Genomic DNA, 72089 nt, shown 5'->3' with positions numbered 1-72089 from the left:
TGGACACTGAGGGCGCTCCAAAACGTACAAATTATCTCCTGTCGGCTTTTTGGCAGTAAAATGTGGCCGTTTTAACCTTGCAGTCTTTAACCTCACAATAATCATTCAGCAAGAGGTGGTCTTCAAGCTGGGACTGAATCCCTGCTTTGCACTGAAATGTATTAATGGGCATCACGTTTGACCCTCTCCAACCTCGACGGCCCTCACCTCTCCCTCCCTGCTCATTTTAAAGAGCAAAACAGAGGAAGAGATGAGAGATGGAAAAAAAAACATTTAAAAAAAAGCACAGACTCACGAGAGCGATGTGACATATGGAAGCCATCACAGGCCTGGACTCCCATCTGTGTCGGCAGTCGTGCCCTGCTGGCACCCACTAGTCACTGCGCAGGATGGGAATAATCCAGGGCAGAGGAATTGTGATAAGAAGAGTCTGAATCCCTTGAGGACCAGATTTCAGTGTTGGGGGAGGGGAGGGATGAGCTGTGAGTGGAGGGTGTTGTTGTGAGGTGCAGAAGCTCGCTGCCGTTTGCAGAAAACAGGTGCCGGACAGCTCAGTGGGGTTCATCTGGGTTTAGTAGGGCTTGGTTTCTCACGTTTTTTATGTCTGCAACAAATACCCTATACACGACTCAAACTGCAACACTCAGTAACAAGCTGTAAATGTTGGCGACACATTCCTTCGCCTTGGAATTTAAACAGTTTGTAGTCCGTAGCAAATGTGTGTTTCCTGCCCTGCAGTGGCCGAGATACATTTGATTTATTTCTGTTTGATTTCTGTTTGGATTGCAGCGGCAGTTTTTTGGCAAACTAGAATAAAACTAAATGAAAGGCATAATTGGAAAAGGAAATTGGCTTCTCATCTTAATTTAAATGTTTGCATTGTTGAAACCGCCTGAAGGAATGAATTTAAACTGTGTTATTGTAAGCCTCAGAGTTGAATGGAGAGGTAATTTAGGAGTCTCCTGACCACCTTCATTCAGGCTTCATATCCTGGTTCACTGCAGATGCAATCAGCAGGTTGAATGATATTTGCTCCCTCCAGTCATGTTCTATTTTGTTCTCGCTCTAAAAATGGCAACATATGCAAACAATAAGAGCTCTTGTGTCAAACAAGGTAAGATGAAAGTTTGCACACAACTGGAGCAATTTAGGTAGCAGACAGTATTCAATTAGGCATTAAAAAAATATTTTGTTTTTTGGCTTAATACCTTTATTAAAGGGCAGATTGAGAATGACACGAAAAGGCACAAAGAGGAGAATGACACATAGTAAAAGGCCACAGGTTGGAATTGAACACAAGGACTAACAACACAAGTCTACATATGTGACAGCTCTACCAGGTGACCTAGAGGTCACCCCTGATGAATTGTTTTTTAGTAGAGGTGCAACTATTGATCAGCTGGTGACTGGAACTAGCCAAATTAATAGCTTGATCGGCCACAGCCATTTACTGGCTGGTCCATCTCAGATATAGCTGGTGTACACCACCGAAATCTTTGATGTTATTAGAGCTGTACCTAATGGCACAACTAATGGCACGACTGATTGCAAATGTGTAACAATATTTCTTCCTGATACTAGATTTCAAACAAAAACCAGAGACTGCAGTGTATTTATTTGCTGTGAGCTGCAATCTCCCCACTTCTAAGCAGAAGAGCAGTCTCACTTTTCACTGCCTGCATGTCCTCAGCTGCTTGAAACAAAGAGTAGCGTGAAAGTCAAGAGCACTCACTCTGCATCGAAATCTGGGGACCAGTTTGTCCCCAGAAGAATGCTGCACAGCACACTGACTAGCAACCCGCCCCCACCCGCCCACCCCCAAAAAAAAAAGAAACACTGTTTGACCTGAAGCAATCTCAGTTGACTGAGGGGTCTCCGACTGATGATTAGAATCTCCAGCTTTAAAGGGGCAGCTCTCGATGTTATGCATTTTTACCATTTCAAGCCAAGTTTCCAGTGGCTTTAAAGAAGAGACAAAAATGTTTGTTCATACTGTCAATTATTGTTCTTAAAAAGACAGAAAATCAGAATCGGCAGATCAGACTTTTAAAAAATCGGAAAACAGAATCGGCCGAAAGAAATTGCAATCCATGCATTTCTATTTCTTTTTTAAAATCCTCTTGACCCACACATCTTCTCCTTTGCAAGACCTCACTAACTGGCACAGTCCAAGTTTTTTTTTTGTCGGTGAAAAATTTATTGTGAAGCAGTAAATTTTTTATCACCCCTTTCCAGAGGACCCCTGATGGTAGGAGCTGTGGAGATGTATCAATCTGAGAATAAATGGCCCTCAGCAACACACACAAACACACTTACACACTGAAAGTACACACTTTACATGATTGAAGGAACTACAAAGACCACTGAAACTTATCTTTTAGTAAAACAAATGAGCCCCATGCTGAGAACTTAAAGCAACAGAATAAATGCAACATCTGATCTTGTGTGACAGTGCGGTCAGTTCTCCTGGGTCCTCCACCCTGTACGGCTCAGCGCTGCCCCGAGGCCACAGAGGGCAGGACCCTTCAGATTTAACACCTCCCAGACGTGAACACCTGGGATTTATTAGTGATCCAGCCCATGTGGCTGTGCGCAGACAAAGAGTCTCGGCTTTGTCTCGAACAGAGCACAAAAGTTGTAACTTTCAGTCTGTTTCCTTTCTTCTTTACCTGCATTTCATCTGCCTCCCTGCTGCTCGTCTATCTTCAGTGGTCTTGTGGGGAGCAGAGGGAGTCTTTTCAAGCCTGACTAATGTGGTTCAGATAGCGTGCAGGATGACGATGGGGGAGCACCTTGATCTGGGCCATGCCTTGTTTGTTGTGGCGGCTTTACCTCAGCCGATTCTCCTCTCCTTTTTCCACTCCTTGATGCTGCTCTGCTTCAGCAATTCAGTCAAAAGAAAGAGCAGCTGCCTGACCTGTTTTCAGCCTGGTTTCTGTGGTCTGGATCCTCAGCGTCATGTCCAGGCCATCTCCTACAGGATGTAGGCATCGTCGTCACTGCGGTCAACAACACTCGCCTCATCTCCCAGCCGCTCGCTGTAACCAAGGGCTTCACTTATCATGAGGAAGTATTTCTGCAGGAGATATTTTTTGTTTGTTTGTTGTTTTTAAACATATTAATTTCCTCCATTGTAAACAATAAGACACATCCTCGGATGGGGAGGGGAGCATGCCGGTGGTGCGTGCAGCTGGAGGTGACACAGCATGCTGTGGTACAGTAATGGAGTCATCCATCAACAGGCGCCATTAAAACACCTTGACAAGCCAGCTGAGGCCACTCCAGTGGCCATGGTGACCAGTGTAATGGTTGATGTTTGCTCTCAAACAGTGGCTGCAGAAATACCGAGTGTTAAGTCAACACTGCTGAAATAGATCTTTTCATTTGTTTGCAGTCTTTATTAATGTGTGTTGTACAATCAAGCAGATAGGAGATTATCTTGTGAGTGAAAAGCTTGCAGATAATTTCATTTTGTATGTTTTCATACAGAGAAATTACGTTATTACAGAGATTAAGCTAATAAATCAGCTACTCAACAGTTTATTATCAAAAGCAGTGTTGTTAGCCTTTCTCATGATAATTATTTCTGTCTGCATTATTTGACATGCAGGTGTTTCAACAAGTCGACAAGTCATGAAGACTGATCTGACACCGGACACCTCAGTGGTAAAGTCTGGTTAAGTTTTGGCAATAAATCTACTTAGTGAGGGAAAGGTTAAACATAATGGTGTGAAGAGACCATGTTGACTGTTGATTAAGATACAAAAGACGGCAGACTGCAGTCACTGACATTGATATCACACACTTTGTGGACCAAACTATTGATTCTAAACTCATCTTTTCGTATGTTCTGCGGTAAAACTAAATCACACTACTTCTACTTTTGGTACTAGTCATTATTCACACTAATATACTGCTACTTTCACTAAATCTGATACCTTTCATAACCAAAGAAACCTTAAATTTTGATATTGTATGACGGTTAAGGTCCCCACATGTGCTGTGAGCAAAAGTCATAAGATCTGGTGAAAATCAATAAAGTTTCTCCTTAACAAAGCTGTGCAGAATATTTAGAACATTAATACAGCAGCAAACCACCATTTGCTATGTAAATGTAGTGTAATTGAGTTATGGCGACCTGATCAGAAAGTGAAGTCATGATCGCTCTATGTATGTTGTAATCCAAGCTTCTTTATATGTTGTTATGCTCGCCAATCCTGCCGTGTGTGCATGTGAGTCCCTGTGAGTGTTAGCGCTGCCACCGTGCACTGTGCTAATACAGTGGTTACCACTGACAGTGTGAAGGTGTTGTCGTAGAGCCGTGGCGCCAGCCCTACAGTTTCAGTATCAATGTTAGCTCCGTCAACACAGTTGCTGTTTTTAGTGCTGTTTATGGAGTTAGCACAGTTAACCAGCAGCCATCAGCTCAACAACCTCCATGAAGAGAACTGTTTGCAGACTTTCCTGCACCAGACTCTGAATCACAGAGATACTCTGAGTGATGCAGATCTAGCTCCTTTAAATTGAGCTAATAATTCACTAATGGTGATCATTAGCCAGTATATCTGAGTTTGTGCTGCTCATCCAGCAGACACAGAAGAGCATGCAGTTTGCTAAATGTTCAACTTTCTACACCAGCAACTTGCATACTTTGTGTCTCCTTCACTTTGCATTGTGCATGCAGTGTACAGCACAATATTGAGCCTGCATTAAACAGTGGACAAACAGTTTTATAGTTTGATGGTCCAACATTAAACAGTGCAGTCTCCTCAAAACAAATACTGAGATTAGTCTGTATGTCTGTCCAGTTAAGACAAAGTCATTTTGTTAAATAACTCTCCGTACTGTTTGACCTTATAGATATTTGTTCTGTCTTTATTAAAATCCCCCAGGTCAACAATCATGTGTCATATTACGAAAAATAAAATCATAATATTTTATATTAGAGAACTTTCAAATGCTGCTTTTCTGCCCGTGTTGCTGTTTAAGAGCGTCCTTGTTTGTTCCCTGCACTTTAAGCCCTCTGAGAATTCACTCAAGCCGAGATAGAGCAATTATGTGCAATTTCAGCTCTCAAGCCCATCTCCAGCAATCACCATGGTGATATTTAAAATGTGGTTAGAGTTAGACAGCAGACGCAGAAAGTGGTAATATGTTCCCTTTTCTGTTGACCGCTCTTTGTTCTGAAGTTTACCCAATTTATAAACAAATACATCCTTCCTCAAATCCTTTTCACTGATTTAAATTTTTCATCACAAAGACCAATTGAGAAACAGTTACGACCGGATGACTTTAAATTATTGTATTGTCTGTTAGGGACAAACATTGAATCCCTGAAGCCCTGTAGAGCGCAGTTATTCCTGCAGTTTTAAGTTTTTATTTGTATTAGAGCCCTGCTGAAAAGGCCCAGCGAGCCCCCAGAGTGTAAACTATCTTTGACCAGTGATCAGGATCCTATTCAGGCGACCGTATCTCCTCCATCTGCAGCGTGTCGACAAGCATCCTCCTGCATTCCAGTCCTTTTGTTTGCAGAGGTAGGGGAAGGACATTAATGAGTCTTCCATTGACTTAACATCCTTGGAAAGTCCGCCTTGGCCTCACACCTGCTGCCTATAAGCCGCTGGAATCTCGGCTCCATCACTGCCGAGGATGTGCCGCCTGGAAAATATGCGGGCTCCTCCAGGCCCTCAAGGTAGCGCAGCATGTGTCGAGGAAACAGTGAAGAATGTCAACCTGGACATCGCCTCCACGTCCACAAGGACAGCCAAGAATGTGGCCATTGTTTAATGAAAACGAGCTCTTCATCACTGATATTGAGCACCTGTAGACTTAATATACTTTTAAGCTCCATTGTTTTGTTGCCGTCCTTGTTTTGACTGGGCTGCAGAGGCAAAGGTTAAGAGGTTGTTTTGCGATTGATTCATTGTTGAATAACACTATAAAGAATTATGTGTTGGTAAAGTTTGCCAACACAAACATTCAGTCTTTAAGCGGTATTGTCAGAGTGTGGTGCACGGTGGCTGAAAAACAAACGCACACAAGAGCACATAACTTTTTTTTTTTTATTTTTCAGTTTCTGTATGGATTAACCCTTTGAAACCTAACCACAATGGTTTGATTTCTTTCAAATGTGGAGAAAGCAATGAGCAACTTAACAACACGTGGCCCAAAAAATAGTAAGAAATAAGAAGAAATAAAGTTACAAGAAAATTACCTTAAAAAACAAACAAAACAAAAGAACATGAAATTAAAAAGTTCAGAAAATGTATATATTCTTTCTTTGTATCATAATTTAAAATATATAATTATAGTGATTATAAATATAGTTTTCTGGACATTTTTCCCAAGTTTTTGATAATTTTTTTTTAAATTCTTGCAATTTGTGGTACATTTCTTGCCAAGTTGGTCAATGGACTTTTGCCCCTCATGTTTTCAAAAGAAATCAAACCAATGATTCAGGTGTCAAAGGCTAAATAGCTTGTTAGAGGCAACTGAATGCTGCATCAGAAATCTGATGTCAGTCCAGGTTTTAAAGGGTTAATTCTGTTGTCACACTCGCTGTACCCTGTTTAAACTTTACAACTTTATTTGGAAACAAAATTATTCATCAAACATATGTGTGGAACAGTCAAATCGCATTCCCCTGACATAATGCTGACTCGGGTGCAGCCCTGGTCCAAACCCAGGGGAGGGAAGGGATGGCAGGTTAACATCGGTCACATTTAGGAAGAGAATAGACGAGAATGGTCCAACTAAAAATGGAAAGTCTTTCCTTTGCGTTTCAAAAATACCCACGTTCATATGATAACATTGTGAGAACGTTGCTGGTGTACACAGATCTGCAAAAACAACTGAAAATGCTGTAGTTTGCATGCCAGGCCAGTAGTTGGCAGTTTAACTTTGTAATGACAGACCATGGAAGAACACCAGGCACACGTGTGATGTGCGGCCGTGACGTCGCAGTTCTCTCAGGATCTGTGCGGTACCAGTTTACACGGCGACAGAAGGGGTTGTGTTTTCAAAAGATTACACTCTGGATCCCACTTTCAAAAATTTGCTCAATCCAAAATCGCTGTTGTCGTGTGAACAAAAGGCCAAACTGCAACAAAAGTTTAACGTTGATGCAAGAATCTGGCATGTAAACGGCCCCTTAGATAACAAGAGGGGTTCATATCACAAATCAATTAATGTCCAAAAGTGCAGTTTTATTAGCTACATTTCACGGATGGTGTAAAAATAGACATGAGGACAGAAAGACAGACAGAGGAAAGAGGCCTGTTTGAACGACTGCTGATAAACGATCAAACACATGAATCAACCGGTTGTATCTGAGCTCTCGCCTGTGCCTCAAACAGAGCTGCACAGCTCTCTGTTTCAACTCTGTCGATATTAGTTTCAGCATCTGAGGCGATGAAAGTCCGATGATACCCAACTAAATTTGACTTTGATATTTGATGGCACCTTTCCTCAGCCTCGCATCACAGCTAGTATTTTACCCTTTAGCCATAAAAGCTTTCACTATACATCTGATTGTCATTGTCACCGATCTACTTTGTCCCGGTGGAACTAGCTCAGAAAAACAAAGTCAAACATTAAAGAGACTCTACTGAAGTAATGTGAGGCATCAAATCAGGAGCTTAAGCACTTAAATCTGTCAAGATTTAATGTGACAAAATGTATAGCACTTACTACCTGTTTAACGGCCAGCCTGTTCATCACTGTATAAAACATTTTAATCATGTTTAAATGGCTGCAACAGCTCCACAGACACCTGTGTGTTCTGTGTGTCTGGAACCGCTTCATGTTACGAGTCCTAATAGACACATAAGCCTCTCTTTAACAGCTCTGTAAAGCTCAGGACAAGGCTATTACCTGAAAACAGCGCTAGACAGAAATATGTCTTTTTAACACATATATAAAACATAGTCTTTAAGATCATGGGTTATTCAGAATAAAATGTTTATCATTTTTTTATGAGAACATGCCTGTCCTTCACTTTGAATTGCACTGTAACACGGCAAACATGCACTTCACGGGCAAAAAAACGTTACGCTCTGCAGGCCGTCGCCAAAATTGCTGAAAGGTTGGACATACAATCAGGAAATTCTCCATGATGGTTTGAAACAGCTCAGCAGGAGTTCAGATTCCTGCTGTTACAGTGTGTCATGCCTTTCCCTTTCCTCTGTGACCCCCAGACCCTGCAGGTACCATACTGCTGCGCTGCAGCGACGGTCTGTAGGATCTCAGAGGGGCCTCTGTTAGATTTATGAGCACCATGCTTTTGTTTAGTCAAGGCGTCCTGCTTATTTTTGCTTCCCTGTTAGAGACTTCAGGTTGAGATAATGAATCAACAGACAGGACTGAGGTTATGGATCCACAGAGAGCTGCTCCTCGCTCGTCACCTGGTTTGACCATTTTGTTCAGTCGTTCGGTCTTTTCATTTTAATCTATAAAAGAGTGACCATGTCGATAAAGATTAAATATAAACATACTCAAAGACTGACTGTAACCATAAACAATTAACGTGTTTTAGTACTTTGGGAGTATTTTAGTAGATGGAAATCTGGATCCAACAGGAATGTCTGGATTTATTAATTTTCATAAACTCACTTTAAACTTGTTCATTCGGGGTCAACATTTGTAACCAATCCACAAACTCATTATTTGTTTGATTTCCATAAATTTGTTGTCACGTCTATTGATTTAATTAAAGCAACACTATGCAGGATTTTCTAAATAAAAACAAAAAATATTGTATAGACTCAATTAATCTCTCTCAATCTTCATTTATGTCACACTAGAAGTGTATTTATCTGCAGAGACCTCGCCCTCTGCCTGGTTTCTCTTATTTCCTTCATATTCTGTTGTGTTCGGGACATTCGTGCGTACAGCATGCAGTCAAGGTTAGGACTTTATGATAAGTCAGCGAGCACATATCCAAAATTGACAAAAATCGAGGACACAATAGAAATACAAATAAAGTGAGGCGAAATGTCAAGTGGACAAAACTTGTTCCGAAATGAGATTGAATCTGGGGTTGTCTTTCAATTTCACTTTTGCTGGCGATACATTTTACAAACAGTTACCAATAATTCATGCATAGTATTTCTCAGCGTTTATTATCATGACTTCAGGGATTGAAATATCTGTCTGTCAGACCGCCTGCCAGTGTCTTGTACAGACATTCATGGTACAAGCAGGTTGACATTCGGTAAAATGTCTTAACATTTTTCATTGAATATTGAATTGAAAGTATTGTGTTTTAGTATCCATCGTATTACGATATGGTAAATAATAGTATTATGTTATATATTATGGATTATACACCTGTCTCCATGGCAAAGGGGTATCAAATATCCCCTCTTAGTTAGATTGAAATGTATCTGGCTTATCGTTCAAATCATATGCTCTCAAGAAAAATTTGTACATACAATAATTTATCTTTTTTCATTTAAACCTCAGATTAGTCAAATAGATTTACACACCAACATTTTTCTTTTAGCATTTTTCACTTTTTCCCTCCAAACCAGGAGAATCCCTGAAATTTTTTGAACTTAACCCTGATGAAGCCTGATGCTTTATGCAAAAGTTAACAGGGCCGTACCAAAACACTTAGTCTTTTGAGTACTTGTAAACAAAATTACATATTACACCAAACCAAGTGTTAATACACTCACATGCTTTATATACTTTTTTTTGTCAATTCCCATGCAATGAGTTTAATCAAAAACACACTCACTCTGTTACAGCCTTACAACAATGTCTCAATGCACCACTATATCCGCCTGTTTTTCACCTCAACCTCTGAAGTCCTGCGGCATCAGTGAAATGTATCATGACCACAATGCATTGCCTGTTCTTTTTTTCAATGACATGCTTGGTTTGTCAGACTGTCAGGGGTTGGCAGTTTTAAAAGGCTAAAATAACATTCGCTCACGGTGATAAAGCCTAGAAATGGGGGCTGGTTTAATCACTGTAAATTGTAGATAAGGGTACAGTGAAAGGTATAGCTCAGTAATAACACAGCTGAAAAGGTGCTATAAATAGCATTTGTCATCAGAGCTGGGAGAAGAAGGTGTTTGAGCTAACAGGCAGGCTGGATGATATGTCGACTTAGGTCAGCGTGTGCGTGCCGACTGCAGCAGCTCCATTTTTCCATTGGTCACTGCTGACACCCATAAAAGTCCTGCACATGACAGAGTTGCAGCCGGGTCTCATCGTTTGTTTTTATTCCCCTTCCAAGAGTGATTTTAAACTCAGAGCCTCGAGCTGAATTTCACATAAACTGTATTGTTCCCTCAGACTGAAGTGACAAGTTGAGCCGAACTAAACGTGTTATTTTTGATTGCAGTTTTTAATAGCGTGCTGTATATGTCATTCAATATCAGATTTTCGGATTGTGGAATGATTTGTAGCTTTCACATTCATATTAAACATTCAACACATGGATATTTTGTTCTGTTCTGTCTCCGTTTTATTCAGATATAAATAACAGAAGTGTTTTCTTCCCTATGAAACAATGACTCATCGCTGATATTAAGATTTCATCTTTACTCTGAGGTGTTCTGCCTTTTCTGCAAGTTCGCCTCCAAGTTTCCTCATTATCTTTTTCTTGTTGCACAGCAGTTTCCATGAAGCATAATAATGAGATTCTGCATCCCTCTTAACAAGCAGAAAAATAAGGATTTACTATGTTTTTCCTCCCCAAGTCTTCCCCTGCTTTCTAAATATGCCGTATCTGCATCAAAATAGCAGCTCATGGGCTTAAAGCTCCCTGTGACAGCAGCCTCGGCTCTGTTTCACTGTCTGCCGGAGCTCAGCTTAACCCCCAACCAGTGCATATAAAGGGCCGACTTGACTGGCCAAGTTTGACATGCAGTCCTCCCTTTGTAATGGGGGTCACAGCCTGCTATGGTGGAGCAGTTTACAAGTGTCAGAGGGGAAGAGGAATTTGTGGGGACAAGGCAAAAAGCCGCTGAAACTGAGAGGTGGCTGCCTTTTTTTTTCTTCGGCTGCTGTCTGTTCGCAGTAGTGCAGAGCCCTTATTCTGAAGGGTCCTGAGGTCAAGTTAGGCACCACGCTAATCCCTTCACAAGCCTATTATGAGCTCCTGAATGAGCGGACACGAGCAGAGAAATACTTTAAGTCGTAAGTCGAACCAAAGCTCTTGATATACTCTCATTGTTTCGGCGGCCATATGTGAAACTTGAAGATTGATGGTTTTCTGTTTAGTTAAGGCAAGTTCTTTGTATTTAATGCCCTACATTAACCCTTTATACATATTTAAACCTGCAGTTATCTGGTGGCACAGTTCAGGGGATGGTTATGTCAGCACAGACCATCATTGTCCCCAAAAGCTGAACTCGTGGTGATCCTCATAGTTTTTTTCTCTAGCGCCAACATGAAGTTTAAAATTTCATGGTAATACCTCAACATCTATTTGATTGATCAGCACTGTACAGACACTTATGGTTCCCTGACAATATATTTTGCTGACTTTGGTGACCTGCTGAGTTTTCCTTTAGTGCCACAATGAGGCTGACATTTTTTGCTTTTTATCAAAATATTTTAAAAAATGGTACAGATTCACAGAGCTTAACTTAGGCTACATCAATACTGATATGATTTTATTTTAAAATGTATAACTATATATTGTTTATACCTAGCTTTCATGCTACTCTGGAACTGCTTAAACGGAGACCTTAACAAATGCTGCTGACCTTGTTTTAGTTTGAAAAAATTCTGCGGTTGTGTTTTAGTCTGGATGGACCAAAAAAGAGACTTTTGAAAACATTGACGCAGACACACATTCACTTCTAAATTCGGTCTTACTAGTCACATTATTATATAGTTAAATCATTATAGCTACATCTGCATAACTTTTGTGACTTTCTCCTACTTGTTTAGGTTTTCCCATCCCCGGCTTCCTCTGGCGGTAGATAATGCTGATGGTATAGCTTTAATATGTTGCTGTATTTGCTTTCAACAACTCCACATCTGTTTTCTGGCGCTTTGATTGCCTTACATTTATGTTACTTTCATTGCCAGTTTCACCTCATCATCGGGCCAAGCAAAGTAATCTTTAGTTTTTGTTTTCACTGTCTTTGTAATTTCTGTAATTAAACAACCAACTGCAGAGTAGATAATCTGCCTCCTTTTTACACCGATATGCACATGCTAAGTCTATGGTCATGAGAAACACATTTTTAAGCATGTTTAAAGATGGACAACATGACAGTTCCCCAAAGTGTAACTTTTCAATCTTGATCGCCCCCTGGTGTCTGGCTGCAGTATAGGTCATAAAGCCCGCCCCTCTGTGGGTTGGGGAATGGGAAATAGGCCAAAGTGCATCCAAATAAACTTTTCCTAAAGATGGTTTCTGTCACTGAAGGTAGTTTTCTGATGTTTATTAAAGTGTTTGTTTTTATGATAAGTTCTGTTTTAATGAGCAATTTAATTCTACAAAAAGGGGATTTTCCACCATGATTGACAGCTGTGACAGTCAATCCATGGTCTCATATTCAATGGAGCCGCTTGTGACTTGTCAGGGGGGTCTTTGGTGGAAACTCCTCCATCACTGATAGGGCTACTGTGCAGACTCCAGTTCGCTTGACTTCACCAGCGCAAGATTGCAGCACACGTGTCCGGGATATTTTAGCCTCACTGCGTCATCCATCTTTATTACAGTCTATAGGTAATAAAGACGGAGATTAGTTCTGAAACAGTGCTCTAAGGCTTGTGAGTTCAAAGATCATTTGAACTTAGCCTTTGTCTTGTTTGCTTTTTTCTAATTCCAGAGGGAAATATCTTTTATCTCTTTATCTGCTAGATGCTCCACTGTGTTCACCAGGTAGTCACTAACTTTGTCTGTCTACTGTTAGGTGCTGGGCAGGTAGTACACAGTGGGATTATAGAGTTTTTTTACTGCCCTCTAGGACCAAAATGACATTGTCGAGAGCGGTGAGTGACTCAAAACAGTAAAACTACAAGCTGCAATATCAAAACAATTATCTATAAAACTGCTCAAAAACTCCAAAGAGCTGAGAGGAGCTTCAGAGTCGGCTGCTAATGTCGCCCCCTTTAACATTGCACGCAGTCATTTAATCAATTGTTATATAAACAAATATTGATTATAGCTGCTTTAAGCAGAATTGTGGCTCATTAATCTAACCTAAATGCTTCCAGTGATTTCACATTAGATTTTTCCTCATTTGCTTCCAACCTGTTGTCCGTAATTTACTTAAACCTTATCCATGATTAGGGATTTGTGTAAAAGAAGAATATCCACCTCTAATCAAGCTGCAGGAATTGAGTCACGTAATGTCTGCGAGGGCTCCGGGAGCTTGTGTTTGTGTCTGATCACTTGGTCATCCACGGAGATTAGCGAGCACAATGGCATTCCTCCACCTACAGTAACATCCTACAACATTAAAACAGAGCAAATTCCAGAGTGCAATTAATGATACCAATTATAGATATTGTCGAACAAACAATGTGACACAATGATAGATTCACTGACTCACACACACACACGCACACACACACTCAGGATATCCGAAAGTAAGGAAACACTGTGTGTCAATAGGAAGCAACACAGCGTGAGCCGGAGTGTGTCCCGCGTCCCTGAAGGCACTGCGCACTTGAACCAGGTGCCTTCCTCTGTGTATTTTCCTGTTTACTGACTCGCTTGTTTGGGTGTTTTCTTTTGGTCCCTGAAGGCAATTTCTTCCTTTGGGCCGTGTTGCTCTCGCCTGACTTCACTGCTTTTTTCTGGCCACCGGACGTCATTTAAAAGGCTCAGAATATCAGCCGGGGGAAGTCTGAAGGAGTCCAGTGTGCGGTGCATTGTTTTGAAAACATGCTGGTTTGAGCTTTAGTTATTTCTGGAGCCGCAGAGCTGCCTCCTGCACATCAACCGTATTGAACTGTAAGACGCAGTTATTTTCCCCCTGCACCTTCATCGCCAAATAAAACAATGCCATTTCCAAGGACTTCCCTTAAGTATGAATTTATTTCCTCTCACTGGAGTGACAACTTTATCAGTGACACACACACACTGGAATGTTTCTCAAGCTCCTGTGTGCAATAGTTTTATTTAAACATTTCCAAAAACATATCCTGTTTTCATTTGTTGGATTAATGTTATGTTATGTTTAAACAAGTAGATCATTTTAATTTTTCCTTTAGTTTTTAGCCAAACTAGTGGCGTGTGTTTAGGGATGGACTTGATGATCTGTCGGTTGGTCGACCCCTTGAGTTCACACTGAAATATTTTACTGGATTAACTGCCATAAAATTTGGTCCATACATTTATATCCCCCACAGGATAAACTTTAAAAAGTTTGGGGTCCCCTTACTTTTTATCTTGCGCCATCATCAGGTCAAAATTATTGTTGTTCAATACTACAAAACTAAACAAGGGCTTAAGTTCAGACAGACTTAAGCCCTGTGTGAAAAAAAACAGGCCCCTTATTCAAAGAAACACAAGGTTAGGAACATTTTTAGGTATATTACTTTTTCACAAAAATGCAATAGTTCTACGGTTAACCTGAAAAAAGATAAAGAAATTGTAGCCGTGGTAAATTTCCAGGGTGGTACAATCCTGTTTCAGGGTATTATAAACCATTGTGACATATTTTTTTTCCTGAGAAGCCTTCAAATGCAATGATCTGTATACATATATATATATATATATATACATGTATATATATATATATTAATATGGTCAGTTGGTTCTGGGTCGGGTCTCAGTCTATTACCGCAGGTCCAGAGAATGTTTATTATTGTGAGTAACAAGCGATTGTTGGCAGACTAGGTAAAAAAAAAAAACAAATGGTGAAAAAATGGGATTTGGAGGCAGTGGAGGAAAGATTAATACCTTCTGTACTGAGGTGTAAAAAAATGACAAATCTATCAAAGGAAGATATAGAGTTAGGTACTTAATTAACCTCGAGCCGCAGAGTTTAAGGCATAACAGCAGCTTACATCATAATAACAAAGTAAAAGACAAAGAAGGCATCTGAGAAAAGAAAACATCTGAGAAGTTATGAAACATGAATTAAACATTATCTACAATGAAATGGGCATCTGCACCAGTACCAGTATGTTGTATCCAACATAATGAGCTTTTTTTAAATTTTTAATTTTCATCACTGGTCTGTCTGATCCATAAAATAGACTTGAGGTTCTCTCTTTGTCTGACATGCACCAGGTCAGTAATATCTTAGGTCAGGTATTTATTTTTTTAAATGTTCTGGTCCAGTTGGATCTCAGAAATAATTTTGCAGTTACATTAGGGTTTGGATCTGTCATTTTGGACCCATGAATCCCTCTAACCTGAGGAAAGATGCCTCTACCAAAGTTTAAGGCCTTGGCTTGTTTTAACACAGTGCTTTTTTTTGTCTGAATGCCCTCTTTGTCTTGTTCTGAAACTTTATATCCATCTTTTGTCTCCTTTTTATTACTCAAACTATTGGTAGTAGTCCAGTGAATCTGATGCCTTTCTTGACTTCAGGGTTGTGATATCACTCAGATTCTGGTTCCTCTCACTATCAGTATCTGGGTCACTGATCGGGCTTCACAGTGCGACCTTTGTTTTAACGTGTTATCAGACACATGTCGACCCCAGACTGCACAAATCCCATGCACACAAATACACATAACTCTGTCTGAGTTTGCTTACACACCCCAAAGCTTTGCTACTTTCATCCCGGTCTAAGACAAACACTCTGATAACGGAGGATTAGTCGGCTGACTCTTAACATATCATACACTCACTCCAGCGTTTATCAGGCCTTTATCAATTGAAACCTGCCACTCTAACACTCATCTACTGTACTCTCCGCTGATATGTTTCCCCCCTCGCCTGCAACAAGTCGGGTTATTCCCTCAGTGGTTTGGAATTTGGCTCTCAGAAAGACAAATGGAGGCGAAACAAGTCTCCTGGTGAAGGTCCAGAGCCCCTGAGTACTGGAACAAGACTCTGTCACCTCACACCAAGCACACACTGTCATCGTCCTGCACTCTGCCAAACATGCCACCACCTCACCAGCTGCACTTGGATCAGCCTGCGTTTTTTAGCCTCCCAGAATGACAGCAGCCTGTACCACTGAATGAAACACTGGCATGTGAAAAAAAAGAAAGTGGAGTCATGAACAGAAAAACTACTTGAAGGTCCAGTGTGTGAGATTTAGGGGTATGTTGGGAGAAAAATATAATGTAATATTCTAAGTATGTTTTCTTTGGAGTGTAATTACCTGAAAAAAAGCAATCATTTTTGGTTACCTAACAATGACGCGTTTATATCTACTGAGTGAGCTGGTTCTCATCTATGGAGTCAACCCATAGACTGTATATAAAGATGAACGACATGCCCTCACTTACCCCTGCTATGCTTGATTGAGACTAAAATATTTTAGATATGGGCACTGCCATCTTGCGTTGTTGAAGTCATTTGGTGCCGGAGTCTGCGCAGTATTGATATCTGTGGTGGGGGAGTTCTCAACAAAACACCTGTCCAACCAATCGCAAGCAGCCCCATTGAATGTGAGCGTATGGATTGGCACTCAGAGCTGTCAATCATGGCAGAAAATCCCCTTTTTGTAGAACTGAATAACTCATTAAAACCAAACTTATCATAAAAACAAACACTTAAACAAACATCAGGTTGATGAGAACTGCCCTCAGTGACAGAAACCATCTTTTGAGAAAGTTTATTTGGTGTGTACTTCTAAGTTTTTAGTTTGGCCTACATCCCATTCACTAGCATGAAGGGGCGGGCTTTATGACCTATACTGTAGCCAGCCACCAGGGGGCGATCAAAATCCAAAAGTTACACTTTAGGGGAGCTGACATGTTGTCCATCTTTATGTCCAGTCTATGAATCCACCATATCTCTACAGTAGCCCAGAACAGACAAACCAAACTCTGGCTCTCTTGAACCATTCATGTTTTTGCATCAGTCAGCACAGTAAGCAACTCCAAGACAAGCAGAGTCGGAAAAGCACTTTTTTTTGTGAAACTGCCTTATTTGGTGGTTTCACAGGTAAAATCACCGGCTCAGTTTTATGAGAGAGGAAGAGACCTCTGCAGATAACTTGGCTTCTGTTAAAATCATGAATGTCTGAATCTTAAGTTATCAGAGAAAAGGGTGAGCTCACTTTAACACGTGCTGGGCTAGCAGCCCAACTGTTTCCTTTTCGGTGTCTTACCTATTGATTAATTTAGCACACCTGCCTTTAATTAGAGGATTCTGAGATGACAGGTCAGGTGATGCATTTAAGTGACCTTCCAATAATGGGAAATTATAAGGGTGTGCTAAAAATGACTCTAACAGTTCCTTTAAATCAAACTTAAGGAGATGAACAGCTCATACGTTTGCCATTTTTCTTGGTATTTGTACACTCACCTCAGATCTCATTTCCCAAAATCATCTTTTTAATTTGGGCATGGCTGTTGTCAGACAAACCTAAATTATTGTGTTTTCAACCGTATATAATCATGAGATATACCACAGAATAAGCCTTGAGCTGAAATGGTGAAATGTAATTGCTGAAGCTGTTAGTGGGCAGCAATTTAGGGTTTACTTCAGACTTGTTTTATTTTCTCAAAGTTATCTCTGTTTCCCCAAATATAACACTTTAAAGTTATTAGTTCTTTTCACAGAACCTTAGAGGGTCATGGATCTCTTCACCGAATACCTTCTGACATATAACACCACCATGCTTCTTCTCAACAGCACATTATTTACACAGTAGGTACTCATGAGTGTCTACAGTCTATGGAAAGTAGCAGATTGCATGTGATGGGCTTGTTAAGGAACATAACTCACCCGTGCCACAGAGTTCTGCAAATTGCCTTAACCATGCTATCTCATAACCGAAAAGTCGATTACATTATTGAAGACAGACTTGAGGAATTGCAGACTCCAGCCATTTGTTCCCTGGAGCCCCACACGCTGCTTTACTGTAAAATGCGATACCTCTTCATTAATCCTGCTGATTGGAGCGCAGCCCAGTAGGATGTATGCAGTTTGAGCCCTGACTGCATGGCTGAAGTTCATGTGTGTGGGCGTGCATGCTTGTATGCACGCATCTGTTTTATTGTGAGAAAGTGTGCATGTGCATTCACATCTAAAAGTGTGTCTGTGCATCGTGAGTGATGCATTGGCGCCTCGGGACTCAAACCCCTCCACCTCCGAGTGTGTATATGTGTGTGTGATTTGAGCGCCAGCGGAGAAGTCTTGCATCCATCTCATCTGACAGCTCCCGACCTTCCAGTAATCCCAGTATTTCTCACTATCTCACTCCCCATTACCTCACACATACATACACATGAACAGGGACAGCAGGCATGTGACCTGCCGCAGCATCAAAGCCAGCCAGCTCATTCATCTGCGGCTGAATCGACAGGCAATCGCACTTAGGGCTCCATCATCAGCTACCGGCCAAAATCTCTATCTGCATTCTTGCTTTAAAGTTTTGGAGTCTTATATCATCTCTGCAGCCTGATTTGGTGGGGAATTTCATTTGTCTTGAGTCACTAGAGACACGAGAGACTTGGCTGTGATTGCATTCTGTTGGATAAAATTTCTACACTCCTTTTTGTTATCTTTGCAAACAGCGAAGCTCTTTGTCTGTTTGTTTCAGACTGAATGTCTCAATAAATAATGGAAGGAGTGCTGGGATATTCTGTGCACACATTCATGGTGCCCAGAGAATAAATCCTGAACATTTTCGTGATCCCCTGACTTTTCACAAAAGGCCACCAGCAGGTCATAGTTTAAATTAATTAGATTACAGATTGGTGATAACTTGACTTTTGTTTTAGCGCCACCATGTGGGTCACCTTGTGCTTTATTGTGAATTGTCTTGACAGTTATTGGAGGGATTGATATGACATTTGGTATAGATATCCATGTTCGCTTCAGGATGTATTTGAAATCAATTTTGGTATTCCTTAGCCTCTTCTCTAGCACCAACATCAGGTAAAAAATTAAAATATCCAATAATTAATCAAATACCAAAAACAGGTTACCAAAAAAAACAACAGATGTTGTTGTTTGTAGCTCTGGAATAGTCGGCTACAGCTCTACAGGTATCTAGTTCAGGTAACATGCCATCCACCAGTCCTCCAGATGACAAAGTCACCTTACATATTACATCAGTTAAGAAACAGTGATATGTATTAAACATGCATTTGTAATGTATTTGCAGCTTGCAGAAATGTACAATGCAATTATTGCAATGCAATTTTTCTGCTGACCGGGCTGGTTAGGTCTTTATTAGCAAATGTTAGTATGCTAACATGTCAAACTAAGATGCTGAACATGGTTAAACATCGCATCTTAGGGATGCATGATAATATTGGCTCGGCATTGGAAGATTTTGGCATAACGTGAAATGTCAGAATCCGCCAACATGCTGATTTCTATTGATATCACAAACCAGCATTTTTTTTTTAACAAAGTGAAACAACATTAACTGTAAGTTGAGGTGTTTTTCTGTTTTTGCGCAATGAATGAATATTACAGGTACTGAAAAACATTGTTTTTCATGTCCCTGCTGGTGGGCCATCACAGTGAGAGTATGCACAATATGATGTTAATTCCACTACAGAAGAGACTTGTTGATCCCTACAATTAGAGGGGGAAAAGTGGATATATCCATACCTGGAATCAGCCAAGTTAGTTGTTATTTAAGGGCAAAAAATCCAATATTGTGCATCCCTGTTGTATCCACTAAACATCATGATGTTAGCATTGTAATTGTGTGCATGTTAGCATACAGAGAACGTACAGACTTACAGAGCCACTCTGTAGACTCTTCGTATTGTTCCTCTCTGAACGTCATCATCACTGCTGCTTACATTCAGAAACTTTCCTGAAAGTGGTATATGGGGGTGCAATGAAAACGTCAGCACAACATTATATGTTTTTACAGAAGCTATAACTCTCCTGGTTGTTGCTACCGCAGGAAGGTGTTACTCCTGTTCTATATGTGAATCTGCAGCTGCAGACCTTTTGTCTCCCAACAGCATCTGATTTACCGCCTGTTATCTTCTGCTTCCTCTATCTCTCTGACAATCTGGTTTCACTTGGGCTCCCAGCTCTATTTAAGAGCAGTTTGTCAACGCAATGAGAGGAGGAGATATTCCTCCCAGCCAAAGCACCCCAAATTATGTATTGTGTCGTAAAGGGGGGGGAAAAGGGAAGACCTATTTTATATGGTTGGTGCTGAAATCTCCTAATTTCTTCAAGATGTGGGGATTCTTTATGACACAGATGAAAAGAAGTTAAATTCTTCCAAATGCCACGTATATTTCTGACAGCTTAAAAAAGATACTGTGCTAGATGTTAACTTGATACTGAAACTGCACAATGACTATATTTAGAAATAGATTCATAAGATTAAAAGTATACTTGAGAAATATGAGTTTTGACATTTATTATATGATCAAACTGGAATGCATTAAATTTTAGATTAACGTTCGCTACCTGCCCAACATCAAACAGCAGATGGACGCCGTTAGTGACTACCTGGTGAACATATTGAAGCATTTAGCTGCTAAAGAGGTGATTCTTTCCTTCAGTAGTTGGTGGAGATAAAACTAGAGCTAAAAAAGCGGCATAGTTCCCAGAAGAAAATGTTTGCATCGTGCATTTCTGCAAACCCAGAAAATGTTGCATTTACTGCATATCATTTCAACATTTCTGAAGTGACGTAGTTCTGATTACATGTTTATGAGCTGACTTTGTGACGTGGAGGCGGAGGGGACTGAAGTGGTTGGCATGATACCTAGGTGAGACACCTGCCAAGCTGCAGACTATTTTTCAAGACCGACAAACAACAAATCCGATTGTGATTACCGAGTCATTGCTGTGTTTCTAGTTGCTTTTTAGGCACAAAGTGGCTGTTTTTTAGCAAGACATAAATGCTTTTCCTTCCTTGATAGTAGCACAAAAAGTTGTTTTTTACATCACTGGTATTGTTCTTATACTGCTGGGCTTTTGCCCTCAAACCGAGTATTTTTAAACCTAAAAGCTTTTGCAAAGCCACAACTAAGTGACTTTTGTGCCTAAATATAAACACATGTTAATCGCAAATTGTTAAAATGTAAAGTTTTAACGTGTCTGTAGCATACTACAGTGCAAATCTGATGTATCCATAGCTTGCAGAAGCATTTAATGGCTACATTTTTTCTGGGAATTGGGTTGAAAAGAGAGGAAACTGTTTGCTTTGAAGTTGGCTACATCAATTTTAAATGGTGATAATTTGTCAATGTTGTGTTAAGAGCGTGTTAAGCGTGTTTCCTCTGCCTCAACATAATCAAAAAATCAGTTAAAGCATGTTTGAACAATATTATAAGATTGATCTACTTATTTATTTATTTAATTGATCATTGCTTTTGCCCTGTCACCGCTATGTTGCTTCTGTTTCTTTTATGTCTTCTTTTTTGTTTCCATGTGTAACTACATGCATACTCCTCCTTGGTAAGACCTTGTGGAATAAACAAAAAGCCTATAAGTTTAAAAAAAAAAAAAAAAAAGTATTACTTTGTGCTTGTTTGCCATAAAAAACGGACTCTCAGGATTTTTGAGCAAATAATGTCGTCAGAAAATCTGCATTGAGCAGTGTAAAAATGTTCAAGTGTTAGCTGTAATCTGGGGAAGTGGCAAGATTTGTAATCAGCTTCCCCCGGCCTCTGCAGTGGCACAGCAAACAAAGGCAGCTCGAGGATTGGAAGTGAGTGACCCCAACACAGCCAGTTGTTGTTTACTTTATACAGAGACTGACGGCTGCACTGTGTATACGTGACTGAGGTCACAAAACCCTCGATACTGCTGCATAACAGGACAGGACTGCTACTAATTAACTCCTCTTTTCTTCTGCATATTTATGGCCTTTCTCTTTTTCAATCTGTCTTAAAGTTTCCTCATTATATCCGCTCTATACAACCTTTTGTCCCTCCGCAGACCACATTAGAAGCCCTGGTAGGGCTCTGGAGGCTGGCGTCCACAGTTTGGAGCAGTTTAACTGATTTATACTCAGTTAATAACCCTAAAAAAATCCACAACAACCATTATGGCCGCTTTAAAAATATCATCAACTCCTCAGAGATACAGGAGAATGTGCATCACAACCACAATACATCCCAACAATCCCAGAGCAGCGGGGGGAACACCCATGATGTATTCCCTCCACTGTTTACTGTACTCTAATCCTTCATGTTGTTCAAACCATTCAAACACTGCTGCACAGGTCATTAAATGTAATTGCTTTGGTTTTGCAGCACTGTGTGTTTGATGTGTTGACACAAAGCAAACAACTCTAAACAAATCTCTGAATCCCTCGTTTCCAAAACCCCCCAAAAATGATTCCTCTGCCGTACGAGCGCACTGATGCAATTATTTCATGTTGATTTGATTATAATTCAGCCCGTCCTCTGAACTCTTGTTCAGCACAGATGTGACACTGGAGGTGGTTTTCAGAGAGCATCCATGTTCGGCCACGGTGCCCTGCCTTCCCCTCTGCCTGAGCTCTTCTGACTCACACTCTGAACACTGTTGCCAGGGCTACCATTTATTAATATTGGTCCATAACTTTGAGCCTCATCACCAGGATACAGCGTGGCCGATGGCTGACACTGAATCACACACACACACACAGATGGGGCAAACACTTACACACACACACACATGGCTTTGTGTCCAGCTGATGTAGATTGTGAATGGGAGCACCTATAATGGAGAAAGGTTTTTGAAGAACAGGGTGTGAGACTGAGAGGACTGGAGGTGGAATACTTTGGGCACTAGCGACCCCTTGTGGTCGTGTTTAGTCAAGTGTTATTTGCACGCCGCTGCCAGCTTCACCACTTTGTTCATTCTGTGTTTTTAATCCACGTAACATGCTTATTCTGAACAGGATGAAGGTGCACACTAGAAGAGGGGAGGGCTGATCTGGCATTTTTATGATCACACGTTTGTAAATTGTTTGTCGATTCAACCCTGGGTTTGTTATGACGTAACACATGATGACAGTGTTTTTGTTGTTGTTGTTGTTTTGTTTTGTTTTTAAAAGAAAAGTAACAATACTTTACATAACACTTCACAATAAGTTACACAAAATTGCAAGTAGTCACCCCCAGTGTTAAGTAGCTTAGTGCATTATAAAGCTGCAACTAACTTATTTTTTTTTCCAGTAGTAGTATGATATAATTTTGAGAGGCTAAAAACAGCATTTTCTGCCATTTTGTATGGAGAATTACTGTAACAATTAATCTTTTATAAGAATGGTCTTCAATTATTTTTCTGTCAATCAACTAATCAGTTGTCAGTCATTGCAGCTATAGTAAATTTGCTCAAGTGCTGTTCTTAAGTACAGTTATTGTTTACATTATTTTTCTAAATTTCCAGGGAAATACTGTACTTTACATTGTCTAATAACTGTAATTGGACAAGAATCAATCAATAAATAATGTTATGTAGTTACGTAAATGTGGGGAAGATAAGACCTTATTGACCCCAGGGTGGAAATTCACAAGTTACCTACAAGTACATAAAGTCATTAAAATGATCCACCTTTGCCAGCAGCAACATTACAGTGTTTTAGGCCTACACATTTCAGACTGCAGACATCTGTATGTTGTACTTTTGACTGTAGTTTTATTGCCTTTCTATATATATATTTATTCTTGCCTTATTGTCTCTATTATGATCTGATTTTCATTATCTAAAAAATAGCAAATCATTGAATTCAGACCACATATACAGTAATATTCACAGCCATATGTCATTCTGTAGTATCAGAATTTAAAACAAAATAAAATCAGAAACTCACTGAGGTGATTTCACTTGTTTTGGTTGATTAGACCTTTTCAGGACTGTGTGGGTGTTTGCAGACTGTGCCAATTTTGTTGCAATGACAAATTACAACTTTGTCATTCTTATTAGCTGCTTTCTCAATATTTCACAGCTCTGCCCACCTGCAGCCAAATCAGCCAAATATTAAAGGCCTGTGGGGGCTTTTAAATCTCTGAAAAAACAATTTTCTTTCTCCCTGTGAAGTTAATCGACAGTGGCCCTCCAAAGATGCAGCGCAGTTGACATCAGTCAGTCTAAATCCTTTATTATTTCCTGCAAGTACAAAATATAAATACAGTTATAATGTTTTCTCGTATATTAACCTCAGAAAGAGACTACCAAACTTTGTGTACACTGTTGGTATGTATTGTAGAATTACAGCTCATCACAGGCATGGAAAGATTATAAAACAATTGGCCCCTGGAAACGGATAAATAAAAGGCCGCCAGTTCTCCTATATCTGAGCAACAGCACCAGACTGAAAGAGGCGCGACATCATTTTGTGTTTATTTGTTGACATTCTGTGAGGGCGTTTTGCATCTCTTGGTGGTCATTTTAATATTCTTTGTATTCACTTTACAGTTGTTTAGGTAATTAAGCATGTCTTTGCAGACATATTGCAGTCGTTTTGTCGTTTTGTGGCCATTTTAATTAGAATTTTTTTACTGTAATTTTGCACATTTTTCTACTTATTTTTCAGTTGTTTTTTCACTTCTTTGTAGTTGCATTGCCTGTTATTGTGGACACTTTGCATCTCTTTGTGGTTGTAGCCCTGTCTTTATAGTTGTTTTATGAGTCTTTGTGGCCGTTTCGTATCTCTGTAAAGCCATTTTGCAACCCTTTGTCCTCTTTTTGCAGAAGTTGTGGGTTTTGGGTTTTTTTTGCCTCTCGTTGTGGTTGCATTGCAAGTTGTTGTGGACTTTCTCCACTTTTTTTGTGGTCATTTTGGAATTTTTATTGCAGTTTTGTAGTTGTTTTGCATGGTAGTTTTGTATCACTTTGGAGTTGTTTCACTGACTTTACAACAAAAATATTAACTGTCAAACTGCGACTCTGGCCCAGGTGCCCTTTTACCTTTTGGACTCCTGGGTCTGTGCCCAGTAGGGCCGATCAGTGAACCACTCATGAGTACCTTTATCAAGAAACAAAAGCTTTGTTTTGGTCATCCATGTTTTACTGCTTATGTTTTTTTGTTTTTTTTTACTACTATAGATCTATTGTGTTTAGTTTTATCCCAAAAATGACTTCTGTTACTGTCGAATTGTGATGTCCATCTATGAGTTTTGTTTATAAGTCATACAGTTAGGTTCATATTGTTTCTTCAGTGTTTATTTTGATAAATTTCAGTGACTTGTCCAGTTTGTACACAGAGTAGCTGTACATTTCCAATTTGAATTTCTCTGTTGATGCAAGAAATAACAATGAAACACTTACACCCCCAACTGGTCACTTGGTGCAACTAAATGCTGATGCAAACACTGTCAACTCAGTCTTCATACTTTTTATGAAGAAGAATAATATTTGCACTGTAGACCCTTTATGCTAGTTAAACTTAATAAGACTTAATACTTTTAGAATCATACTTAATTCTTAGTGTGATTATTAGAGCATATTTAAACCGTGGTTGGGTAAGAGTGGGGACTGAATTTTTTTAGCAAAATACAGACAAATGGCCTTTTACAATAATTTAATCTTCAATCAGCCAACTCACTTAGAATGAAGAGAGATGAAGACTGTATTTGGCATTTACACTATGACCTCATCATTCCTCTCAAGCTTACATAAAAAATAAAGTGCAAAAAATATTGACGAAGGACACTGTTAAGACCCGCTCTGGGTGAATTTAGGATCAAAGCCAACAGGTGTTGGGCTGTAAGTGAGTGATGAAATGTTTGTGATCGTTCAAAGCGGTTGTGGTTGTAGCAGGTTTTTGCAGAAGTGTTACAGCAGAGTTGAAAGTGTGAACCGCAACTGACCTCTTAAATTGACTGCATTATCGATATGAGTGCCACAGATAAACAGTATGTTGCAGCGAGTAGAATATGTTGTCTGTGAGGGTAACAGTGCAACTTGAGTTGTTAACCTAACTCACAGGCTTACAGGTTAGTTAAGGACTTGAAAGTCTGAAATATAAGACATTAATTTGCAATGCAAGCATCAAAAAATTAGCAGGCAGCAGAAGCAAAGACATCACACACAAACAGATCTGAATACAGTGAGTGAAAAACAAACAGCCAAGACATCAACTTACAATACGCATATTATACTGACACTAATCTTTAGTATTTGAGCAGACAGAACTTTGGGCGTCATTATGACCCCACGTTGCCAAATGTAGGATAGCTGGTTGTCACACAATAATCTGTGTATTCAGACCAAATTTTAGCAAAAAATTGAGTTTTCTGAAGAAACTAAATATGATGGATAGCTGAGTGGTGGATTATGCTGCAGAATTGGTCTAAGAACTGTTTTTATTCTGCTGTCAAACTGTGTAATCTTTGAAATCCATTGTTACGCCATGACCATGAGTCCAAACTGTCTACAGCTGCACTCACCTACAAAGGAGCAAAACTTTCAAAGTCCCCTGTCTAGATTCACAAAACGCTGCTCTTTGATGGAGCATTATTTTGAGTAAAGGCTGTGCTTGGATATATGTTGCAACAAGTAGGTCATGTGTGAATATAACAGCAAAAATCAGTGTGAAGACGCTCACAGACTTCACTCCTCTAAAGCTGTGGTAGTTCTAGATAGTTTTCTAGAAAATACAAAAAAAACCCCAAAAAAACAAAACAACACCACAATTTGAAAATTCCCCTCATTCTGTTTTAAGCCCCTCCTACCAGATGAGCACCAGCATTTGCACACACTTCATACAGTGACTTGTGCAAGTATTAACCATTAATTTCAACCATCCAAATCTTGATTGTGATCAGGATGTAGTTATATAGCGTGATCTATGAGAATTACCTTCCTGTTTACATTGCAAACTTGTGAGCCTGTAAATCTAGATGACACACTGTGATATAAGGCTCTGGGTAAGGTTACACAAACATAAACTCAACTTTACCGCTGCTGTGAGCTTTTGCCTCTGGTTAGCAGAAGGCTAAACTATTAGCACATGTTCCCTCCATCTCTGCAATACTTTGCCAACATGTACAAGCATTTTATTTTGTTTATTATAAGACCTTCTTTTTAGGAAGTTCGTCTTGCTTTTTTTGGGCTGGTTTGCAGTAGACAGTTATTGCTAGTGCTCAAATAGGAACTATTTCTGCAATATTTTCTGCCATTGAATCAGACTTTAGTAGGAATGCTCTCTCTTCCAAATTACCTGCAAATGGCCAAAGTCTCCCATCACTATATTGGACTATTTGCCAATATCTGATATGCCAATAGATAACATCTCATTTTGCTGATAACTGATACTGATATTGATATATCCACTTTTCCCCCACATAATTATAGTGATAATTATAGTGATCATCAAGTCTGGAATTAATATCATATTATGCATTATCTTATCATGATGGCCCACCAGCAGATGGAGGGTGAATATAAGATGCTCTTTCATGTATGTAATTTTCATTTGTTGTGCAAAATAAGAAAAATACTTCAGCGTAGGGTTGATGTATTTTGTACACGTTTACTTTGTCCACAAGCAATAAATATGGGTATATACGGGTATACTGGTCTGTCATATTGGCAGAAATCAGCATTTTGGCTGATTCCTATATTTCCCTTTAAAGCCAATATCTGCAGTGTCCTTACTGAAAACATAACTAATAGTAGGTGCAGAACTCTAGTTTTCTCTCAGTCCACTTGAATTACAAAATGCTGAAAGGTTATTATGTCATTTTCCACCCAATGATGCATTAAAACCCTGTCTTCCCCAGCTGTTAATGAGAAAAATGATGACTCCTTTTTTCCTCATGACTCATTTTATCAGATTAGCCTCAATGTTCCCATCAACAGTTTACAACTTTGGAGTCAAAGTTGCATAATCACTTTAACTGTGTTTTTACTGTTTATGGCTTTTATTGCCCATCCATCTACCCTTCTCTGTTCTTTGTGTTATCAAGGAATTATAAAAACTAAACAAGCTTCATGACCAACGCTGGGTTTTATTGACCAATATGCAGCTCCCATTTCAATGCACAATAACAGATGGTGGCTAAACACTGATAGCTGTATATCATAGTTCTCTGTCCCCACTGTAATGCAGATTTTAGTCCAAGGTCAAGGCAATGAAGACATTTTACTGAGCTAATTGTAAAGTTGAGTGTGGCTGCGAAATATAAGAAGAGACTGGGACCTCAGTTAGTGAGACATTTCTTTTTCTTCTTAATCTTATGAACAAGAACTTATTAAGCATTGGAGGATTGTTATAAGGCATAAGAATTGTTGCTGTTCATTGGCTATTGGCCACCTGGAACAAAAGTATTGTAATGTAGTAACTCAGTCTTATTGTAGCGCTGTGCTGGATGTAAGCGTGTGATAAAGATGGGAGTGAGCCAAGCTGAAGTGCAAATTAATACCATAAATTCTCAAATACTGGCCCAGACCTTTGTTTACCCCTAATGCTATCATTTGAAACAGGCTTGAAGTGTCAAACCTTTGTTGTAAGTCTGCACCGGCGATAGCCAAGGCCAGAGGCACTGTGTTTTAGGGATGTACTTCTGTCCTTTCGTACATATTCAACAATGTGCTGATTAGATTTTGGTGGTCAAAGGTCAAGTTCCCTGTGACCTAATCTGCCTCATTCTGATGAATGCAATATCTCAAGAAAGTTTTAAGGTATTTTTTTTTTTTAAATGTGGCACAAACATTTGCGTAGACTCAAGGATGAATTGATTAGATTTTGGCAATGAAAAGTCAAGGTCACAGTGACCTTGTATTCATCTCATTCTTATTAACTTGATAACTCAAGAACACTTTGAGAGAATTTCTTCAAATTTGCAACAAACATTTGTGTCAACTCAACAATGAGCTGATTAGAATTTGGTGTGTGAAGGTCAAGGTCAAGTTTCATTTTCTTGAACTCATTATCTGAAGATGACCCTAGGAAAAAATTTGGTCAAATTTGGCACAAGCATTCACTTGGACTCAAGGGTGAACTGATGGTCAAAGGTCAAGGTCACGGTGACCTCATAAAAAGGCCATAACTGTGTCTGCATAGATTTTCTGTGCTGCTGTGGTGAAGATGTATGTGAAGCCAGTCAGTGCAACTTGACTGGTGTACTGAGGCTTACGATTGTGTGGCAGCAAATCTAGTTTAACATGAAACTTATTCAGAGACCTCTGGATTATTTGGCTCCAGGTAAAACCCTCCTGAACATCCGGATCCTACGTTATCAGAGAAAGGGTGAACACACATGAACAGGTGCTGGGCTAGTGACTCATCTTTGATGGGCAAAAAAGTGCTGGAGAAACACTGATTTTGTGATGTGAAACTATGTTATTCAGTATTTGTATTGTTTGAAAATACTGCCTCCCTCTGTTTCAGAGAGGAAGATACCTTTGCAGATAATTTGGCTCAACGCTGACAGAATCCTCAGTTGGAGTTCATGGCACATGGGAGATGTTTCAAATGGTCTCATCATGAGATGCCAGAAAAACCTACACACTGCTCCTTCAAAACATCTCACCGAGGTCACACAATCTCTTTTGCAGATGAGACCTGAGAGCAAATTACATATACACAAGGTAATAGTAAGACAGGTCGCACTGTAAAGTCAGACACAGTACTTAACAATCACAAATATTATTATTAAGGTTACAGCAACCTTCTATTTTAAATTCTGTAAAACATAGTTGTAGGTCTGCAATGAGTGCTTTTACACGCTCGGCCCGTCTGAGCAAAGATTTAGCTGCAATCTGCTGATCTTATATTCATATCACAAGGTAACTTAAAACGTGTGGGTAACATCTACACTCTGGCGTCATCACATGTTCATCAGCTGCCCCTTTCATCACAACTGGCTTTGTGCAGTTCACTCACTGTAGAGTTGTAGATGAATGGGTAAAAAACTGTATTTATTTGTACAGTACTACTCATAATACATTAATTTGCGCTCAGCACTCAGGAGATATATATAATTTTGATAGTCATTCAGTCTGAAGTCAATCAGGCTTGTGTCAAAATGTAAAACGCAGTAAGGTGAACTCGTCTTTCTCATGTACGCAGCTCAGTCTGTCACTCCGCTCCACATAAAAAGCTTGTTATTTCTAATCCTACAAACAGACTGCAGGTGCTTGCAAATGTGTCATGGATGAAGAAAGCTGCTCTACATCTTTTACAGTCTGTGATTTCACCTTTTCAAAAGAGCTGTTCGAGCCCATCGGGCATATCTCTCTCAGGTCATCGTCAAAGTCATTTAGGCTTGTGTCAAAATGTAAAATGGAGTAAACAGATGCACCTGCAGCATTATTTTCCTCTTTCTTCTGAAGATGAAAGAGTCAATCTTTTGTACTTTTGAATAAATTTAAATATGAGCTACACTGAGCCATATTTAATTTGGTTTCAAAAGCCATTTACAGATTTAATATGTGTTTGTTCTTCCACGATGATAAGAACTCAGATGGTTTGTGGAGTGTATCTATGGCCTTTCAGTGAATGTGAAACTAATTATCTGGGTCATTTTATATCTAAAAATACTGTTATGAGCTCTATTAAAGCTTTGATGGTAACACCATAGAACTTCACTGATTTACAGCAGATTTATGCTTTTACAGGTCAGGGAAAGCGAACATACAGCATTATCTTATCTTAAAAAAAACATATAGTGCACATGATTTTAAAGTAAAATGTACAAAAGCAACATTTATGGGACTGCATTTCAAGGTCTTTTGACCAATTGGACATTGGAGTCGTCATTCATTAAACACAGGACTGTGTTGTACTTCTTGTTTTAAATTAAAAGGGTTGGTTGAGCTCATCTCACAGAGTGAAAAAATGGGCGATTTTAAATTAGAGGGACTTTACTCTTTCCCTAAGGCACACTGAAAGCTTTGTAACTTTACGTTTATAAGATGCATTTCAATCTACCTCTAATGAAAACAGACAGGTAATTTAAGAGTGTCAGCTCTTTGATCACTGTATATTACTGATGTCTTATTTCAGCACTATAGCTCTGTGGTCTGATGGTCTGCCAGGTTTGAAGTCATGATCAAAGCCAGTGGATCCCAGTGCACCATTGAGGTGTTACCTAGTAAAAAATATTAACATCAGGTAGTTGCAAAGTCCATAAATCACAAGCTGTATGTGCATAAATCTGGAATAATAAACAAGCGATAACAAAGTCCTGTCTGTTTTTATAATAATGATAATATTCTTTATGAGCTCTGTTCAAACAGCTACTTATGAAGTGCTTTACAGGTGACAGCAAACTAAAAAACAACAGTAATAAAAGACAATAGAAAAAGTTGAGGGTTTTTGGATTACTTGGCGACAGTAGCTCTGTCCACGGGAAACAGCAGTTCATAAACCAAAGGGTGAAGTCACGGTGGCTATGTCCGTTACTTAAAAAGTCCATGAGTCAAACTGAAGAGTCGAATGCTGCTGGAAACTTGCAACAAGAGAGTCACAGCAGAGAGCAAGAAACGGTCCAAAGTGTGGCTTCATTTCAGAGTTAGAGATGACAACAGTACTTCTTGCAATGTCTGTAAAAATCATTATTTCAGGAAATATGCTGACACATCTTTCTACGCAACTTACGCGTCCAGGAATGCCACGAGTGCCACTTTTGTCTAAGCTAAGCAGCGTGTCCGTTACCGAGGCTAAATATCCTATGTTTGAAAACATTAGCAGCATGCCGTGCCATGTTATGTTAAAAAACAGTGGCCTCATCTTTCTGCAAACAAACAAGATGACCTCAGGTCCCAGGGTACAGGAGGAGAAGACTACCAACCAGCTGACTTTATTGTATTTAGCGGCATTATATTTAAGCAGCAACGAGAGACACATTTAGCAACTTGTTTAGATAATCAGGAAAAAGGAGAAATATACTGTCATCTTTTCCCACGTTTGTTGCTGTGAGTAAGCTCACAACAGCGCTGTAAGTGGCAGATCAGTGTGCAGTGTTGCCCTTTCTCAGAGAGACGCGGCCGCATCAGTCAACGTCCAGCAAGTAGCCCGGCATGTGTGGAGGTGTGAGGGCCCGTTCTTCGCTGTAGTTTTGAGCTTAGAATTGATTTGGGATCGATCCATATAAATTATAAGTTTATGAATTATCAGAAAACAGAACAATCCAAAAAGTTAAGCCTGTGATGTTTTTTAATCACAAGAGAAAGAGATGAAACACATCTACATAAATGGAGATTTTCTTCTATCACAAGTACATATTTTGACACATTTTACTCATACGAAGCTCGTTATTGCAAAAAGTACATTAGCTGTACAGGATACTTATTTCATCAAAGTAGCACAGATTCCTAAGCATCAGCTCCACTGTCAACTAATAATTACCTGAATATCTGTTTAAACTGCACCAGAATAAATTGATGTCAAACTTATTCTAGTAAAATGAGAGAAGATTGATGAAAATGTGAAGATGCTGCTGTAATAAATCTCCTGGTCATACACTCTCCCTCCTCCTCCTCTTTCCCTCTCCTCCTCCCCCTGCTCCTTTTAGCTAAGTGGCAGTTTACATTTGGCTTGAATAGAAGGATATAAAAATACGTTTTCTATGGAAATCTCTTCAGGATTACAAGGATTTGTCTATAATCTGTGGATCTGCAGACACAGATCCTCGAACATGCATTCATGTGCAAAACATGAAAATTTACATCTTCACACGTCCACAGACTCTCCATTCACACACAGTCACTTATGTGCTGCAAGTAAATGGCCTCATCCATGTTTTTGAATGCATCATTTGCTTATTTCATGTTTTATTGATGCAAATTACTAAGGTAAAACCAATGTGCAAGATGACCCAGCATCTTAGTGGGAATTCCCAACCCACAGCTGCTGAGTTGCATCATACCACAGTGAAAAATCTGGAGAACCACAGTGAAAAAATAAATAACAAGTAGATGGTCATTGTGGCTTGACACATTGTATTGTCAGGAGGCAAAGAAATGTTTCTGAGCACCAAGATCCACCCCCAAAGCCACTGCACATGATTCCTATCTGAGGGCCGCAGGGAGAGGAGGAGGAGAGAGAGATAGAAAGAGAGAGAGAGAGAGAGAGAGAGGACAGTCATGCACTTACTAGCAGACACCCACACACAATTTCTCACCAGACACCCACACACACTTACTCACATACGCTGCATACACATCGGAGCGCCTGCTTTATAGCCGCTCTGTCTGTGGATCTATTCGTGACAGACGCGTAGTGCCAAGATGCCTTCCTGTGGCTGGCTGTTGTTGGCTCTGTCTGTGGCAGCACTAACAGGTAAAAAGTTCCTTCTTTATCTTCAGTAATCTCTGACTTTTATTGAGCTGCTGCACTGTGACGGTCAATAAATCTATTTGCTTATGATGGTGACAGAAGCTGTGAAGTGGTGTAAAATGTAAAAAAAAAAAAAACAAAAACAGATCATATGCAATTAGTTTTGATTGCATGCATTCAAAATAGCTTGCACAAGGGGCATAAGAAATTGCCATCTGCTTTCTCTGTGGCTCAGATTTCTTTGCATAAAATTTCATCACAGACGGAGAAAACAGCTTTCTCTAATGTCCCTTTTTATCATCTTTACTAGATTTTCTGCGGACATGGACTACACTCTCTCACTGCATTACTCTTATTGGGCACATTATGATGAATGTGATTTATTTCCGTCTTTATTTCTTGCACAGCTCTCTCATCTGAGCTCGTCCAGTGTCCTTTACTTTGACTGACTGGAGAATCGAGTTGCATCGATTGCAAAGATTCCTCTGACTGTCACCTTGTCTAAAAAGATTTAACACGATAAGTCATCCAAGAAAAACAAAAGAGTGGCACTTTATGCTGATCTGAAAATGTGCTTACACAGCTCAGCTAGGTCACCACTTCGTATTACTTTCCAAGGTCTTTTCTTGTGACCATGCACTTCTCATTTCAGAAAACACTGTTGCTGCTGTTGTGTATGAGCAAACCGAGAGGAACTGCTCCGTGCACCCACCGGTAAGATCAACTGGTGAATGGAAGCACAAAAAATTACAGAAATGACTTCATATAATTGACCTTAAAGAAGTCACACAGCATTTTCAAAATCATGCAACATGTTGCATGAGTTTTATAAAGTTAGAGTTAATGATTACTGCACAGGCACTACAGTTAATGATTACAGTGGGAGATACAGAAAGGGATGAATCAGCAGTTCTTCAGGTTTTAATTAAATCTTAAGACTTCACACTCTCTCCCTCCCTCTGCCTGTGTGTGTGTGTGTGTGTGTGTGTGTGTGTGTGTGTGTGTGTGTGTGTGTGTGGTTTTTTTTTTTACAGTACCTCCCCAGCACAGCAGTAAATACCACTCTCCGGCTGCAGGAGTTACGAGAGCAGATGCTTCTCCTGAATATCTCTGCCTACATTATCCCTGGCACTGATGCTCACCTGGTACATCTGCTGTCTGCCATAATTAATTCATCGGTGTATAAACTCTGTGTGTGTGTATTTGTGTCAGATGCTAACCTCTGCTTCTCTGTCAGAGTGAGTATATCGCACCACGTGATGCCAGGCTGGCCTTCATGACCGGCTTTTCAGGCTCCGCAGGTACAATCCCTATCCGCCTCTTGTCTTCTCTGCCGCCTCGTCCTTTCGTTCGTCGTCCTCCTCCTCCCCATGACTCAACTCCCCACGTCATGCAGCTCCTCTACTTTCATCCCACATCCTCCCCATACAGCCATCTCCTTGTTCATTTAGTTTCACCGCTTTCACTCGCTGCGTCATTGCATCTTCTCATTCATCAATGCTCTCCATCACACACTAACTTCACCATTAAATCTACTTTCACGCAGTATTGGAGAACAGAATTAATGATCGTACATATCTCTGTGCTCAGCTGTTGCATGCATGAAAGGATAAAGAGACAGATGACATTTCAGTTAAGTGCTGTTTTTACGCCGGGCGAAACTTATGCCAAACTCCTTTAAGAAAGTGACATTTTCTGGGCCTTCATTAAAGGAATATTTCACCCACAGAATTATCATTAGTATATCAGTTATTCAGCACATTTTACATTGAATTTGTCGAGAAAACTTTTTTGTTGAGTCGAAGTAAAAGGGGTTTGTCTTAAACACTAGCAAAAGTATATCAAAATGTCCGTTTACAAGCATTCACATAACTTGTGCAATATAATTTATGTCTCATTTATCCAGTCAGATGCTCAATATTCAAACTGCAATAAAATGGAAGAAAAGAAAGGCTATGATCAAACAAATGTATTGACATTAGCTCACATTAAATGTCAGTACTCTTCAAGATGGACAAATGAGTGTTGAAAAGAGTGACTAATCAATGAAGATAATTCGCAGAGGCAATAGAGAGAAAGGACTCGGTGTAAGAGACGCCAAGCATCACAATCAAGTCCTCCATCAATCAAAGTCCACGATCAGTCGTCTGTCTCGCCACAGTGAAGGGAGGTTTATCTTTAGTCTGATCTACGAGGACAACCGCGGCGTGTTGAAAATGTTTGTGGAGAACGTGATTCTTGATGCCGTCACACACACCAACCACACTAAGAGAAAGACCGACATCAGGGTTCCCATGGTCATGGAAAACTTAGAAAAGTCATGGAATTTTACAGTCACATTTTCCAGGCCTGGAAAAGCCATGGAACTAGTAAAACTCATGGAATCTTTTTGGAAAAGTTAGAGAATTTTGTTTTGTGAAATGAAATTGTTATAGTAATCTTCCATAGATAACCTCACAGAAAATGTAACATAACACCAATTTTATTTTCTGTTGCTGTCAATATAATGTTTTTCTAATATGCGATGATGTGACATCATTTTGTTAACCATCATGTACGTTTCTTCATGTTACGTCTCTCCCTTCATGTATTCCAGCTAGCTGAAATTATGTTTAAATAGTTTGAAACTGTTATCTTTAAAAAAACGCCAAGCAAGCTTGCTAAGAAGACAAAATTGTTATGGGTCCTTGAAAAGTAATGGAAAAGTTTTGAAATTTTGTCAATGAATTTGCGTGGAAACCCTGACCATCAGAATCAGAATCCGGTTCTATTGCTGAGTACATTTACATATACAAGGAATTTAACTATGCTTTTTTTTTATGCAAAACAGTTAACATAAAGGAAGAATAAAAATATTGAATTTAAATAGAATAAGACATAAAGTAAAATATAGAAGCAATTTAAAAATATAAAATGAAAAAATAGAATATAAAGACCACAAAATGTATGTACAAAAGGTGCACTGGAAGAATCGTACAGATGTGCATGGATGTGGTGTATCCTCGGAAGATTTGTGGTCATTTAAGTCCTTTTATCTCATCTGCATTATTTACTTTTGGAATAAAGTTTTCTTGGCAACTTATTTCATAAGTCACACTACTGTAGGCTATTCAAAACACTATTAACAAGTTTGTTCATTTATTTGGCATGTTTCCCATCGGACATTTTAGACGTTGATATTTTCAGCTGCCGGACAACTCGACTTGATACCGGCAAAAAGCATATGCCACCTAATGTATAGCCTGTGCTAAGTGCTTCTTAAACACATGCATTTTTCTGTTTTCCTTTCAAACAGCAAGCTTGCCGAGCTAGCTCCATGTCTGTGCATTTTAATAGAAGGGTTTTTAACAGAAACGTTACAGCAAAAATTCATGTGTTTGAATTTTTTGTTCAAAGTTAGGGCATGCAAGCATAAACGTGTTCATCAGGAGTTTAAGGTAACATGTGATGAGTAACTGATATAGAAAATGATCATTATGTGGGTGAGGCATTCCTTTAAGATGTATCAGACAACATTTAAATTCAGAAATCTGTTCAGCTTTTGCAATTTAAGTCTATCCATATCATGTGAGGGTACAACCGTGGAATGATAATGTAATGTCTGATTATATATCCAGCACACATCACCAGGTCGCCATCTCCCCTGTGTTTCTTCTCAGCCTTCCTGTTTCTTCTCACACGCCCACATTTTTCAAGATTAGCTGGCCCATCGCGCATTGTTCTAAGTCACCTCTGACATTTATAGTCGTTTGTAATTCACTGTCAGCGCTGCCCTCTCCATAACACAGCTGCTGTCCTGCCTCTCCCTCAGGCACTGGCGTGGTGACTCAGACCAAGGCCGCTCTGTGGACAGACAGTCGCTACTGGGTTCAAGCTGAGAGACAGATGGACTGCAACTGGGAGCTGGAGAAAGATGGTAGGAGGGCGATTGTATTATGATTGCTTGTTATGACAACGCAGGGCACATGAATTCCAATCAGATATTTGTGGGTTTGATGATCTATAGTCTATAAATATCCTGACAAATGTGGCACACATTATCAGAGGACTTACATGATGAAAGCAGCTCATGAAAAAAGGTCACTGCATGTTCTGTAAAATAAAGTTTAACTCTGTGTTTTTCACACATGATGCTAATGCACATTTGTAAAATATTCTGCAATGCAGATTTTGTTGTAATGGCATCTACCATCAGTTAAGGATTAGTACAGAGACAAAATAGCTCAACACAAGAACACATGCTGCATAAAGACACATGCTGCAAATACAGAAAATAGAAGTCATAACACTGCAGGTCACACAACAACATATGTTTTCAGGGGGCTGTAGAAAAGATTGTTATTGTACTTGAGGTATTGGCTACACCTTCAGCCTTTTACAAATGACTAGAACTCCTAGTATGTTGTGATTTATTCCTGTTTTGTTGTTTAAGTTGCTATGTTTATTTACATTAATTAACATGTTTGCTGTCAAATTTTTCAGTGTTTCCCACAGTAGAATTCACGTGTGCCTAGCTGACTTTTTGTTTGTTCGTGTGTGTCCTTTTTTGTTGTTCCATGTCCCCTCTCTAAATTCAGACTTTTTGCAGTCTTAGTTGCAGGATGGGTAATTGATTTGTCAGTCCAATCAGGGCTGATCAGATAACATTGATGGGTGAGAGGAGCAGCTGCTATAGGGATGGTGAATGCAAACTTTTAGACCCAGCACAATTGACAATTAAGTTCCACTTTCATTGTGCCTGCTGCTCCATCTGTGCCCAGAGTACGCTCTGCATCCTGCAGTGTTTTTCTATAACCAAACGATCTATATATTCCAATAGCACTCCTAATGAACAGCTCAGCTCCGTAAGTACATGATTGTGTTGGAAACCCAGTTGTTGAGCACATTCCTGAAAGAGGAAACAGAAAACTTTTCAACGCCCAAGTGGTGTTACTGTTGGCACTACTGTTGCAAAGACAACTGCATAACTTCTGTTTTTCTCAGTGCTTAGCTACTGACCACACTAATATCTTGTTTTCAACTATGAAGTAAAAGCCAATCTCAGATTCATGCTTGTTTGGCATTTTGCCTCATTATATTTGCCTGGTCACTAACTTTTTATAAAGCCTTGACCTCATTTGAGTGCTGTTGTGGTACACGATTAATATCTTGAACACAGAAAATAAGAAGAAAACAAGAAAGCACAGGCAGGGGCCAGAAAAATATACCACCACACACCTCTAGTGGGTCATAAGTGATGTTTGAGAGAAATTACATCTGTATGAGTCTGAACATTGCTTTGTGAAGATAATCCTGCATAGTATATCTCAAACATCTTCAGAGGGAATTAATGTGCTTGAGGCTGAGAATCACAGACAGAATAGTAAAGCAGAAGTTCTTAGGGACAGATTGATCAATCTAAGTTTTGGTGTCAGTGGAATTTTTTGCAATAACAAATATGTAGAATAATGACAGCCTTTATTTTTTAAGTTTTAGTGCATTGAGCTCTCTGGTCATGTGTAGAAATCTAACGTCTGACACAAATGTTTTTTAACATCTCTTGTATTTAACAGTCTCTTGAAACATATGGAAAATATGGACCAGAGAGTGACCTTTAACTGCTTGTAAATGTAATCTTTTATATCTTTGCTTAAGTCATTGCCCTGAGACTGAAAAGCAAGTTGTTTATTACACCTTTAAAACTGCACATTTTCCTTAATGAAACTATAATGTTTTATCAGTTTTTACATATTGACATACAGTTTAATTGTGCAATCCACATTTTGTTGCAAAGCATTTTAGGCTCATTTGATTTAATACACATCAAACTTACAAAAAACAAACATAATGAATATTTCTGTGATGTTTCACAGTGTTCACCACAGGTAGGTCAAATGGATTTACTCTGTCACATCCTGTAAAGCCAATAATAACTCTGTCGTGTGATGTTCCCAGTGTCCGTCAGCAGTATAGCGGAGTGGCTGATCACTGAGGTCCAACCAGGCAGCGAGATCGGCTTTGATCCCTTCCTCTTCTCCCTCAGTGAGTCTCTATTCTCCATCGCTCCTGTCAGTCCGCGTTAACATCAATAAAGGGCTCGCCCAAGTAGACGGAAAATTATTGATGGAGCCACCAGACGCCATGCAGACTGTTTACTTGAGATTGATTCGGCTCAGTGTGTGTAATCATGTGCAGTTTCCTCCATTAGAAACGCAGGAGGACTACAGCATCAATCTGGAGTCAAGCAATCGCAGCCTTAAGTCCATCCCTGTTAACCTGGTTGACCAAGTGTGGAGGGACAGACCGCCCATCCCACCTGATGACCTCACCCACCTGCCGGACAGAGTCATACGTGAGTGTCTTTATATGCCTGTTCACACACACACACAAACACACTCTCTGCAGTCTGCTGCTCTGCCTGTGTGGTGCCCTTTATCTGTGTGCTGATAAATACCTGCAAACTGGATAGAAAGCAATAAGCAGCTCCACAAACACAGCCATAAACAGCCCATTCATGTTTTTATGGCTGCCTGTCAGATCAAATACTAACTTTGACAGAATGGAAAAGCCTCGGGAAAAGGAAGCTGTCTGGACGCCTGTGGGCCTCATTAGTCTTTATGGTAGAAGAATAGACAAATGGAACAAGTGGAGAGCATCATAAAACTAATGGTCTGTGTGTGTGTGTGTGTGTGTGTGTGTGTGTGTGTGTGTTTTAAGTAAGTCTTTATAAATGCTGTCTCTTAGTTTTGATATGAAAGCTTGTCCATATACTTGGTAGTCTTAGCGGAGTGCATAAAGTGATGAGCACTTTGCAGACGGCAGGAATGTCAGAAAAGGACAAAGATACAGGAAAATCACTGATGTGTGTCTGCACGTAGAGGGAACCATCAAATTTCCAGAAGGTTCTGCTATTCATGTCCTCAGAGCTGCACTAATCAATACTTTTACATGAACTATGGGTCAGTGACATGCAGTGTGAAAGGTGTTGCTCTCTGCAGTTTCCCTCAGCTTTAAGGAGCAATTAAGGGCTTTTTCATGTTAGGTGCAATTGATATGTACCATGCCAAAGTACAATTCCCCCCACTCCCTCCACTCTCCCACCACTCAGCTTTCACTTTAGCAGTATTGTTCCATACTTGAGCACATTTGCTTCTTCATCTATGCAACATCTGTCTATGGTTTTGCTACAGTAAAGAAAAGAGTGCAAGCTGCAAAAATCCCAATCTCATTCAGTGGAGTCAGCCTTTACATTACATAGTTTATATTTTGGAGACAACGTCAAGTAAGGTTGGGCCAGTGTGAAAATTTCAACTAACACAGACTTAATATGTGCTATTGTGAAGATGCATAATGAAGCTGTATAACACAAATGGGCATCAAGTGATTCTTGTCATGTGGATGCAAATACTGGTAAAGTATAATGTGTGTGTTTGCAGAAAGGTCCTGGCAGACAAAAGTGGAGCTCATACGGACTCAGATGAGAGACAATCCTTACGAACCAACAGCTCTTCTGCTATCAGCACTGGACGAAACAGCCTGTAAGTAACTCAGACTTGGTCCATGAGAAATGTTTTAACAAATCATGTTTGTGATTTAGAAAATATTATAGTAAACCAAAGCTAAATTTGCCAAAAAATGTAGCTGATATGAATGTCTTAGATGTGAATGTATTCACTGCAGTAGCCTCTAGCTGAACATTCAGTTGTAGTTCTTCACCCCCACAGAAACAGAATTTGATTTAACCCCTTAAGACAATTTGTTAGTCTTTAAATGTACTTAATTTGCAAAATTACATACCACTATTAAAATATTTTGAAAAAGAAAAAAAAAGCATATTTGATTGTTTTAACAATATTTATATAATTTTGCCTTTAGAGTAGTTATAAACACCATATGAGTACAAAATACATTCAGTTATAAAAAAAAAAAAACAACCTTAAATTATCACAAGTATTGAAAAGTGCCATTTAACAACAACAGACTAAGTCCCCGTGTTCGCCAAAGCATTTTTGCCAGAGCGCTTTGGAGGCACAGCGTTTTTTCAGCTGAGACGCTGTTGTTGTATCTGGTTATACTTAATATACATGAAAATGTCGGCACAAGGTACAGTATTTGCTCCGGGTGAAGGGAAGGCTGAAGCATTTAGGGAGAGGAGACGAACCTGCCGTTCTGTGTGGGTCATAAGAGGAAACATATATTACCATATGTTATATTAACATTTTTCATCCCGGTTGTTGTTGTTCAGCACTTGTACATGTTCGTAATAACAGTTGGTCTTTGTGAAATGTGTCCCTCCTGCGCTGTGATTGGACGGCTAGGTAGGCCACTTAGGGGCTGCAGGGCCTTCAATAGCTGATTAGCTTTGCTTACGCTTCAGGCTCTGAAAATACAGTTTGCATGAAATGATAGGACAGAAACAAATCGCAAATAAAACCATAGCTTTTAGGATAAATCTGTAGCCTGAGGAGTCTGATGTGAGGGATTATGATAAGAACACAGCAATCACAATGACAGGATGTGCAACTACAATACAAAATGACCAAAATATATAGGAAACAGACTGCAGATGTTTGTTTGCTTTTTAAATTGACAATAGTCATCACATAAACACATGCAAGAAGAAAGATATAAACATTAATTTTTACATTTATACTCTTTTATTATCAGCAGTAATAATGTTATCTTCACATTGTGTATTGTGTTTGCGGACATTCAGCTCAGTAAAACAAACTGAGTTATTCACAGGCATCTTTCATTGAGCACTGCTGAGATTCAGACCCTTCTCGACTTCAGATTTCAGAATTAGCGAGTTTATTTTCATTGACAGGAGTGCAGAAGCAGTCACGTCCGTCACACACAAATGTTAGATATATAAAACATGTCTTGGCTCAGGTGCAAGTAGCAGATGATGTAAATGAATGCAGGAGATGCTTCTGACAATCAGGGGTGGTGTATATTTTTGATTTCTAGGGCTGTTCAATCTACGTGGAAACGACATCCCCTACAATCCTTTCTTCTACTCCTACACGCTGCTCACAATGGACGAGATCTGGTAAGTCCATTTTTCAGGGATTACATGTGTGAACATGTGGGATTCCTTTGAAATTGTCTTGTCTCTGTTCTGTCGCATCACATATACCAGCATAAAAAGACGTGGCATTTTTCTTATATAAACCACTTCTTTCATGAACCGCTTTCCCTTCTAACCATCTCTTTCAGGGTTTTTCTGCACACAGACAGAGTGACAGACGAGTTGCGGGTGTACCTGAACGCCTCCTGTAATGGATCCCTCTGTGTGCAGCTGAAAAACTACGACAGTATCCGAGATCACCTGAAGAAGTATGTGGCCCAGCCTGGGGTCAAAGTGTGGATCGGCACTGAGTACACAAACTACGCACTTTATGAGCTCATTACACCAGAGGTACGCAGACGTATTATTCCATTTTATTTACCTTTTTTTAAAAAAAAAAACAAAAAGAACTTTACTGTCTTCATATAATTTCATGTATCTTTCTCATTAGATAGCTCATATATCGAAGACATTTCTATTATGTCAAATTACATTAATAGGTGTGTCAACCAGTGGTAAATCAGAATAACAATTTAAGTATGTTTATGTAGTTTTGAAATCGTAGAAAAATATCTTCAATCCAGCTAATGTTTAAAATTCTACTTGCTATGTTTCATATTTCCTGATAGTTATATTAGCTGTTTTTCTTCTATCAGCAATTATGCTAACCTTACTGTTAGTGTTATTTTATGATAAATTTTCAATCTGTAAAATGTACATGCAGATCAGCCCAAAATCAAAAGCGCTTATTTTTCTTCTTACCTGTAGTGCTATGTAGCTTGCTATGTAGATTGAAAAAATTTGTTTTTGATTTTGAGTTGAATTGATTTTAAAGCGAACTGTCCCTTTAAGTGATTCTCAATTGCACAAGGCCAATTATTCAGATATCACCAGGCTACATAATCAATTTGTAAAATAAGACTTCTTATTCACTTATGATAGCAGTAACTAATGCAGAGTTTGGAAGTAAATGTACGCAAAGAAATAACTAGTTTTAAAGGACATGTTATTTTGTATTAACTTTTATTTTTTTCATCATGTAGGAGAAACTCATGACCAGCTCCTACTCTCCTGTGTTGACAACAAAAGCAGTGAAAGATGAGACTGAGCAGCGAATCTTGAGGGACGCTCACGTATGTCATCAGCACACAGACACACTCAGGTTATAACCACACCAACGTGTACGTACACACACGAGCACCGACGGCTATGAACACTGCTAATGAAAAACACTTCTGGTTGTAATTCAAATCTGCATGACCAGATAGGAGCCTCTTGTGCGTTTATGTGAGACTATTATCATTCCAGGAGCTCGATAATCAGCCCTCACTGTCAGACCGGCGGGACATTTATGAATCATTTTCATCGAGAGCTTGAACACTTCAGTGAACACACACCCTGATGCATTTATTACCCTGTCCAAAGACGTCTGAACAGCCTTGCAACGTGTCATGTAAATCGTTGGTCTGTGCGTGTGGTTTGTGATTGATGCAAAGACTCTCAGTGTGCTGTTGTATTGTTGTGTCTCTGTGTAGGTGAGGGATGCAGTCGCGGTCATCCAGCTGCTGATGTGGCTGGAGAAGGCAGTGCCAGAGGGCAAAGAGACGGAGCTGACTGCTGCAGAATACGTCAATAAGTGCCGTGGGTGAGTGCATACGAGATGGAGAGGCGCTGAGAGACTGTGTTTGCTGAACATGAACAACAAGTGTTTTGTTACTTCGTGACATTAAACAGGTTAGAATATAAGTGCTGTAGAGCCTAGAAAACATTTAATAATGCAGCATAAAAGCAGAGAGCCATAAAGACACTGAAATGTTCATTAATTCAAAAAGACATTTAAGTGTCCCCTGATCATCATTACAGCAAACAGAAGGACAACAGAGGCCCGAGCTTTGAGACAATCTCTGCAAGTGGACCCAATGCAGCACTCGCACATTACAGGTAAGATTTCTTCACGTTCATCCTCTTCTCTTTCCGTTTCAATCATTTAAGAATATTTGTTCTTTGTCTTCTTGTTTTTGCAGCATGCCTTAAGGACCATAGAAGTTGTTACATAATTCCTGTTATGGTTCCTTGCGTTATTGCTGAAACTTTTTGCATACAATATGTAGCTGATTTTTCTGTTTCTTCTGCGTTCAAGCATGCTCAGACATCCAAGATATTATAATCAACTGCGGACAGTCATTGCATTCTCGTACACTTTTGTCCAGACAATAGGCAAAGCATGACTGAAAATATGACTTAACTCTTAAATCTCTTATTATCAAAGAAAATCAATGAAAAGACAAAAACAGTGAACTGAACAATGAACAATGTTTCACTCATGACATTAATGCCATCCAGTGCACCAGTTCTGTAGAAAATAGTCCCCAACAAATTAACTATTAACTACTGTTTGAGTAACAAATAGGAAGTATTATAGTGCTGAGCTGTTTTTGAAAATTATTGAGTCTATTTTACATTAAACTTTATATTTAAGTGTTTCTTAAGATTTACATTTTACTGGGGGTGAATGGCCTTGCAGCTGAGTCCCACAGACTGTTTTTATCACCAACAAATGCGTGTAGGATTTAATCATTTTGATTCTAAGTGGGTAGATTAGTGGTAAAATACTGCTTTATATTATTTCAGGATATCTGAGTTTTTTAATGTACATAGTAGCTAGTCGAAGGATGAAAAGCCAAGCATTCCTTGCTTTATGTTGACTATATGTTAGGATGAATTTGGACATTAGTGATTACTAGCTTATTTTTTTTAATGTATGTTATATATCTATTTTTCTATACATTCATTTATTTTATTTTAATTTATTTGCTTTGTATTTGTGTTGTATATATTATAGTTATGTATTACTCATAATGAACAAAGAAAGTCTAAAAAGTAATTTTTAGAAAACAAGGACCCATAAGTGTAGTAAAGTAAAAAGTACAATATGTTCCTCTGAAATGTACTGGAGTAGAAGTATAAAGTAGAATTATTGTACTAAAAGTATGTCAAAATTGTACTTAGGTTCAGCACTCAAGTAAATGTACTTAGTTACTGTTCACCACTGATAATCACAGTATGAATCTGGCTGAGAGCCTTGATTGATTGAAACTGAAAAAGTTCAGCAGTCGTTTTGAACTTGTAAAACACTGGCATGGTCCTTTAAATATGCTACAACCTACCCGCTGCAGTGCTGCTATTATTTCCTGTTTATTTTTCTCTCAGTCCTACAGAAGAAACGAGCAGGAGGTTGACAGTTGACGAGATGTACCTGGTGGACTCTGGTGGCCAGTATCTGTGAGTAAAAACACACAAACACTCCAGTTTCACTTAACATCACTGGCATGTGAAATGAGTCACTATGTCTCTCACTACTATCAGAGACGGGACCACAGACATCACTCGGACAGTTCACTGGGGAACCCCCACAGCCATGCAGAAGGTAAAACTTTATATAGTAAAAGTATGACTGTTTGAAAGGATGTTTACATTTTCTCTGTACAAACACAAGAAATGGTAATTATTCACACTGCAGTGGAGTTTCTCCGTATCTTTTTCTGTATATTTTTATTGACATCATTATGTAAGTCAGAAACTCTGGTTTTTATTTGACTGTTGGCTGTAGAAATCTGCAAATCACAAAACATTTATGGCAGATAATACAAAATAGTCCTTTAAAATACCCTCTCCCTTTCAGTAACCATACATGTCGCTTTACAGGAGGCCTTCACTCGAGTGCTCATGGGAAACATTGAGATATCTCGAACTATCTTTCCCTCAGGGACAAGAGGTGGGAGTGAAAAACAGCCATGCATGTTTTAAACAAGATTTACAGATTAATAATCCTACCCTGAAACCTTCCCTCGTTTTACCACTAGAGAGCCCAGTTTCTCCACTTTGTGATCATTTTTGAGTGGATGAAACACAGAAATGTATCTGCAGCAGGATGTTTGATTCATGTGCGCCCTTTCTTTATCAACAGGTGTAAACATGGAGATGCTCGGTCGCCGGGCATTATGGGAGGTGGGCCTGAACTATGGCCACGGCACAGGTCATGGTGTTGGAAACTACTTTGGAGTTCATGAGTGTATGCTCTTTTTTATTTTTCAGACATTATTCAAAGTTTATAATCCCTGTATGAAATTAATAGCCTATTTATATTCTATCGTGCGAGGGCATTGACTGCAACTTAAAACACATTTTAAAGCATAAATCCATCCGCAGAGTTCAGAGGTAGATTTCAAGGATCTGCAAAGTCTAAAAGCATCATAATTGTGATGCACAAGAGGCTGTTTTACATCAAATTCAACTTCATTACACTGTGGTGCTAATGCAGTCAGTGGGAGTGATAAAATGAATAAACTGGCAGGCAGTTTGCATGTTTGAGCACACATTTCACTTTGCAACCGCTTCCAACATTACAAAAGACACTCAAACAAAAGGAGGATAAATCTGCGCAGGTTACACGAACAAGAAGGCTGCTGATTCTCTGGTGTAGAGCTGCAACTAAAAAAAGAAATAATGATAATAATATTTTCTCGATCAATTAATCTGCAGACTATTTGTATCCATTGACTGCTTAATCATTTAGAAAATACTGAAAAATGTCCTCCACAATTACACAAGGTGCCATCTTTAAATGTCTCAATTTATTGGATTCACAGTTCATATTCAAAAAGATTCAGTTTACAGTGATATAAAACAGAGAGAAGTAGGAAATCCTCACACTGGAGAAGCTGTGACCCAAAAGTGATTGAAGTTTTCCCTTAAAAATGACTTAAAGGAGCCGTCAACAACACTGAGAGCATATCTGTGATTCAGAGTCTGACATGTTGTCTGCAAACGGACCACAGTGGCAAAAGTGCTGACAGAACTAACAGCGTCAACGTAGCGGGGGAACCGATGGGTGGGCACTTTGTTTCCGCCACTTTGCACTGAGTCGGGACGGTGTTATCAGCAGAAAGTGATGAGCGCAGTGCAGAGAGGCGGCAATTAACTTGCCAACTAACCCTAACCCTAACCCTAACCCTAACCCTTACAACACACAGAGGTACTTCAATCTCTGCTCAGGACGCCGTTGCTCATTGTATACGCACATATTGTCATATATGGAACCTTTAAATGATCGATTATCAAAATATCTTGATTAATCAACTAATCGATCAAACGACTAATTGTTGCAGCCCTGCCTGTATGTGTCAGCATTTTATCAGGAACTGCAAATTCATAAAAGAAACAGTGGAGTGCCTGCACACTGGATTTTAGCTGGATTTTAGCTGGATTTTGTGATGCTTACTTGCAGGATAATATTAATATTGGGATACAGTAAGGCATCTGAGTTTGCAACTATTTTATCACAACTAACAATAAATGTGTAAAATGAATGTACACACATGAAATGTATTGAAGATCAGTTTTTACTTTGTTTTCTGTGGTGTCATATACATGTTAATGATGTCATATTGTTGTATTTCTCCAGGGCCAGTTGGCTTTCAGAGCAACAACATTCCCTTCAGAACTGGCATGTTCACGTCTATTGGTGAGATTTTATTCCTTTTTAAAATAAATCCACATCCACTACTTATAACACAACATTAGCATAATAATTAGCATTTCATAGTTTCATTTTTTAATGTAAAAAAAATGTTAATTATTTTATTTAAGAGCCTGGATATTACAAAGAGAATGAGTTTGGGATCCGGATTGAAGATGTTGCTGTGATTGTGCCTGTACAGACAAAGGTAGATATAAAACAGAGCGTTTCTGGTAATCATTTCAGTGATTTCCTGGTTTTAATAAATGATGTCAGCATTGTCAAGGTTACATTATTGTGACTGTGCTCTTGTTTCCCTCAGTATGGTCATCACTACCTGACCTTTGACACTGTGTCGCTGGTTCCATATGACAGAAAGCTGATCGACACCTCGCTCCTCCGCCCAGAACACGTAGGACATTTAATTTGAATTTATTAATTTATTAAGAAGTTACGAGAATGTCACTATCATTTCTTTTTTTAAAAAATAGGTGCTAAGAAGTGTTAACCCAGCACAGTGAATAAATTCCTAGTAACAAGTTACTGTATAATGCAAGTTTACTTCCCCAGAGATGTATCACCAGCTTCCTGTCATAATTTGTAAATACCTTTCGGTTTAAGTGAGTGTGACATGAAGCGAGTCTTTTCATTTTCCTGCTTTACAAGTGCAGGTTTCCTCCTAAAATCCCCCCTTTAGACTTCAGGTAGAAGCTTCTCTGCAGCTCAGTGATCAAAACATCCTTTGAGAAACAAAACCACGTGTGAAAACAACTTCTATGTTTTGTTTAATTTCATCTTTACAGTAAATGTAAGATTACTTCATGTGGTATCTCTGTACAGACACTGTATTAATTTAATTAATTAACTTTTCAAATACTAAGAAAAACTGTTTGTCTTTGGAATTTGAGGTTGTCTTTTTAATTTAATTGTGATTTATTTATAGTATACATCACCCAAGATTCTCAAGATCAGTGGTAGAAAGTAACAAAGTACAATTACTCCAGTACAATTTTTATGTACTTGTAATTAACTTAATATACTATACATTTTATACTTATTTATACTTCTACTCCACTAAATTTTAGATGTAATTTTTTTCAGTTCACAGCATTTACTTAACAGATATAGTATCTGATATAGTTTAGGATCAGTATTATAAAACTCTTAGCAAATATGGAATAAAGTATAATGCAGTGTTAAAGGTTGACCTGCTCATTTTTGGGCTGGTGCTTTTACCTAAGTAAACAATAGAAGTACTCCCTTCCTGACCGTCAGAATAGCAAAGAAAATGTATTTTGTATTTTTATACATCAGGTGTGGCAACACCCGTCGTCGGAGGCGTTATGTTTTCAGGTTGTACATCAGTCCATCCGTCTATAACATTCTCATAAACACTGGATCTCAAAAACACCTTGAAGAAATTTCTCCAAATTTGGCACAAACGTGGACTCAAGAAAGATCTGATTAGAATTTGGTGGTCAAAGGTCAAAAGTCAGTGTGACCTCACAAAACAAGTTTTTGGCCATAACTCAAGAATTTATATGAAAAGTTCATAAAAGGATTCAATTATGAAGTTCTGACATTTTATCTGCAAAGAGTCGGAGGTCAACTTCACTGTGACATCATAATGTTCTACAAAAAACACTTTTCTGGCCATTACTCAGCATCATAACTCAGGAACAGAGGGGGAGACATCTGGTCAGATTCTGAATTGGTGTCACTAATTTTGGGTGCCCACTTAGAAACTTTGCTGTATAAATCTTCTGAGCTGCAGAGGGGAGGATGAGTGTGACTCTGTAAGTGCAACTTTGTGGATACACAGAGGCATACATCTACGAGGCGGTAATTCTAGTTTGACGATGTGGCCAAGTGGCAAAAAAGGATAAATTAATTTTCGTATATAATCCACACCTTATTTGATACTTTTTTTTAAATGCCAGTGGATTAGATCTTCAGGTATATTTGTAACTTTCATTAAGACCATTTTTTTGTCTCTCCAGCTTCAGTGGCTGAATAAATACTATGAAACAATCCGGAGGCTGGTGGGTCCTGAGCTGGACAAACAGGGACTTCAGGAGGAGAAGGACTGGATGCTCAAACACACAGAGTCCTTCACAGAGTCCGGCTCTTCTGCGTCCGTCTGCTCCTCCTCGCTGACCCTCGTTGCTTTGGCTGTCGCTCTCCTCCACAACATCATCTGAGCATCTTCATCTCTCTGGTACATCCACAGCAGACTTGCACACTAATGTTACCCCTATGCAGTCTCTACTGAGCAGCTATACCAGGTCGAGAGATGCACTGCAATTTAGCATTTTTTAATTGAAGGATATATTTGTAATGATAATTTAACTGGGTGGGTAAATGGTTGATATTGTGGTGTTAAAATGAGCTTTTGTGTGATTGATGTTTTAGCTTTTTTGGTTTTTAATCTGGACATTTGTATGACCAGCTGATATAATTTCTATTTTATTAAAGTAACACTCTTTAAAACAACAGTGTGGACACAAGTCATGAATCTGATGACATTTTTTAACCTGACAATTTCATCACACTCTGAGTGAGTATTTTTTTAAAAAAAGGTAACAGTCAAAGAGTAAATTGTAAGTACATTTGAATATCATTGCCCAGGTCACCAACATTGTGAGACATTAACATATGGTAGAATATAGGTTGTGATATCAGGTGAGCAAAATTCAATGTCAGGACGTCTAATGCAATTTCAATTTGACATGAAACACTGAGGTTCTGATAACTTGCGGTCTTCAGTTGTGTTGTTAACCAAAATACAAACATGCCACCATTATCTTGAAAAACCCAGCATCTTTAAAATCTCCATAAACTATTAGTTCTCACACTTTAGACATTTAAAATATTGTCAACCTGTTTCTCAAAGTTATTTTACATTAAGTGTTTCTCACATTGTAACACTGCATCCTCGAGACCTAACATAGAGCTATATTGCCGTCAAGATAAAACATTTGCAAAGACAAGTTTCGTAGCCTAATATTTTAAATCCTGGTTGCTTACATGATCCTTATTGGGAATTAAATTTATCCAGTTTACTTTGAATATAAGGTACCTGTTTTCATCTTTAGGCTTGTTTATAATTTTCACTGACAGTACAATTTGATTAAAACAAAATGGGGAGCCATTGCTGAAAATATTGCACTGTATCACTGCTAATGGTAGAAAACTCTGCAGGGTACCTTTAAATAAAATAACTGCGCTTAAATGTAACTTTAGACACTACCTCTGGTACACTGCATTAGACATTTACAACACTACATTTCAAAGGAAATTGTACTTTTGAATCGACTGTAATTTATCTGTTAGTTACTAGTTAAATTGCAGATTTTCATTTTTATGTTCAATAGGATTAAATATGATGCATATTTTATGGATTAATTTGCCCTAAATGCATTCAAAATTAAAATAAAAGCCTAGTCCCAGTTATACGGAAAGTCCCTTTACAAGCCTGGTGTGGTGACACATTTTGACAAATAAACACCTGTCTCAGTTAGAGGCTGGTTACCATGCAAGTTATTTGGAAGTATAAAACAGGGTTGTTGGCTACACGCTGTAGTTAACTGCTTAGATCACGCAACAAACATGTATATATGCTTAAACCTTTGTCAGTCTATACATACTATATATCATGTTAGCTTGGTAAGATTCTCACAATTCATTCAGTTAATTTTACTGACACCATGAGTACCAAAGATAACAGAATTACAAGAGAGACGGAAAAAAAAGAGCAATAAGTAGATATAGAGGACTATTTTTTTTAAAAGCTTAGGAAAAATGTCCAGTGAACTGCATTCATAATTATCAAAGTAATAGATTTTAAATTATTTTACAGAATTATTATAATTTTTAAGCATATTTTCAGGTCAGTTCTTGCTTTGCATTTTTTGCTTTGCATTCTTTTCTTTTAACTTTTTTTTTGTTTGTTTGTTTTGGCCAAATTTTCAGGTAACTCTACAGATTTTTTGCGAACTTATGGATGATTCCTTATTTTGTTGCTCATGATCTTCTTCCCATGTTTAAAAAAAAGGCAGTTTGCCCAGGTTTTAACAGGGTTGGGTTAATTAATAATTTGATTGTATTTCCCATCTTTAAAAATCCCCGTCCCATACAGACGCCTGTCCCAAAAACAGGCCTGTTGAGTTCAGAGATTCAAGCAAATAATGTCCTGGGCTATTAATTGAAGTTTTACGGTATTATAGAGTATTTAAAATTAGCTCCATATTGACAGACCACAACAACAAAATGCACAAAGCTTAAAAAGTACGTTATAAAAAATGATTAGCGGCTTTATTTTCTTTAGGTCTTTATTTTCCTGACCGAGCTGTCGGTACATTGAATCAGTCCGACAGCAGCCAATCAGAGAGCAGCACAGGAAGGCGCGTCTGGTCTGGTGACCCCGGCTAACGAGCACAATGATACCGAGCGTCACAGCGCGTGGCTACACTTTAAAGCCGTCATGTCTACTAAAACACGGACGGTAACGAGAAAAACATTTGGCTAAAATATCCAAGATGGAGATTCAATAACTTTCAAGTTCGTCCGACACCTGAGGCCTCACGAAGAGCGGTGAGTAGAAGCGAACGTTAGCGAACTTTAGCTGAGAGCTAACGTTAGCGACAGAAGTTAAGCTAAGAGCTAACGTTAGCTAATGAAGTTAAGCTGAGAGCTTAGCTAATGAAGTTAAGCTAAGAGCTAACGTTAGCGACAGAAGTTAAGCTAAGAGCTAACGTTAGCTAATGAAGTTAAGCTGAGAGCTAACGTTAGCGACAGAAGTTAAGCTAAGAGCTAACGTTAGCGACAGAAGTTTGGCTGAGAGCTAACGTTAGCGACAGAAGTTAAGCTAAGAGCTAACGTTAGCGACAGAAGTTAAGCGAAGAGCTAACGTTAGCGACAGAAGTTTAGCTAAGAGCGACAGTTGTTCTGGTTGCCAGTTGGGTGGTAACCATGTGAGACTGCTAAGTTTTTATAGCTGTGATAACACAAATTTTATCTGTAGTCAGCATTTTGTCGAGACTTGGTGGAACAAGTACTCAGATCATTAACTTAAAAATAATTTACTATACTCGAGAAAGCAAATTTCAAAGCACAATTTGGATTCTGCTTCTTTTCATATTTTGTACTGTTCGCTTATTCTTCTACATTTCAGTTATTGCACCGACGTGTTGGGCAACACTTATATGACTAATACGAAAGATTTGGATATGTTACAGATAAAAGCAATAAGACTTATTAGCAAGGTTAATGTCAGAGAATATACAGTCTGTTTATTAGCTCAAGTGTGTTAAAATTTAAAGATTTGGCTCAAATATTAGTGAATTTAAAAGGAGCTACAAAGATAAATAATAAGACATTATGAACTTTTTGAGTGACAAATGTTACTGTAATGATTGTAAGTGATTGTTTCTGTTATTGCTAAACTTATTATGATTTGTGAAAAAGAGGCAGATATAAAAATGTTGGTCATTTGTTCCTGTCTTTACTGCAGCTTTTATTAATGGTAAGAAAGGGCCAAGTAGTAAAAGCGTATAATGGGTTTTATTGTTGTTTTGAAGATCATACACTGACATGAGCAAATAACCCAAATATGAATGAATTAAAAACCCTGTTGCAAGTTAGATTCAAGTAGGGACTGTTCATTAGTTATGAAAATGGAGGAGGTTATTGCAAAATCGGGGAGGCATGTCACATTTTTAAGCGCTGGGTAAGGAGTTATGTTTTTTAATTTATTTTTTTTTTTTGCTTAGGGGATGTGCATACAACTTTCAGTGTCTTATTGTATTATTTTACTTTTTTTGTAAAACGGTTAAACTTGCGCAATCTATTATAGAAAAGAATAGAATATAATAGAAAGACTTTATTGTCGTCGCACAAGTACATAAAAATTTGAAACTGCTACTTGTGTAACAGTGTGTTAACAACATTAACAGTGGTACAAACCAATAATATATGAGGTATACATGCAACTGATGAAGTAAATACTATAAAATAGAGTAGAAGTTACCATTTGTCACTGCACAGAAAAAGAGAGCATGTTATTGTACAGAATGGATATAGAGAATGATGGGACGTTATGCTATATTTATGAAAGGTTTAAATTTATCCTTTTGATGGCCTGGGGGGAAAAAATGTTCCTGAGGCTGTGCAACTTTTGAAGTCGCCAAAGCCAATGGGTTTATTGACTTGATGTGTTTTATTGATTATAATTCTACTTTTCCATGAAGACTACATTAAAAACAAATCATATTTAATCAACTGTGGGTGGATCTTGTAGTTTAACTTATTCCACATGCAAAGAGCTCATGCTGGCAGATGGCCGATTGCATTGCAACTTTTCTGTCAGCTCATCTTGAAGGTGTGAATACGCCGCGATCACACCACACCCCGTATGTGCCTGAATACTCTTGTTAAACATCACTTGAAGCACATGAAGACACTTGTGACTTAGAAAGTTGGACACCTCTCAAGAAAGACACATTTATCAATATCCGTTTGGTGTTTCTGGTAAAGAGGCCTGAAAAAGGGGAACAACAAGTATGAGATCATTGTTCTCTGTGAGCAAATGTCTGCTTTGTTTTTTTTCATGTTGTTACTGTTAAATTTCAACATTTTTACACGCAGTCCTCACTAATGATAAGTGGTGCAAAGTAGCTTAAGTACATTTCTTAAAGGTGCCCTGTGGTGTTTCTTGTAAATAAACAAAAGTTGTTTACATCCAGGGTTACTCACATTGATGTCTCAAACAAAAACAAAACAGTGATGAATGCCTTTAATTATTCATGAAACATTTCTTAAGCAGATATAAAAAAGTATTTAAAATCATGCAGTGTTTATATCCATGTTTGCTCCAAGGCTCTTCATTACCTTTGTTATCAAACATTGATCCATGCACCTCTTATAGTCACAAATCCCACAGGGTACCTCTAAATTCTGTGCTTTAATGTAATTTCAGGTACATTTTCTGGTACTTGTGCTTATTATTGACCTATGACTAAGCCCCGGCCCCCTACCTGCTTAAACTAACATGGCAGTCGTTAGTGTCACAGACATATCCAAAGATGCTATACAGAACTTTAGGAACAGAAGCTCCTTATTTTACACTGAAGCCATCAAAAGTGTCTACGCTTTGCTGTTTTGAAAGATCGCTCATGTTTTTGCCCTTACGTGCAATGAAATTGTTGTACTTTTCTCTGTTTATGTGAGGTTTAGAAAACGGGACAAAATACACTCTATTCTTCAGCATCTCAGGATACCTCGAATCAGTGTTGCATTCATTCCATGCACATCATTTGATCATTTTTTTAAAGTTATAACTGTTATAGCTGTTGGTCACAGGATGTTCATCCCAAGCAGAGTTGCAGAGGGATGTGTGAATGAAAGCAGTTTCTTTCCGCTGTGTGACTGCGTCTAGGTTATATAAAAAATCGTGATATATTTTTGCCATATCAACCACCCCTACTGAGTAGTACTTATATCTGTTGATGCTTTATTTTCCAGGTAATACTGAAATACTTTAACTTCAGTAAGATTTTGAATGCATTACTTTTACTTGAAATTGAGAATTTAATGTTTCTGCAGTGCAGTATTGCTGTTTTACACTCAAGTAAAGGATCTGAATACTTGTTGCACCGCTGTCTCTGAGGTTTCAGGTAACCTCAGATTAATCAAAATCAGCTGCTTATTGTTTTCGTCCCTTTAAGATCTGCAGACAGATCAGTTTGTTGCCAACCTTCAGCTGAGTGACAGGAAACTAAAATAGGGCATGCTCTTATCATGTGGTTTGCTACCCACCAAAATAACAAGCTAAACTTGACTTCCATTTTACTTCCCTCTCTGCTTCTACTACCCCGTCCTGCAGGCTGAGTGTTCATCCAAATGCACGCACTTTTCTGTGACTCGCTCCAGTTGTTTTGGTCTTAAATGTCTGTTTTGGGTGTTTTTCACAGAATCAGCATGTGTCTGACTTTTGAAACTCATTTCTCTCAAAAAAACAGTTTAAGTTTTTATCTGTTGGATGAGCTGGACTGCCTGATCACCAGTTTGTGTTGTTGTTGTTGTGACCTCCAGTAGCTGCAGCGGGTTCCTCTGCTGCAGCTGCAAAGCCGTTAACGCAGTTTCTAAATATGTCATCTTAAGATTTCTTTCACTTCCACACTTTCGGTGCAGTAACAAATATGTGCTCATACATTTCAAATCAAGTTACAACAAGATGAAAAATTAGAGGAAAAAAACATTGTCACAGAGCTTGTTGATAACTGAAGCTCCTGTGTTGCATGATACAGATCTTTCCCCACTTTACTTTTGCCTCAACATTTTGCTGATGTTGAAAACTGATGTCTGTGGGAGTAGAGATGTTGTAATACAGTGACACTGCAGGGAGAGATGACATGTTTTTAAAAAAACTGCTCCTTACTGAGGATTCTTTAGAGAGCTTTTAAACATACAAGTATAAATTTGAGCAACCAGAGTTTGATTATTTGATCACAACATCAAAAAAATCATCCCATTAAGCAAGATTGGAACGCTTTCATTTTTAGTTTTATCTGTTTATCTGTAGTGACAGTCAGAACTGAGTTGTAATGACATTCTCATGAACTGTTACGTGTCAGTGAGTTCAGTTTGCCACAGAGAGTTTGTAGCACGCAAGGCTAAGAAGTACATGCAACAAACCCACTACGCTGTGTGTAGACCAGAGGACAAAAAAACAGGGTTTGCCTCTTCAGTTTCTGTGTGGCCCACGTGACTTCCTCTTGCACTCTGGCTGCAGCCGAGTGCAGCTCTACCTTTTTTTTTTTTTAATCTGACATCTTTGGCGGTGATAGCACAGTGACAGAAACTCTCTGAATAAGACCGGTGTATCGCTCTCACTGCTTTTTGTCTAGGGAGATCTCTGAAGGACAACTGAAGAAGAAGATGTTGAGGCGAAGGCCTTCCAATGCCTCTGAGAAGGAGCAGGTTCAGGGGCAGAAGAAGAAGGTAAGTTTTGGGCTATTTGTTTTGAAGTTTTAAATTTAATGTGCTCAAGTTGATCTTTATTAATGTAAATGCTGTGGATTATGACTGTGACAGGGTCTTTATCACACACTTTAAAAGCACTTGCTGTTTGCATTTCAACATCGCACACAGCTGTCTTTGTGTGCACATCATCTCAGCACAGGATGTCTGCTCACATTTGTGCAAACCTTTGTGGTGAAGCTGAATTGACCCACAAACACACACACACACACACACACACACACACGCACACACACGCACACACACGCACACACCTTAAAGATTAAGGTCTTTAAATCTTTTTTGTGAAAAAACAAATATTTTTTAAGTGTCTCTCTGGCCTCAACTTACTCTTTTAGAAAAGTTAAGTTCCTCTATTCTGTCAGGGTGAATCATTGCTGCAGATGTAGTTTGAGTCATAGCTGGCTTGCGGCTTCTGGTACCTTCGTCTCCAGCAACCAACATGAGAACGAGCCTCCCACGCTCGACACCAGTGCCCTTATTTTCCATCAACATCTCCCTCCTGTGGTCTAATTCACGCCTTTTTATTACACACCTCATTGTCTCTGTTCTCGGCAGTTGTCCCCAAACACACAGTTGTCAGCAGCGATGATTGAAGCTGATGAACATCATTGTTCCACGACATAATCCACTGCTCTGCGATTAGCAGCAGTAAAAGAAGCTAGAAGCTTGCTGTATATGAAAGCTTTGTGGCTTTTTAGTGAGGAGAAGCTTGACAGGAAAAACAGACATCTACCAGCAAAACTCATTGTGGCCTCATCATAAGGTCATTTTTTCCCTTGAGTGCACTAGTGGTTGACTTCTGCAGGTTAGATGCAGACAGAGACCACCAGCCACCAGCGCTGACTGGGTGTCTGCAGCAATTGGCTGCTGGCAGTTGCTCAAGCTTTGCCCCGTTTCCTGTGGTTTTGACAAAGAATCGAGAAGGATGAGCTGCGATAACATCAAGCTCGGCAACATGCGGTTACATGGAAAATGAGACGAAGACTTTCCACTAGAGCTAGAGGAACAAAAAGTTCTGAAAAAAATGCAAAAGAGTAAAAACGTTGGCTTTTTTGGCTCAAAATAAGTCTTAATCTTAATCACATGCAAGTGACATGCAGACTTGAGCTGAAAGGATTGTCAGACAGCTAATTTCATAACAGATTAACCATTTAAAGGCCCAGTGTGTATTATCTAGGGACATCTATTGGCAGAAATGGTTTACAATATTCATAATTATGTATTCATTAGTTTCTAATTACCTGAAAACACAAGTTATTTTATTTTTTTAACCTTAGAATGAGCTGTTTATACCTACATACAGAGTAATGGTCATCGTCCAAAGTGTCCATTTTGTTGTTTTTTCAGTAGCCCAGAACAGACAAACCAAACACTGGCTCTAAATCGGGCCATTCACGTTTCTGCATTGTTCGTCGCAGTTTTCTTACATGCTTGGCACATAGAAGAAGTTTCAGTTCAGCAACTTCACCGCTAGATGGCACGAAATTTTACACAATGGACCTTTAAGTAATTTTTCATGCATAAATGTTCCAAATCCTCAAGTTAATATTGTCATGGTACTGGAATATCTATCTTTGATACAGTACCATGAAAATATCAATATTCGGTACCATTTTTAAATAACATGCAAAAAAATTTACATTGAGTGCATAATATTTTTGTATATTAAAAAAAATATAACAAGGTGGTAACATGACAACAGAAAGTTTTCTTTAAAAATATGAGAGAGCGAGAAAGAGAAGAATCAGTATTTATCGATGAAACAACACTAACCCCAGTTCCACGTCTTTAGTTATGATGAGGGAGTTTTCTAAATTTGTAGATTGAATTGGTTTGAGAAAACAAGCAATGGAGACGTCATCATAGGTGTCATTGAAGTGTGAGCTGCAGATAATTCATAAAAAAAATCATGAAAAAATCATAACCAGACTTTGAATTTAAAAAAAAAGAGTATTTTACAGTAAATGTATTCCCATAGAGACACATGTTCACAGGGGCACCCTGGAAAAACCCTGGAAAAGTCATTGAATTTCACAATCATGTTTTCCAGCACTGGAAAACTCATGGAATTGGTCAAAAGTATTGGGAATTCTGGTAACGTCATGTAATTTTGTTGTGTGTACTGAAATTTTCACAGTAATCTTTCATGGATAACCTTATCACTTACCACGTAATGTAACAGAACGGTAAATTTATTTTCTGTAGCTGTTGACTTAATGCATCCCCAAATATGTGTCAATGTGGGACAACATTTCGTTTACAATCTCTCCCCTCATGTATGCCAGCTAGCCTAAATTCTGTTTGAACACAGTTTGATTCTTATACATCTTAAAAACACCAGGCAAGTGTAGTGTAGTGAGGGAAAAAAAAGGTTTTATGAACATTGAACGTTATGAACATTATTGTTTTTGTATGTTTTATGTGTCTTGAGTAGGGTGTTTTTAAGTCAGTGAATACAAACTATTTATCACAGGGACTTTAATGAATCACCACACATCATTTCCTTTGTGTTTCCTGCTAAACATTTATATCTTTTAAGCCACAGTGTCATCTGCATCATACAGACATTTAGTGACCCAGATTCACAACTCAACATTTTTTAACCGTGAGGGCAGACATGAGCAGTTTTTCCTCTGAGAAATCCCTCTGCAGATTCTTTCTCTTCACACATTTGAAGAGATAAGAACATGTCGTGTGTGTGCACAACCGTGAGTTGACTGTTATCAGTGTTGCATTACAGTGAAAACCACCAAACAACGGACTGACGTGTCTGTTTTTGTTTGATTGCAGCTCACTCTGCAGAGATCCAGCAGCTTCAAGGATTTCATGAAGCACAAGCCGACTTCTCCTGTTGTGTCAGAGAAGGAGTTCACCCTGGAGGAGAATGTGAGTCTGTCTCAAGCATACACATAAAAGCATTAGACAAAAAAATCTACAGTTTTTAAAAGTAGAAGTGAATAAGCCCTTTGTGTTTTGGTTCCTACGTGAGAGATATTTTATCATTTTGTTCCTCATTCGTCCTGCTGTCACCATTTCAACCAGAGCCTCAATGATGCTGCATTCAGAAAAGAGCACAAAGGACAAGTAGAAATGATCAGTTACAGCTGTTAGAGAAGTGCACAGTTTGTGCTTCCTGATTCAACTCACGGTTGCTGCACGTGTGGGCAAATGTTAATACTTAAAAAATTCACAGAACTTCAACAACTTCCCAGTAACATTATCAGCACCCCGAGTGGAAGTTGGAGGACAAGTAAGCATAGAAGTGTAGAAGAAGAGAGGAAGTAAGAAGCATTGCAAAGAGCCCAGATGACAGCGCATGCAGACAGGATGTCCGCTAGTCTCTCAAGCAGAGAGCCTCTGTGTCAGACAGACATATACAGAAGCGGCAAGCATTTAATCAGCAGGTCCCCCCCCCCCAGAGAATTTAGGTTATTGTTAGTCAGTGTTGTGCATTTATATATATATATTCAACTGTTACAGCCTTTTCTCTACCTGTGGCAGTAATGCAGCTCAACAATAACTCTTTAATGCAATTAAGAAAGGGTCTAAAGACATTTTAGTTTCGTGTAAGAAATGACGATCGCAGCCCACAGGTGCATTAATATCTCGAAAATGTTAAGTTTGACAAGAACTTGAGTGCAGACTCCGCAGTATTGTATCAAAATGTCACAGCTCTGATAACACTTAACACGTATAGAACACACTAATAGAATAAACCAGTAGCTTCCAGTTTTTAGAAGCCACAGAATGATGTTTAATGGTTAACCAGTCTGATGCAGCCATCACAAACTGTCCTTCTGAATTAATGTCTCTGATCTAAAAGCACTTCTGCTGTATTTTCCTCTGCACATTAGAGAGGACACAACCTCTTTGCCCTCAAACAGCGCAGAGTGTCGCACAGTACATTTGCTGTAACTAAGGGCCTCCATAAAAATACTTTCATTAGCTTTCATTACTGAGCCTGCAGTGTTCGGCTGCAGACGCAGTTGTGTTTGGTAACGCTCTCAACACTGTTTTCAAGCACCTGGCCACAATAGAGTGCAGGTGTGTGTGTGTGTGTGTGCGCGCGCTTGTGACTGTGGGTATCAGCCATGTGTGTAAATGCAAACCTCATTACCACAAAATCTGTCGGTTTTTCTAGTTATTGGGAAGTGAATACTTGACAGCGATGCCACTGCGAACCATTGTGAGAGCTAAATTAGTTTGGCCATTTTTGTAATTCTCTCAAACTGTACTTCCCCCTACTTTAAATAAGGCCGTAATATCCACTCATCTCTTCTCTGTCCCGGTCAACAGATAGTTGCTGATTTTTTTTACTCTTTTCTCAGGTGGCAGAGGGAGTGACAACAGAGGAGGCAGTAAAAAGTGGCAGCAAACTCGGAAAGAAATGGCGCAATGTCATCTCACGCACCATGACTCGAAAAACATCCAAGATGGTGCAGAAGGCTCTGGCTGAAGAAGGGGTAAAATCCTATTTACAGTTACCATAACATGATCACAGTATTTAAACAGTAACAATTAGTATACATCAAAACATCAAAATATATTTTGAATATTATAATAATAATAATACTATAAATGAATAAACTATTCATAATACCTGATTGAATTATGAAGGATTTCTTTTACTTAAACACACTTAGATGTCTTTACACAGAGCTGATGTTGCTACAATAACATTGAAATTGTCTCCATCTAGTGGACAAATGTATGTACAGTGTTTTTCAAAACAAAAGCAGTCTTTGATCGTAAGTGGTGGAGTACATTTATTGAAGTACTGTACAAAGTAAATACAAGTGCCTGTAGATTGACTTAAGTATTGTCATTCCAAACTAAAATTGTCCATAATTAGGAGGGAATTATTGTACTTTATACTTCTATACATTTAAATGGCAGCTATATTTTTCACATAACAAAATTAGAATATTCATTTTCATAATCCCTAACCATTTATACTGTTTAGGGGATTTTTATTTCAGATATTTTAAATACTTAAAGTTTATTTCCTGAAAAAAACTTCTGTACTTTTGATGTCATATAATGGGGTATTTTTTCACAGCAGCATTGCGACATTTACTTCAGTAAAGAACCTAAATATTGTCTGACCTTTACCAAAATCTGGTGTATGCCAGATTCAGTTCAGAGCTGTAAACTTACAAAACTGCAAACGATTTAACACTACAAGGTGGTTGTAAGTTGTAATAGACAAAACGTCAAACTGAGTTGATGTATGAAGCCTTATTTTGTTAAGGATGTGGCGTGATGCGTCCTTAAAGCTCTGGTTCTGGAGAATTTTAAGCTTTTCAATAGAGATGGAGCCATGAAATGAAACCGAGACAAAATGTTGTAAAAGAATAAAACTGAATATGTCTAAATACATTGATAAATAACATTTTTTAAAAGTGAAACATTTTCATTTAACCACCAGTACGTTTAGAAATTAAATTAAAAATGTAACTCTATCTTCTCGTTTCTAACAATAGCTAGTTTTATTTTTTAACTCACAAATTTTGCACACTTTTTGTCCTTACTAACAGTTCTATTTTTGACTTGTGTGATATTCATGTACAACATTTTGCCAGATTTTTAAGAAAAGCTTCATCATTTTTGTGACTTATTAATTGTTAACTGAGTGAACTGAAGGTGAACTGACCTCTGACCTGCGCTGTTGTCCTCTGTGTCTCCAGGGTGAGAGTGGTGAGGAGCTGTCTCCGGTCTCTTCTGATTTTCTTCCAGATCTGAGCGCAGGACAGCGGACGTCTGTGTGCTCCACGGGGTCAGAGGACACCATGCCCAGCCCCATCACCCGCCAGCTCTCAGGCAGTAAGAGAAACAAAGAGAACGTATCAGCCTTTTTCTGGCCCACTTAGATCTGCTTCCTGTACACTTAAGACTTCACTGCAAGGTCTTCCTGATCACACTCAGGGTCCTCCATGACATCCGCTTATACTGTTAAAATTCAGTATAACCCAATACTCGGAGCCAAGATCTTCTGAAATATCTCTCAGTCAGGGCTCAAAACATAAAGGGGCCGTACTTTTACTATTTCAGCTCCAGCACTGCGGAGTTTCCTCCCCCTCACAGTCAAGTCGTCTGAGTCTGTGCCACATTTTTAAAACTTGCATGCATGTCTGTGTGGTCATTACGTCCACAGCTGTTGTCATCATGTTTTGTAAGATATTATACAGTGTTCAAAATGCAAAGTGCTCCACATTTCAGTTTCATTTAAAATATCATTTGTTGATAAAGAAATGTGATTAAAGATTTTAAATAGCTCTCATTATATGTGCAGTACATTTTGGTTAGTGTTTAACCTTATTGATTAAATTGTGCATTTAACTGTTGTGTTTTTGTTTTTTTTTTTACTTTTAGACTAGTCAACTAATCAACTTCTCTTTTATTGTTTCAAAAAATAGGTCGTTAGTAACATCCCTATTCCAAAATGTAGACTTTGATATTCCCCTTAATATAAGTTAAAAAAAAGAAATAATAGTATCAACAATATCTGTTGATATTGATCCGTTGCAGCATTTTAAAATGATAAATTTTGGACATAAGTAAAGCTGAGAATGCTCCATCAACATAGTTATTGTGTTTCTCAAACACTGACACTCCTCTGTCCATTTATAAGCAGATATTTGCAGCGTGTGAAAACCTGTGGACACAGAGCCACGATAATTATCCAAAACCATTCAGATCTGAAGGCAGAGGATGAAACTGAGCCTGCTTCTTCTCTGTACCGCTCAGGTAGCGACAGACAGAGTCTGGACAGCGGATACTGCCAGAGGGACAGCATGAGACTGGAAGAAAACGGCGTCTCTTACAACGGCCCTTTCTGTGGTCGCGCTCTGGTCCACACTGACTTCACTCCGAGCCCCTATGACGTGGAGTCGCTCAAACTCCAAGTGAGTCTTCTCGCTGTCTCTGATTTCGCCCTCGGCCTCTTCTGCTGTCTTGTCAGCTCGTCCTCCAAGGAGCTTGTTATTTGAATGAAATAAGACGGGAAATTTTTGATTATTATTCTTCGAGGCAGAGTTTGAATCGCACAACCTGTTGCTGTCTGCCTGTTTCACAAACTGAGATAATTTCAGTTGTGCTTTTGTCTCTATTGTAAATGTAAAAAGAGTTATATATGTGTTAGTAACCAAATGATTCTTGTTCTCAAGGTCTTTCTTTTGTTCATCTTTTATCTCCACCTTGACGACATCATCACGAAAAAACCTGGCGTTCATGCGTCATCTCTCTTACAGAAAGGAGACATCATCCACATCATCGAAAAGCCTCCCGTGGGGACCTGGACAGGAAAGCTCAACAACAAAGTGGGCTCCTTTAAGTTCATCTACGTCAACCTGCTGCCTGACGAGAGCCCCCCGGCCAGGAGGAGGCGCTGCAACAGCAAGAACAGCCGATCCAAATCCAAACCCAAAACCCTGGAGGAGGTCTTAGACAGCATTGGCCTAAATGTAAGTAACACTGATAATAATGCAATGCTCCGAAATTAACACTTAAGCGCTAATTATGGGTGGATTTTCAATTTTGCAAATCTTGAAAGCCCACGCGGGTGAATGTTTATTCCAAAGTAGTAAAAAAAACATGCAGAGAATTTCTCCCATGTTTTTTTTTTTTGTTACACGCGTCTAAATAACGGCATGAAAATGATTCTCGAGTGCTCCTCGTTCCTCTGCGCCGTTCATCGCACCGAACATCATTTATTCCATTTCACTGTCACTTCCTGCAGGTCAGGAGGCCAGACTTCATGTAACGTGCAAAAAAGAGGGTGATTGTTGTAGAAAGCAAGGAGTCGGATGAGGAGGTTTGAATTGATTAACTCTTTGAAACCTGGACGTACATCAGTTTTTCCTCATGTTGCATTCAGACGCATTTCACAAGCATTTAAATCTTTGAAGTCTGAGCTAAAAGGTTAAATTCTCTCCAAAAACATGGGAAAAGGCAAAGTGCAAATTGCAAGAAATTGGTAAAATGTGAAAAGAAAATAACCTGAAAATGAATGATTGAAAATTTAAAAAAGAGAGAGAGAGAGAAATATTAGAAAATTATCAAAGATGAAAATTTTTCTTTTTTTCTTTTTTACATTTTCAGGTAATTTTTTAGAATACTTTTTACTAATGTGTTGCTAATTTTGGGGTAACTTTTTGTCAAGTTGCCCATTTCGTTCCTCCCCTGTTTTTGAAAGGCATCAGTCAGATTTTCTCAGGATTCAAAGGGTTAAAATGATGAAGGAATTTTGAGATCGGAATCGAAGATTGGAATTTTTGAGCTGTATTCACGCTTGAATTGATTAATCGTTGATCAATATATTCTGATAATTTCCGATTTTGCTCCAGCCTCTTCTGTAAGTTTGTGCTTAACTATTAAGATATTAATGCCTTAATACATCAATGAAATGTACTTAAAAAAAAATATATATATGCGTAACACAAAAATGCAATTCGTTATTCGGTAAGTAAAAAATCTGCTCAGCAGTGGACTTTTTAATCCATCAGTCATTTTGGTCGCTGAGTGAAGGAGTTAATTTCGGTCACTGGTCACATCATAATCCTGGATATCCGTCTAAATGTTTGTGTTTATGTTCTTTGTTTCAGGATCTGAGCTCTTTGCTGTCCATGCACGGTTTTCAGAGCCTCGAAGACTTTGCAGGCCTGAAAGAGTCTCACCTCAACGAGCTGAACATCACAGACCCAGACGAGCGCTCCAAGATCCTGAACGCCTCCGAGCTGCTGAGAGACTGTAGGTGCACACACGTTAACACCGCAATAATCTTCCATAATGATGCTGCAGTAAAAACACTCCTCTAATCCAGACTTTCAATCAGATCTGTCCCAGTAACTTCAGGTTTTATCTCAGTCGTCAGGCAGTGTGATTAAAAAATGTGTCTTTGGGGAATATTTTACGCTGGTACCATCATATTTCTTCTGCCTCAGCTGCATAATTAGCTCCATTTTATGGCTCAGTTGCACAGCATCACAGTCGCAGTTTGAAGTTCGGCTCAGTCGCTTGAAAGAAAATCGTCCTCTGATACCTCGGCTTGTCTGTGCTCCAGACCAAACATTAAACATTATTTGAGCATCGGCCCTGGACAGCAGCTACATGATGAATAGACTTTATGGATTAGCAACAGCATTACAATTAGCTGCAGTATCACAGTATTCTTTCTTCAGCGTTCAGCAGAACTGAACGCCTTAAATGGAAAGATGGGAGATATGATTTTTTCAGACTATTTATCTTTTCTTACAGAAAAGTTTGCAGCTGTAGCCTTAATGCTTAACTATTACAGCATTGATTGATTTTAAAAGTCATCTTTTTTATTTTATTGCTTATGGTTTTAAAGTGAAGTCAAAAAAACAGCAACAAAAAACAATGACGTGACCAAAAACAAACCTGATACCACTGAGTTTGAAACCGGAAAACAAATTTCAGAGTTCAGAGTGAAGATAGCCCCTTTTCAATGGAAAAAGGTGATTTAAACACTTCTTATTTTTAAAATCTCACAAAGATGGAAAATTATTTGATTTTATGTATAAAGATAAATAGCGTACTACCATCCTAGTGTCCCCGATACAAGAAATTACTTGAAAATCAAAAAATAGAAAGTAATTAGAGCATATTTATGGCATTGATGTTGTTATAATTGTCTGCTGCTCATACAAACTGACTTTAGAGTCTGTCTCAGGCTGAACGAGAACAGAGGACCTCTCAGAGTTCACAATTCAGTAAAACAAACAAAAAAAGATTATATTAAGCTGCTCAGTCTGAAAATGTGATACTCTGGGACACCCAGTAGCTCAGTGGAAAGAGCGGGCGCCCCATGTACAAAGGCAGTGTCCTCGCTGCAGCAACCGCAGGTTTGCTTTCAGCTCGAGGCCTCTTGCTGCATGTCATCCCGTCTCTCTCCCACTGTCACACAAAAATTCTGTCCTGTCACACAAAGGCAAAAACGCCCCAAAAAAACATTAAAAAAGACCCCACACAGTGATACTTTCTGCTCTGTGTAGCTGAAGACGAGTTGGAGCCAGAAGAAGAGGACAGATCTGGGGAGGACGCCAAGGAGCCGAGGGACTCTGGCTGCTACGAGAGCTCAGAGAACCTGGAGCCAAAGACGGAGGAGGAACTCCAGGATGAAGCATTAAAGGAGCAGACAAATCAGGAGGAGGCAGAGAAACACGAGCAGCAAGAGGAGAACCAAACAGAGCAGCTGGACGCTCTGCAAGAGGAGCTACAGGAGCTGATGGTGGACGAAGGATCTTGAGTAAAGATGAAGAATACTTCTTTTATTCCCGGTTTCTCAGGGACCTTGGACGGAGGTGTAAGACCATTAAAAATGTCTCTTCATCAGAAGAGAGCGGACTGGTGATAGGAACACGGTGTAATGTTCACAAACTGAACCAACACGGTGGTCTCCGTTTTCCACAGCTTGCCTGCGCTATTGAGTGAGCAGCACAGTGTCTCTTTGTCCGCCACAGCCGAGTACAAAGCTCAAGAGAACACGTGAGCAACATGTGTGGTGTCATACTGAGGATTTCATGTAAAGTGTCTGTTCATGACCAATTAAGCATTTAAAAGTTGTCTCGTTATTCTCTGTGGCCCTGTCTTAAATGTTTTTACGTCCACTCTCAAGCAAATATGAATGTAAAATAATTTCAAATATTTTTCATGTAACTTGAATTTAATTGTTACTTTCGATGCCTTTTACTTATGTTACTTTTCACAGAATTATGTTGCATGTTATCATGAGGGAGTTTTGCTGTACATATAATTTGAATAAAACATAAATCTCTGAGTTGTTGTTGACAATTTTTAGTAAACGGCCTCGATGCCCCGAGCTTCCAACCCTCTGGAGAATATAACCCTATGAGAAAGTTTGAGAAACAGAACTAAAATGACCATTTTAAAGCATTTTGAGAAAAAATCCTATTACACTAGGGGTTCAAAGAGTCGTGATGACTGAGCCGGTTCAGTGAGCCAACATAGAGCTGAAGGTTACAGATGAAAAGTACACTCTCAGAACAAAATATGTTTTCCATCCATGCAACCAATAACTTTCTGTGGGGTTTGATTCCCAACCTGAGGTGCATTAAATTGCATCCCACTAATATAAAGCATAAATGTAAAAAATGATACACTGTACTATTACTATTGGACGATGCACTATAGTCTGACTTTGACATACCACACAATGACTTTTGATGATTTTTGATGACCTACTATACTATGACTCACGACATGCAATACAATGACTTTTTTTTATATATATACGAATGCTATTTCCTGATTTTTTAAAAGTTTTTTATGACATACAAAACAATGATTTTTTTTCATGATTTTCGATGATATACTATACTGTGACCTTTTTGCATGATTTCTGAAGATATGCTACGCCATGACTGTTTTCTTATTTATGATGACTTTTATTCATGATTTTGGATTACATATTACACTAAGATTTCTTTTAACATAATTTTTGATAAAATAGTATTCTATTACTTTTTCATATTTTGGATGATACTACATGCTTTTTTTTCCTGATTTCTGATGACATACGTTACTAGCAATCTTTTTTTATTGTTGACAACAAATTGTAATTTTTTATTCAATTATGACTTTTTTCATTATATTTGACAATATGCTATACTCTGACTTTTTACATAAATTCTAATGACATACTATGCAATGATTCTTTTTTAATAATAGAAGAGCATGTTCAAAAAATGGCCAAAAGCATCAAAATACATCATGTCATAAAACTGCCTAAAACAATATAGTAAGGTATGTCGAAAAATGTAAAAATTTGACTTGTCCAAATAAGGGCTAAAAACAACACAGTAGAGCATGTTGAGACACATCCTAGTATAGCATGTGGGAAAAAAGGCTTAAACTGCCATAGTATAGTATGACAAAAAAAATGTCAAATTTTGACATGTCAAAAAAATTGCTTAAAAAGACATAGCTTGTGGAGACACGTCATAATATAGCATGTCTGTGATATTCTGTCAAATTTGTGTTCACGTATTTGTCCACTTCCGTTTTATTTTGACATGTTCTCATTGTGTTTAGTGCTAGTTTTACTTCCTAAATTCTCCCGCCTTTTTTGATTGCCTGTGGCTTGTTTCACTCATCTGTGTGCAGATAGTAATCAGCCCCTGTGTATTTAAAACCTAATGTTTCTTCCATTCAGTTGCCAGATTATCATTGTCGCCACAGTGTGTTCATGCTTTCCAGCCTTTTCCATGTGTTTGCTTACCAGGGGGGTATGCTACAAAGCGAGATTAGTGCCTTAGAAAGGTTTGTTGAGTCTGAAGCCAGGGTTTCCTGTTCTATGCAGGTGTGTCTCTTTTAACCTGGCTGGATCACCATGGCAACTTATGTGTCAACCTTATCTGGTCAGGAGCCAGTTATGCTCTGAGTTTCAGCTTGAAGTCAGCTGAAAAGCGTCTATCACATCCTATTTTATGAGCGTCACTCTATAATCATGTGTTGGCATATGAAAAACGATAATAATACACTTCATATGACTTGTTGAACCATAATGTTACATAAATGCCTCGTAACAAAGCCACTATGCGTTGCAAAGTTGTTTTTTTCCCCACAAGAGGCTACAGTTTATCAGAGATGCAGAAAATCTGAGACAGAATATCGTTTATTTTATTCATCTGGTTGTGGCTCCAACGACTGAATGTCTTTGTGGTGTTTTCTGGTCTGCTCTAAAAGAACCTTCTTTAAAACCACAGATCACATTATACATGAACAGGGCACTATAGATTTTTAAACAGGATGCATTTAACTTCATATTAAATGTGATATAATTGCTTCGAATCATGTCACCACTTCTTATGTTTAAGATATGCTTGGCTCTAATTTGCCGGTTACATTACAGCTGATGATTGTTGGTATTTATCACAGATATTATTCAACCTGTAAAATTAATTTTACTTTGCTTTGTCCAACAACTAAAGTGATTTATATGTCTCTTTCATTACGGGACAGTGTCAAACCTAAATATGGTTCTTGATTATAATGTTTAAGTCCAATGGATTAAGTTTTAAATGTCAGAGTTGCAGAACGAGAGCAGCTGTCACGTTAGCAATAACGGAGTGATATAACAGCCTAAATAGATCATCTGTATTAACTTGTGCATTCAGTCTTTTTCTGTCAGCGCTTGCCTTAATGGAAGCAACAGCGTTATTTTGCGCTGTAATAAATTTTAATAGTGTCTAATGACGCATTCAGTACCTCATAATTTAGCACGTCCAAAAAAAATTGCCACAAAGGCAATAGTATAGTATGGCGAAAAAAGTCAAATTTTGACCCCTCCTAAAAATGGCTGAAAACCACTTAGAATAACTCGTAGACACGCGTCATATTATACAAAGTGGAAATAAAGGCCAAAAAAGACTAAAAACCTCATAATTTAGCACGTCCAAAAAATGGCCACAGAGGCAATAGTATAGTATGGAGAAAAAAGTCAAATTTTGACCCCTCCTAAAAATGGCTGAAAACCACCATTGGAATAACTTGTAGAGACGCGTCATAGTAAACAAAGTGGAAATAAAGGCCAAAAAAACACCAAAAACCTCATAATTTAGCATGTCCAAAAAAATGGCCACAAAGGCAATAGTATAGTATGGCGAAAAAAGTCAAATTTTGACCCCTCCTAAAAATGGCTGAAAACCACTTAGAATAACTCGTAGAGACGCGTCATATTATACAAAGTGGAAATAAAGGCCAAAAAAGACCAAAAACCTATTAATTTAGCACGTCCAAAAAAATGGCCACAAAGGCAATAGTATAGTATGGCGAAAAAAGTCAAATTTTGACCCCTCCTAAAAATGGCTGAAAACCACTTGGAATAACTTGTAGAGACTCGTCATAGTATACAAAGTGGAAATAAAGGCCAAAAAAACCACCAAAAAACTCATAATTTAGCACGTCCAAAAAAAAATGGCACAAAGGCAATAGTATAGTATGGCGAAAAAAGTCAAATTTTGACCCCTCCTAAAAATGGCTGAAAACCACTTGGAATAACTTGTAGAGACTCGTCATAGTAAACAAAGTGGAAATAAAGGCAAAAAAACCCACCAAAAACCTCATAATTTAGCACGTCCAAAAAAAAATGGCCACAAAGGCAATAGTATAGTATGGCGAAAAAAGTCAAATTTTGACCCCTCCTAAAAATGGCTGAAAACCACTTAGAATAACTTGTAGAGATGCGTCATAGTAAACAAAGTGGAAATAAAGTCCAAAAAAAAAAACCAAAAACCTCATAATTTAGCACGTCCAAAAAAATGGCCACAAAGGCAATAGTATAGTATGGCGAAAAAAGTCAAATTTTGACCCCTCCTAAAAATGGCTGAAAACCACTTAGAATAACTCGTAGAGACGCGTCATATTATACAAAGTGGAAATAAAGGCCAAAAAAAGCAGAAAAAAACCTCATAATTTAGCACGTCCAAAAAAATGGCCACAAAGGCATAGTATAGTATGGCGAAAAAAGTCAAATTTTGACCCCTCCTAAAAATGGCTGAAAACCACTTAGAATAACTTGTAGAGACGCGTCATAGTATACAAAGTGGAAATAAAGTCCAAAAAAGACCAAAAACCTCATAATTTAGCACGTCCAAAAAAATGGCCACAAAGGCAATAGTATAGTATGGCGAAAAAAGTCAAATTTTGACCCCTCCTAAAAATGGCTGAAAACCACTTAGAATAACTTGTAGAGACGCGTCATAGTATACAAAGTGGAAATAAAGGCAAAAAAAAGGCCAAAAACCTCATAATTTAGCATGTCCAAAAAAATGGCCACAAAGGCAATAGTATAGTATGGCGAAAAAAGTCAAATTTTGACCCCTCCTAAAAATGGGCTGAAAACCACTTAGAATAACTTGTAGAGACGCGTCATAGTATACAAAGTGGAAATAAAGGCCAAAAAAAACACCAAAAACCTCATAAAATTTAGCACGTCCAAAAAAATGGCCACAAAGGCAATAGTATAGTATGGCGAAAAAAGTCAAATTTTGACCCCTCCTAAAAATGGCTGAAAACCACTTAGAATAACTTGTAGAGATGCGTCATATTATACAAAGTGGAAATAAAGGCCAAAAAAGACCAAAAACCTATAATTTAGCACGTCCAAAAAAAATGGCCAACAAAGGCAATAGTATAGTATGGCGAAAAAAGTCAAATTTTGACCCCTCCTAAAAATGGCTGAAAACCA

The 72089-nt window shown here is 38.6% G+C and overlaps 2 protein-coding genes across 2 annotated transcripts; both read left to right on the top strand.

The window, feature by feature from the left end:
• The first annotated feature begins 33110 nt into the window (after positions 1 to 33110).
• On the top strand, positions 33111 to 50262 carry xpnpep2 (X-prolyl aminopeptidase (aminopeptidase P) 2, membrane-bound). Its single transcript, XM_042493581.1, has 21 exons — positions 33111 to 33254; positions 33904 to 33965; positions 34286 to 34396; positions 34489 to 34552; positions 37063 to 37167; positions 39186 to 39272; positions 39439 to 39582; positions 40667 to 40768; positions 42201 to 42282; positions 42450 to 42651; positions 43344 to 43433; positions 43836 to 43945; positions 44164 to 44241; positions 45511 to 45582; positions 45667 to 45727; positions 46006 to 46075; positions 46268 to 46372; positions 47765 to 47824; positions 47950 to 48026; positions 48141 to 48230; positions 49819 to 50262. Exons 1-21 carry the CDS (start codon positions 33203 to 33205, stop codon positions 50017 to 50019), a joined length of 2025 nt encoding a protein of 674 aa, XP_042349515.1. The 5' UTR covers positions 33111 to 33202; the 3' UTR covers positions 50020 to 50262.
• A 2065-nt stretch (positions 50263 to 52327) lies between these two features.
• sash3 (SAM and SH3 domain containing 3) lies at positions 52328 to 67658 on the top strand. The gene is made up of 9 exons (XM_042493722.1): positions 52328 to 52411; positions 56725 to 56818; positions 59651 to 59746; positions 61189 to 61323; positions 62548 to 62683; positions 63608 to 63765; positions 64111 to 64323; positions 65464 to 65608; positions 66874 to 67658. The coding sequence occupies exons 2-9, from the start codon at positions 56756 to 56758 to the stop codon at positions 67125 to 67127; spliced, it is 1200 nt and encodes a 399-aa protein (XP_042349656.1). The 5' UTR covers positions 52328 to 52411; positions 56725 to 56755; the 3' UTR covers positions 67128 to 67658.
• The last annotated feature ends 4431 nt before the right edge of the window (positions 67659 to 72089 follow it).

Source organism: Plectropomus leopardus, chromosome 9, assembly GCF_008729295.1.
Source record: "Plectropomus leopardus isolate mb chromosome 9, YSFRI_Pleo_2.0, whole genome shotgun sequence".
Lineage (NCBI taxonomy): Eukaryota > Metazoa > Chordata > Actinopteri > Perciformes > Serranidae > Plectropomus > Plectropomus leopardus.
Note: the sequence above shows the minus strand (reverse complement) of the source record. Positions and strands in the feature narration are given on the sequence as shown.

Excerpts from the sequence above, each read along its gene's own strand:
- xpnpep2 (XM_042493581.1), top strand. The coding sequence starts at position 33,203 with ATGCCTTCCTGTGGCTGGCTGTTGTTGGCTCTGTCTGTGGCAGCACTA. Across the intron at positions 45,728-46,005 it reads CCCCCACAGCCATGCAGAAG|GAGGCCTTCACTCGAGTGCT; the intron begins GTAAAACTTTAT and ends GTCGCTTTACAG. Across the intron at positions 46,076-46,267 it reads CTTTCCCTCAGGGACAAGAG|GTGTAAACATGGAGATGCTC; the intron begins GTGGGAGTGAAA and ends CTTTATCAACAG.
- sash3 (XM_042493722.1), top strand. The coding sequence starts at position 56,756 with ATGTTGAGGCGAAGGCCTTCCAATGCCTCTGAGAAGGAGCAGGTTCAG. Across the intron at positions 63,766-64,110 it reads TGGAGTCGCTCAAACTCCAA|AAAGGAGACATCATCCACAT; the intron begins GTGAGTCTTCTC and ends TCTCTCTTACAG. Across the intron at positions 65,609-66,873 it reads CTCCGAGCTGCTGAGAGACT|CTGAAGACGAGTTGGAGCCA; the intron begins GTAGGTGCACAC and ends TGCTCTGTGTAG.